Consider the following 72,089-nt stretch of genomic DNA (forward strand, 5'->3'; position numbering starts at 1 on the left):
AAGCCCAAGTTCAAGTTTTTAATAAGTTAATCCACAAAAGCTCAAGTAATTAACTAGTAACCTTAGTTAATTAAAATGATTAATAAAACTTAATCATGAATGTAAATAATACTCTAAAAATATTATTCGTGTAATGTACGTGTGTCACAAAGACGTTTCGGGCATTTAAAGTCAAGTATGATCAATCATGGTAACAAGTAAATGTAATAACATACATTCATTAAATCACAAGTATTAATAATAACAATTATTAATAAATAAACGTTGGAAAAATCCAGGGTCGTTACATTGCCCACCTGTTAAAGAAAATTTCGTCCCGAAATTTTAAGCTGAGGTAGCTGGAGGAGTCGGGAAGATGTGAGGATACTTCTGCATCATTTGATCCTCTCGCTCCCAAGTAAACTCAGGTCCTCGTTTGGCATTCCATCATACTCGAACGATCAGAATCTTGTTGCGTTTTAAAGTTTTGACCTCACGGTCCTTAATTTCGACAGGTTCTTCAACGAAGTGGAGTTTGTCATCAATAGTAAGTTCCTCAAGTGGTATGATAAGTTTGGGTGCAGCAAGACACTTCTTCAAGTTTAACACGTGGAAGGTAGGATGAACTGAGCTCAATTGTGCTGGAAGATCCAAATGGTAAGCAACGGGTCCAACACGTTCTAAAATTTCGAAAGGACCAATGTATCGCGGGTTGAACTTTCCACGTTTTCCAAAACGGATCACACCTTTCCAAGGTGCAACCTTCAACATTAAGCAGTCACCAACGTTGAACTCAATGTCTTTACATTTTAGATTGGCATAACTCTTTTGATGATCGTGGACAGTCTTAAGTCTAGCTTGAATCTGAACAATCTTCTCCGTTGTTTCATGTACTACCTCGGGTCCGGTGATTTACTTTTTGCCTACATCGGCCCAGCAAATAAGAGATCGGCACTTGCGGCCATACAATGCTTCAAAAGGTGCGGCATTAATGCTAGAGTGATAACTTTTGTTGTAAGAAAATTCGGCGAGTGGCAAATGCCTTTCCCAGGCCTTTCCGAAATCAATGACACATGCACGCAACCTGTCTTCCAATGTCTGAATCGTTCGTTCACTTTGCCCGTCGGTCTGTGGGTGATATGCAGTACTCATGTCGAGACGGGTTCCCATGGCTTCTTGCAAAGAACTCCAAAATCTAGAAGCAAAACGGGGATCGCGATCTGAGATGATCGATAAAGGTACACCATGACGAGATACAACCTCCTTGATGTATAATTGAGCAAGTCTCTCCATCGTATCCATTTCCTTCATCGCTAGGAAGTGTGCAGATTTAGTAAGGCGGTCAACAATAACCTAGATGGTATCGTATCCGCCCACCGTCTTTGGTAGCTTGGTGATGAAATCCATAGTTATCCTTTCCCACTTCCATTGCGGGATTTCCGGCTGTTGAAGTAACCCAGAAGGTCTCTGATGCTCAGCCTAAACTTTCGAGCAAGTTAAACACTTACTAACATAGGTTGAAACATCTTTCTTAAGATTCGGCCACCAATACTGTTCTTTAAGGTCGTGGTACATTTTGCCCGATCCAGGATGAATCGAATATCTCGATTTGTGTGCTTCATCAAGTATAAGGTTCCGTAGATCTTCATAAAGAGGTACCCAAATTCTTCCGGCATAACATCGGAGTCCAGACTCCCTAACCTCGAATCGAGAGACAAGAATGTTCAAATGTTCGTAAGATATATTCTCCTCCTTGAGAGCCTCATCTTGGGCTACTCTGATCTGGCTGTTGAGGTTTGAATGGATGGTGATGTTCAGAGCCCTAACACGAAGAGGTGCCGTCCTCTCCTTTCAGCTTAAAGCATCAGCTACAACATTGGCCTTGTCCGGATGATAGTGAAGTTCACAATCATAGTCGTTCAATGTCTCGATCCATCCTCGTTGTAGCATATTTAGTTGCTTCTGATCAAAGATGTGCTGGAGACTCTTGTGATCGGTGAAGATAGTACTTTTCGTTCCATAAAGATAGTGTCTCCACAACTTGAGTGCAAAGACAACGGCTCCAAGTTCGAGATCGTGAGTAGTGTAGTTCCGCTCGTGAATCTTCAGTTGACGGGAAGCATAGGCAATAACCGTTGATCTTTGCATCAGTACATAGCCAAAACCACTTTTCGAAGCATCGCAATAAACAACAAAGTCGTCACTGCCTTCAGGAAGTGATAAGATAGGTGCGGTGGTTAACTTCTTCTTCAAAGTTTGAAATGCTGATTCGTGTTCGGGTTCCCAAATGAACTTCTTCCCTTTGTGAGTCAACGCGGTCAAAGGACACGCAATCACAGAGAAACCTTCAATAAACCTTCGGTAGTGATGTCTGTTTTAGGGGTGTGGTGAAACGGTTATCAGTTTTATAATATTTACTACAGGAAATTACCTAAAATTAAACTAAAACACATTAGGCAAGTATACCTATCGTATAGTAATATAGCTAAGGTAAAGTCCGGGAGGTCGATCCATGGACACTTTTATTAGGTGCTTTACTAGGTTATCTAGGTAAATTAAGTAACTAAGTTAGATTTAGTAATATATAGTAATTATAGGTAACTTTGGGGGGATTTACCGTTTAATGACCGGTTTGTCTTTTTGGCTTTTCTTTTTAATTTAAACAACAAGATAATAAATTTAAACTAGAATAAAGCGACAAAGTAAATAAAAATTATTGCGGTAAAAATAAAGTACTTTAACTAAACTAGATGAAAATACAATAAAAAGAGTATTATGCTTATTTAACTTCCGTAGTTACGATGTTTGACTTTTACTTTTTTACTTTTTTTTTATCCTGGGTTAATTTTCTTTGCACCCGTAGAATATTTAATATGTCCACCTGGAGTTGTCCAGCGCAGTCCTATAATTACAAGCATAAAATGCGAGTGTCCTCGTCATTCTATCTTGTAACCACAGTCAAATATTCTAACTAATTACTATTTAGATGGTTTGACGCGGTTCTCACGTATGTCAATAATTACACCAGTTGTCACTGAATGTAACCCACCTTAATTTTAACTAGTCTTTTAACCATTAATCCATTCACGTGTCCATTTCAATGAATAATTTACCATATAAATAAATAACCCGTCTTTCGTGTCCGGTCAACGTATGTGATTATTTATACATATAGTGAATTATAAGTAGTGGTAATTTAACAAGTTGTCACTTAATTATTTTATCATACCCATTAATAGTTAAAACCCCAATCTCCCTTAAGGTCGTTCTTTATCTAAATATTAATCATTGTACAAATTAAATCAACCCATTTCTTATTTTTAGTCAAATATAATAACTACTTGGGTTAAATAAGCATAATAATAAATTAGCTACTAAACATGGTAGAAAAATAAATAAAACTTACACAAAAGTTCTTAGCTTCCATTAATTCAACGCGGTAGAAATCTTCAATTACAATACCCGTACAATACCAAATATTAACACACTTTTTATTACGGAGTAAATATTAATACTACTATTTTTACTAAACCAAATTACACTACGGAGTATAACAGTTAAGTATATATTTTTTCTAACTAGTGTGGTGCTCTTTTACAAATGGAATTGGAGTTGGATATTTAACTTGGAAATTTTGAGTCAAAGGAACCAGTACCTAACTTGTTACATATTTTAATACCATTGCAGTCTGACTAGATTCCAATTGATACCTAACTTGTAATATATTTAATTTCATTGCATCTTGTGGGTATGACCTGAATTACGTCCACCTTTATGGATAATTTGAGGTAAACATTTAAATCAAAGTTGTAGTGCTCTGAGTTAAGAACGTCTGAGCTTTGGATTCACCTTTTTTCGAGTCCGGATGATTTAGTTATGATTTTTCTCGTGCAGGTGCGCAGAATTGGTGATTTCAATCTTTTTAACTTGTAGTCTTGAAGCGCAATGTTTTGGTCTTTTGTTGCTCGTCAGAAATCTTCATTTTGTCTTCATTTTGAGCATTACTTCCTTGATAATCCATAATAACATTTAATTCGACGCTTTAGAAATTCTAACCAATTACAACCCGAAAACAACTCAAATACACATAAAATCATAACATTTAGGACTGATATTGCGACTAATAATATGTTCATTTTGAGCAATATCAAAATCCCCACACTTGACCATTGCTTGCCCTCAAGCAATACAGAACTAGAAATACTCCGAAGTAATGGAAATCACACTTCACACAATTTATTCTTTTATTTTTCACTCTATTTCACACTATATACAATGATGATTATTTCTTTTTCACGTCACGATACAAATTCCGTCAATTCAATTCATAACAACGAGCAAGTTCCAAGTTAATGAAACTTAAGGGTCGTAATTAAAGTCTTACGTGACTTTTAGGGAAATAGGAACCTGATGAAAACATTTTGTATTTTGAAAATGCATGCTAGTTTTTACACTAGACACGTTTTCCGGATTAACCCATCACCGGTGTAAGTTTTCATAAACATTTTTGTGGGTTGTGGGTTTCATATTCTCTTTTGATTTTAAGCTAAAAACTTTCAGTTTTGTGTACCCACTTGCTATCCCTGTGTTTGGAAATCACACATCCAGTTCACTTGTTCCGTATATTACCTTACGGCAAACTACCGTCCGGTTGTAAAGGAGAGCGATGGACAAGAAACTGTTAAGGCTATGTTACATGAACATGCATAAAATCATGGTCAACATCGTGTCGGATGCAATTACTATCCTTGGTAGGATAAATAGTAAAGATCACCCTAGAAGTTTTTGGTCTGGCACAAGGTCCTGTCTTCGACCATTCTATGCAACCACCGTTTGTACGGTTGACACCTGATTTGGTTCAGGTGACCTAGTGAATTTTGGTAAATTCCTAGGATTTTACGTTCAACAGTAATGAACGTACTGAAAATAAGTTCTTTGAAAACAAATCGGTTTTATATTTTTCAAAACATTCTCTCGATCAAGTTCGAGTATAGATATCATCGAATTCCATGAGTTTGTAATTCTCAATCTTTAAGGTCAATCTCTAGGATTGAGTAATATCAGGCTTAAATGCTGATTTTTAATCTTTAAGGAGATTATCCTTTCTGGGGATCTGGTTCATCAGTCTTATCCAGCTGATTTGCAAGGCGTCCTCCCCATTTTACGAGACAGATCCTCTCATGGATAGGATAAGTCTGACCATTTGGCGACCCTGTTTGATGCTGAGGTCCGTGGATTTCCAGCTGATTTTCGAGAAAACTTTACAAGGTTTTTCGTAGACTCTACAGCCGGTCTGGACGACAACTTCTTGACCTAAATCAAGAAGCGCGTTTCTTTTTCGGAAGACTTTACTTCCTCTAAGGATGGAATTGATTCATCCTGAAGACCTCGTGTATTAAAATATTAATGTTTTTCTTAAGGAAGATAAGATTTTATGAACACATTTTGATCTTTTAAAAACATTTTGTACGAAGGGTCAGTTGGGTGCAACACTATCCCTTATAGTGTAGATCGCCCTTTTAGTTCTCCAATTGGCCCATGTCACTGTTTCAATCATGCTGTTTAATCACCATTCTTTATGGATTACGACAAAAGTACCTGCAAAAACTTCGCACAAACACGTGATATGCAATTTTAAATAAATAGATTGGTAAATCTCCCTACACTTGGCTTTTTCTTTGCCTTTTTATTCTCCTCTATTCTATTAAATAAATTCAACATTTGTGTTGTTTCTCAATTTATGTTCATTTTAGGTGACGATAGTTTCAATAAATTTTACTTAATTTTACCGTTCATAAATATATATAAACATGATTTGAAATTATTTAGCTAGAATTTTTTTTTAAATTTTTCACAAAATTTAAAGAATAAACCAAGTGTATAAACCGAGAGAATTATAACCCCTCCTCACACTTGAGATCATGCAATGCCCTCATTTGCAATGAACTTAGACAAAAATTAGAATTCACGACGGCAATTAGTATAGAAAGGGAGTTAAAACCTCTTAGAGCTAGAAAGCCCTAACTTGCGCTGTTTGGAGTTGAATTGGTCGTTATTACCAATATCTTCTCTTGTTCACATGTTTCGTCAAAAATTAGTTACTTTTGCTGAACTTACTGTCAGTCTATGAACATGCCTTGTTTTACCTATTTTCACACAACAAACAAAACAAACAAACATGCACACAAAGACACACATTTTTTTATTATTAATTTACAATACTTAAAATTAATAACTTTCAATAATAAAATTTGCGCCCCGTCCTTGGGTAGGGTAATTTCGGTTTTATCACCTATTCTTACCCGCGACAAATTGTTATAATTATCATTTCAAGTCGATACATAGAAAATAAAATCACACAAAAGAATTAAATTTATTTTTGGTATACTTTAAATTAATAAGGATAAAATAACGATAACAAAATTCTCGCCCCACCCTTGGGTAAAGTAATTTCAGTGTAAACACTTAATCTTAACTCGCGACCAATTTATAGCAATCGTCATTTTAAAGTTATTAATTAAAAGTAAATTTTTATCCCACTTAAGTCAAATTATCTTTAATAATAATAACAAAATTTTCCGTTCTAGCGTGATTTCTGCAGGAACTTAATTTCACTCATGAATATTTTGAAATCGTTATATTAAGTATTTGACTTAAGATATTTATATCTTCTCAATAAACGATATTCCCTAATTCAAAATTTAAACTTTTGTTTGATAACAGTAATTTCAGTTTTAGTTACCTAATTTTACCGATTACCAATTTAAACACTTAATTAGAAGATTTATCGCTTGAAAGCCGAAGATTAAATTCATTTAAACAAACAAACAAACTTAAATTACAAATACATTTGTCTTTTTAAACAGACATACTTGTTTATCACACAACAGCATACTAAAATAAATCACACATCAAACTTGCACACTTGCACACTTGCACACTCGCACACTTGTGAGAATTTCAGAATCTCACAGAATTATCATCTTGAAAACGACCTGAGCGAATTGCTTCGAAAGCGAGTCGACCAAGTTGATTTTCCATAGCTTCATATGCGTACCCTCTTGGGTTTAGTAATTTTTCTTGGAAACACTTGACTGACCCTTCTCGGCATAAAGTTACAAATTCGAAATTAGAATGTGTTTGATTCTTCGAGCATTTTCCTTTATGGGACCACTTTCCGCACTTGTAACTTTTCTCGAGTTGTTTTGCCCTTCGTTTTGCAGCAGATTTAGATGTACCTTGTGCGAAATTAACTTTGTTATGTTCTACCTTTTTCTCTTTTCTAATAGCAGTCATTTTCTCCCTGATCTCCAACACCATATCAATTGGTAAGGTGTAGATCAGTGCGTATGTGAGAAGAGAATGGTTTTGATCGACCGAAGTGCGTGACTTATGCATCTTAAAACAAATAGAAACAAAAATAAAACACACGAAAGAAAAATAAAAATTTAGAATGGGGGGAGAAGACTAGTTCTTTAGGGTCTGCTAGGGAAAGACCAATCGGATTCCATTCTTGGAAAACTAAACAAGAACAGAATATCAAACACGAGATCTTTCTCTCTCTTGGAACATTCGACTCTCCCCACACTTAGTTAGCTGTGGTGTCGAACTTATGATTAAGATCATTATCAATCTCTCGTGGTCCATCAAAATCATGTTTCAGCCTGTGTCCATTTACTTTGAATGGTTTATCATTTGAGTCCACTAATTCGACCGTTCCATAAGGTAAAACTCTTGTAATTATGAACGGTCCTGACCATCTAGATTTTAACTTTCCAGGAAATAGTTTAAATCTAGAATTGAATAGAAGGACACGGTCTCCTTCATGAAACATTTTTTTGTTTAAACGTTTATCGTGCCATTTCTTTGTTTTTTCTTTGTAGATGAGTGAGTTTTCATATGCATCATGCCTTAACTCATCTAATTCATTCAGCTGGCTTAAACGTAATCGTCCTGCTTCATGCAAATCAAGATTGCATGTCTTAAGAGCCCAAAATGCTTTATGCTCAATCTCAACTGGGAGATGACATGCTTTTCCATATACGAGACGAAAAGGTGTGGTTCCAATTGGAGTTTTATAGGCCGTTCGAAAGGCCCAAAGAGCATCCTCCAATTTCATGGACCACTCCTTCGGATTTGCACCTACAGTTTTCTCCAGAATACGTTTTAATGCTCGGTTAGTGTTCTCAACTTGTCCACTTGTTTATGGATGATAAGCTGTCGATATCTTATGAGTTACCCCATATCTTTTAAGAACTTTCTCAAGTTGAGCGTTGCAAAAATGTGTACCCCGATCACTTATCAAAGCTTTCGGTGTTCCGAACCGTGCAAAAAGACGTTTCAAAAAGTTGACTACAACTCGTGCATCATTTTTTGGGAGAGCTTGCGCTTCTGCCCATTTAGTCACATAATCAATAACAACTAGTATGTAGAGATTATTATGAGATTTTGGAAAAGGGCCCATGAAGTCAATGCCCTAAACGTTGAAAACTTCGCAAACTTGAATGACATTTTGTGGCATCTCATCGCGTTGACTTATTCTCCCGACCCTTTGACATGTATCACAGGATTTACAGAGAAGATGGGCATCCTTGAAAATAGAAGGCCAATAGAATCCAGCCTCGTAGACCTTTCTTCCCGTGAGTTGATGTCCATAATGCCCTCCTGTAGGTCCTGTGTGATAATGGAGTAAGATTTGTCTAGCTTCATTCCCGAATACGCACCTGCGTATTACTCCATCGAGATAATTTTTAAACAGATGTGGATCCTCCCAAAAGTAGTATTTAATGTCGCTAAAGAATTTCTTTCGTTTTTGATACGACATTCCTTTTTCAAGAAATCCACATACCAGATAGTTCGCAATTGGTGCGAACCATGGTATTTCATCACTCTCGATCTTCATGAGATGTTCATCAGGAAAGTCATCTTGTATCGCGGATTCATCGAGAGTTTCTAGTTCAGGGTTCTCAAGGCGTGAAAGATGAACGGCGGCAAGATTTTTTGCTCCCTTTTTATCTCGAATTTTGATGTCAAACTCTTGCAGGAGCAAGATCCAACGAATTAAGCGTGGTTTAGCATCTTGTTTTCAAAACAAGTACTTAAGAGCAGAATGATCGGTATAGACAACCGTTTTTGCTAGAACAAGATATGATCGATATTTATCAAAAGAAAAGACTATAGCAAGGAGTTCCTTTTTAGTGGTTGTGTAGTTCGTTTGTGGTCCTTGTAAAGTCTTACTAGCATAGTAAATGGGTTTAAATCGTTTTTCTATCCTTTGACCTAAAACGACTCCTATTGCAAAATCACTTGCATCACACATGAGCTCAAATGGAAGGGCCCAGTTTGGAGCTATCACGATTGGCGCATTGGTGAGCTTTTCTTTGAGAATGTTGAAAGATTTAATACATTTGTCCGAGAAGACAAATGGATTATCTTTTTCGAGGAGTTTGTTCATTGGAGTGGCAATTTTAGAAAAATCTTTAATGAATCGTCGGTAAAAACCGGCATGCCCTAGAAAACTCCTAACTCCTTTGACATTGGTAGGATGTGGAAGTTTAGCAATTACATCAACTTTCGCTTTATCCACTTCAATTCCTTCACTTGAGATTTTATGACCTAGAACGATGCCTTCTTTAACCATGAAATGGCATTTCTCCCAGTTAAGCACTAGATTTGATTTCTCGCATCTAATTACCATTCGTTCAAGATTTGAAAGACACGACTCAAAAGAGTCACCGAAGACTGAAAAGTCATCCATGAGAACTTCCATGCATTCTTCTATCATATCATGGAAAATTGTCATCATGCACCTTTGAAAGGTTGCAGGGGCATTGCAAAGTCCTAATGGCATGCGTTTGTATGCAAAAGTGCCATATGGGCATGTGAAGGTGGTTTTATCTTGGTCTTCGGGTGCGATTGGGATTTGAAAATACCCTGAAAAACCATCAAGGAAACAATAGTAACTGTTTTCTGCTAACCTTTCCAATATTTGATCGATGAAAGGTAAGGGAAAGTGATCTTTTCTGGTGGCGTCATTTAATTTTCTATAATCAATGCAAACACGCCATCCAGTTATAGTTCGAGTAGGAATAAGCTCATCTTTTTTATTTGTGATCACGGTAATGCCACCTTTCTTAGGTACGCATTGCACAGGGCTTACCCATGGACTATCAGAGATGGGATAAATTAAACCTGCATCAAGTAGTTTAATTATCTCTTTCTTCACCACATCTTGCATGTTAGGGTTTAGTCTTCATTGACGTTGCACACAAGGTTTGAAATTATCTTCCATGAGAATTTTGTGTGTACAATATGAAGGACTTATACCCTTGATATCTTGAATCTTTCATGCAATAGCTCATTTGTGGCCTTTTAACACGGAAATCAATTGAGATTTTTCGTTTTCAAAAAGGGAAGATGAGATGATTACAGGAAATTGAGATTTACCATGCAAATATGCGTATTCCAAATGGTTTGGAAGTGGCTTTAATTCCAATGTTGGTGGTTCTTCAATCGATGATTTGTACCTGTATATGTCTTCCTTTTTCAGAACTTGAAGTTCTTCTGTTGTTGGTTCGTATTCATTAGCCATGAGTGTAGCTAATAATTCAGCTTCATCAATTGGTTCTGTTCCTTCTCCTAAAAAACATTCACCCGTTCCTTGTAATTCTGGAAATTCTTGTAACAATTCTTTATGTTCATCTATAGTTTGCATATAATAGCACGCGTCATCTGCAGATTGAGTTGTTGCATAGCCTTATCAACAGAAAAGGTCACACTCTCGTCATCTGTACTTAGGGTCAATTTCTTACCAAACGCGTCTATTATTGCTCTAGCCGTGTTTAAGAATGGTCTTCCTAAGATAAGAGGAACTCGAGAATCTTCTTCCATATCCAGAATCACAAAATCTGCTGGGAATACTAAAGTACCAACTTTAACTAGCATATTCTCCATTATCCCTCTAGGATATTTGATTGATCAATCTGCTAGTTGTATGCTCATTCGTGTTGGTTTTAACTCTTCAAGGCCTAGTTTAACGTATAATGAATAAGGTATTAAGTTAATACTAGCACCTAAGTCTGCTAATGCTCTTATTGAATCAAGACTACCCATTAAACATGGAATTGTGAAACTTCCGGGGTCGGATAGTTTTTCAGGTATCTTGTTCAATAATACTGCCGAACATGCATCATTCATTGTGACAGCTGAAAGTTCTTCCATTTTCTTTCTGTTTGTGATCAGGTCTTTCAAAAACTTCGCATATCTTGGCATACCTAAAATTACATCGATGAAAGGAAGATTGACGTTTATTTGTTTGAACATGTCAAGAAACTTTAACTGTTCAGCCTCGAGTCTTTCTTTTCTTTGTTTGATCGGGTAAGGAAGCGGTGGTTGGTATTGTTTAATGTATGGTGTAGGTCGTACTGAACCTTCTGGGATTTCAGCTTGTTGTTTATTGGCTTTCTCAACTACTGGTTCAGTCGCCTTCTCTGGTTCTGGTTGTGGTGGTGGAACAGGATAATCGGAAATGACTGGTATAACAGGTGGCATAAGCATCAAACCACTTCGGGTGGTAATTGCTTTGGCTGCTTCATTTTGAGGGTTGGTATTCGTGTCGCTCGGTAAACTCCCTGGCTTTATTTCACCAATTAACCTTGCTAGGTTACTTACTTCTTATTCCAAGTTTTGGATAGAAGCTTGTTGGTGTCTGAATGATTGCGAGTTTTGTTCATTAGTTTGTTTTTGAGATGCAACAAACTGTGCTTGGGATTCCATGAGCTTTGTCATCATTTCCTCCAGGTTTGGCTTTTTCTCGTCGGTTTGTGGTGGCTTATTTAGAAAACCAGGTCTTTCCTGATTGCTAAGACCTTATTGGTTATACGAGTTATTGTTGGGCCCATTTGGATTGTAAGGGGTGTTGTAAGGTCGGTTGAAATTATTCCTTGGCGGTTGATAATTATTTTGATAATTATTTCCCGGCCTTTGGTTCATGTAGGAAACATTCTCACGTTGTTCCATCGTTTGCTCAACACCGAAACAATCTTTCGTCAAATGTGGTCCTCCACACTGCTTACAACTGATTCGTATCGCGTGAATATCTTTAGTCATCTTTTCCATTCGTCTATCGACAGCATCTAACTTTGCGGAAATGGAATCAAAGTCATGGCTAGAATCGGCTCTAGCCGCTTTAGATGAACGAAAGATATATTTTTCTTGGTGCCACTCATGTGAGTGGGATGCTGTATTATCAATAATTTTGTGAGCTTCGGTTGCGGTTTTCTTCATAATGGAACCACCAGCTGCTGTGTCGATGTCCTTCCGTGTAGCGACGTCGACACCTTGGTAGAAAATTTGTACTATTTGATAAGTGTCTAAACCATGCTGAGGACATCCTCTCAACAACTTTCCGAATCTTGTCCACGCCTCATATAATGTTTCATTTGGATTTTGCGCGAACGTAACAATTTCTCCTTGAAGTCTCACGGATTTAGATGCCGAAAAGAATTGTTTAAGAAATTTCTCAACTAAAACATCCCATGTGTCAATCGCTCCTTCAGGTAACGATTCTAACCAATCTTTGGCTTCCCCCTTTAAAGTCCAGGGAAATAACATGAGATAGATATGTTCATCCTCAACTTCTCTGATTTTGAATAGAGTACAGATCCTATTAAAGGTACGAAGATGTTCGTTTGGATCTTCCTTCGGCGCACCACTAAATTTGCACTGATTAGTTACCATGTGTAGGATTTGTCCTTTGATTTCATAATCTGGTGCATTAATGCCTGGTTGAGTAATGGCATGACCTTGGCCAGTGCGTTTAGCTAGCATTCGGTCTTCCATACTTAGAGGTTCCAGATTTTCCATGATTGGATTTGTTGAATCTGAATCACTAGAGGATTCTGACTTAATGGTTTCTTCCTCGACAATCTCTGGATGAGTGATTTGTGGTTCAGGAGGAATGATTAGTGGTTCAGGATCTCTGAATTGTCCTTGAATATCCTCCGGGTGCTCAATGATTGCTTCTGGTTCAAAAATCGGGTTTTCGGATATTTGAATCGGCGAGGACGCACGATTCGATGATGATCTTAACGAAAAGTTTAACTTATTGGGATTAACTAGGCTCCTAGATCGTGTTACAGGTGGTGAACGTATTGGTGATTTTTTCAATTTGTACATTCATTACCTATTACAACTAAGAATTAACTATAACTTATAAAAATTACCAATTTATTAATTTAAAAATTCTATTTAAACTAAAAATGATAACTAAAAAAAAATATTTATTATATTTATTATTTAAACTAATTTTATATTTATAAACTAATCTTACATTTTAATACTAATTATCCTAAAATATCTAATTGATTAAAACTAATTAAAAACCTAATTTAATAATAATTAAACACTTAACCCTAATTTAATTAATAATATTAAAAACATAACCTAATTTAATTATTAAACTAATTAACCCTAATAGTACGATGTATGCAAGTTTTTTTTTTGTTATACAAATTGTGTGTGAAAAATTCTGGATCAAAGTAGCGACTGCTTTTGTTTGCCTTTTAAATTAACAATGAAAAAGAAAAAGAAAAAATTTATTCATTCAGATTTCGGGAACATAGTCATACCAGATGCCAGACCAGATCAATTGGTTTATGCACATTCCTGGAGAATCTTTTTTTTTTATAATATAAATTGTTACTTTTGTTAAGACTCCTCTATAATTGATATTATTTTAATCAAAAGCACATGGAAATCCGTTAAAGTTGCAAATAAAAATCAAAAAGGGAAAAAGAAGGCAGATCAAATTGGGAGGCTACGGAGTATATTATGGACACAACACACAATTTAAGTCAAAAGATTCTATCACTGTACACACATGCATGCATACCATGACACACATATTCATATTCTATTTCCTATTTTATTTATCTAGTTTCAACTAGTGTTTGTACTGTAACAGTAATATATGGAATTTTTTATTTATTTTTTATATCCTAATTAAAATTTCCTAAAAATTATGTATATTACAAAATCTATCTTAAAAACTTAAATACCCCGTGAAGACACAAAAAGTGTCCCCGGAAGCGGCGCCAAAAACTTGATACCTGTTTTAGGGGTGTGGCGAAACGGTTATCAATTTTATATTATTTACTACAGGAAATTACCTAAAATTAAACTAAAACACATTAGGCAAGTGTACCTATCGTATAGTAATATAGCTAAGATAAAGTCCGGGAGGTTGATCCATGGACACTTTTATTAGGTGCTTTACTAGGTTATCTAGGTAAATTAAGTAACTAAGTTAGATTTAGTAATATATAGTAATTATAGGTAACTTTGGGGGGATTTACCGTTTAATGACAGGTTTGTCTTTTTGGCTTTTCTTTTTAATTTAAACAACAAGATAATAAATTTAAACTAGAATAAAGCGACAAAGTAAATAAAAATTATTGCGGTAAAAATAAAGTACTTTAACTAAACTAGATGAAAATACAATAAAAAGAGTATTATGCTTATTTAACTTCCGTAGTTACGATGTTTGACTTTTACTTTTTTACTTTTTTTTATCCTGGGTTAATTTTCTTTGCACCCGTAGAATATTTAATATGTCCACCTGGAGTTGTCCAGCGCAGTCCTATAATTACAAGCATCAAATGCGAGTGTCCTCGTCATTCTATCTTGTAACCACAGTCAAATATTCTAACTAATTACTATTTAGATGGTTTGACGCGGTTGTCACGTATGTCAATAATTACACCAGTTGTCACTGAATGTAATGTAGCGACCCGACCAAATCATGTTTGACGGCGCCGACTACTTCGGTCCCGTAGCGTGGTCATAAGTCTTTATCATGACGTTTGACCAAAATATGTCGCATCTATTTCATAAGTAAAAGGATGTTTCAAGTTTACAAATGTAGTTCAAAGACTAGTTACATTACAATGTTTAACGTACGAATGAAACCTATGCGACACAATTTAAAGTAGTCAAAAGACGCTCCAACTATGCATGTATACTCGACATCCAAGCAAGTATCAAAAAGAGTGCGGAAGCATGTATCAAGTAGTTTTCAAAGACCTGAGAAAACATATAGAAAATTGTCAACGAAAACGTTGGTGAAATCATAGGTGTTCTAGTAAACGTTGCATTTGAACCACAAGATTTAATATAATATGATTATCAAAATCATTTGCATTCCAAAGTTGTTATTTGTTTCGCGGGCACCCAATTATCAAACTTAACTGTTTTGCACCCTTTGCGTAGTGTTAGAACATACACTAGACCCGAAAATATATTTCATCCGCTAACGGTAGCGAACCGTCCGAATGAGGCTCGTCAAGCCCATGTGATCACATAATATAAGTTCACGTTTACACCCTGCAAGTGTAACTAATGATAATTGAATTGAGGCTTTTTGTTCAAACCCGTACGTGGAATGTTCGTTTTCGTACTTGTGTTCAATGTATAAAAGTATGATACGTATATGTTTCTCATCCCATAGTTTAAAGCATAAAAGTTGTTTGAAAGATGGGACTATGATCTCACCTTGAGTGCACGTATGAAAAGTACTTCACAAAGTAACGTGTGCGAAGGAAAGTGCTAGTCTTGACCTAAACAAATAGGTCGTATCAATAACGGTAAACACGATAGGTCAAAGATATTCAATTAGTCCTACGGCTCGTTACGACTCGATTATGTAGCATGTGAAATCAAATTGTCAAGTTTCATGCAAGATACAAGTATAGAAACAAGTTAGGAAGGTTGCATAATCATTTGGTTAAGTTTGACAAAAAAGTCAAACTTTGGTCGGTCAAAGTCAACGAAAAAGTCAACACGTTCGGGTCGGGTCCCGAACTATTTTTCTGAGGTTTTTAATCATGTATGAGCATGTTAGAACAAGTTACGTGTGAATCGGAGGTGCGTAGCATAGTAAACATTATTCAAAAATCGACAAAGATGGACAGACCACTTTGGCGCGCCGCGCGGGTATATGGCGCGCCACGCCATTACCTGTGCAGAGAATTCTGGCAGTTTTTAAGTTTTATGCACGAACCTAACTTTAACCAATCACCATTTATGACTCGCAAACAACCAAAGTATGTATCTTATATCATCGGAAAGGTATTTTGACAAGGAAAACAACTAAACACATTTCATCCATCACATTTACTTTTACAACAACCAAAACCACATTCAAAGCTCCTCATTAAATGCACTCAAGTTCATAAATGAAATTCGATGATTCAGCAACCAATTTACATGAATGATATGCCGTTTCGAAGGTGATCAAGCATACATTACAACCTAACACTTACAAATAACATTTCATGTCATTCAAAGCATCAAAAGTTCATTTCAAGTTCATCAAACCCTAACCCAAATCCACCAAAACCAATAATCAAGTTTATGAAGTTTTCTAAAACAACCTACACATCAAATTGAAGCTAGTGCTACTAGTAACACATTTAATACTTGCACTTTACCATAACAACAACATTTAAGCAACCAAATTACCAAATCAAACACACCAAAGTTTATGTTCATGCTAGTTACTTCAAATAACAAAATCGAGCATATAAATCATATAATCATGTTAGACTTGAGCCATAGACACTAATTAACAACTTTATAAGTTAAAAATATCAAGAACACAAAATCTAGTGATTTTAGAAAGTTACCCAAACTTGATGAAATCGGTATGGAATCGAAGAGGAGGATGAGAGGATTCTGAATATGCAATTTGTTTAGATGGATGCTTGCTCGATTTGATTTGGATGATGAATCCTTGAAGTGGTGTTTGAGAGATTTGGTGAAAGTATTAGAGAAAATGGAAAAAGAAAAGGAAATAAATGAATGGATGAGAGTGAAGGGTTGACTAGTTGACCTAGTCACCTCTTTGCTCTCTTGGCAACAATGGTCCCTCTAGTTCGGTTGCGGGTGCGTGAATTACCTAAACGAGATATTTTAAAACGCGTATTAACGAGGGATGTCATAATCATATAACGGACTTTAAATAGTTAAACGGAAAAGTAAACGGAAAAAGGCGGGATGTTACATTACCTACTCCTTAAAAGAAATTTCGTCCCGAAATTTAAGTAGGCGTAGTAGTCGTTGTTTCTTCCTCGGGATCTTGCGTTTCCGGAGCCGGGAATAAATGAGGGTATTTCTTTTGCATTTGATCTTGCCTTTCCCAAGTAAACTCGGGTCCCCTTTTGGCGTTCCAACGGACTTTAACAATCGGGATTCGGCTTTGTTTCAATGTCTTGACGGAGGTGTCCACAATTTCAACCGGTTCCTCCACAAAATGAAGTTTGTCATCAATAGTAAGTTCCTCGAGAGGGATGATGATATCGGGTTCGGCAAGACACTTTTTCAAGTTAGATACATGGAAGGCAGGATGAACGGAGTTCAATTGAGGCGGAAGATCTAAACGATAAGCAACGGTTCCAATACGCTCCAAGATTTTGAAAGGACCAATATACCGCAGATTTAGCTTCCCGCGTTTCCCAAAAAGGATTACACCTTTCCAAGGTGCGACTTTTAGCATGACGCGGTCACCGACTTGAAATTCAAGGTCGTTGCGTCTTTTGTCGGTATAGCACTTTTGACGACTCCGGGCCGTCCGAAGCCTATCTCGGATTTGAACGATCTTTTCGGTGGTTTCGTGAATGAGTTCGGGTCCGTTGATTTGTACGTCGCCTACTTCGGCCCAACAAAGAGGAGAACGGCATTTTTGGCCATATAATGCTTCGAATGGGGCGGCTTTTATACTCGCGTGATAACTATTGTTGTAAGAGAACTCGGCGAGAGGTAAGTGCTTGTCCCAAGCTTTTCCAAAGTCAACCACGCAAGCTCGTAACATGTCCTCTAAGGTTTGAATTGTACGTTCGCTTTGTCCATCGGTTTGAGGATGATATGCGGTGCTCATGTCTAAACGCGTTCCTAACGCTTCTTGCAAGGTACGCCAAAATCTAGAAACAAAACGGCCATCTCGGTCGGAGATAATCGATAAGGGTACACCGTGTCGGGCTACGATCTCCTTGATATAAAGTCGTGCAAGTTTCTCCATTTTGTCGGTCTCCTTCATGGCGAGAAAGTGTGCGGATTTGGTGAGACGGTCAACAATAACCCAAATGGTATCATAACCGCCCGTCGTTTTTGGTAGTTTGGTGATAAAATCCATTGTTATTCTTTCCCACTTCCATTGCGGGATTTCGGGTTGTTGAAGTAATCCGGACGGTCTTTGGTGTTCGGCTTTGACTTTGGAAAATGTCAAACACTTGGAAACATAAGTAGCTACGTCCCTTTTGATGTTCGGCCACCAATATAGTTGTTTAAGGTCATGGTACATCTTATTGGCACCGGGGTGAATCGAGTATCGTGGCTTATGGGCTTCATCTAAAATAAGGCTTCGTAGGTCCCCATAACTAGGCACCCAAATCCTTCCGGCGTAATATCGGAGTCCGGTCTCCCTAATTTCGAATTGAGAGACGAGAATGTTCAAGAGCTCGTGTGAAAGGTTTTCATCCTTGAGAGCCTCATCTTGGGCTACCCGAATTTGGCTATTAAGGTTTGTGTGGATGGTGATGTTTAAGGCTCGGACACGAAGAGGCACCGCTCTTTCTTTTCGACTTAAGGCATCGGCTACTACATTTGCCTTCCCGGGATGGTAAAGAAGCTCGCAATCGTAATCGTTTAAGGTTTCAATCCACCTTCGTTGTCTCATGTTTAGTTGCTTTTGGTCGAAGATGTGTTGGAGACTTTTGTGATCGGTAAAGATAGTACTCTTGGTTCCATAAAGATAGTGTCTCCACATTTTAAGTGCAAAGACAACGGCTCCGAGTTCGAGATCATGTGTCGTGTAGTTTCGTTCATGAATTTTGAGTTGTCGAGAAGCATAAGAAATGACTTTCGTTCGTTGCATCAACACACACCCAAAACCATGTTTCGAGGCGTCGCAATACACAACAAAATTGTCATTGCCTTCGAGAAGTGACAAGATAGGAGCGGTGGTTAGCTTTGTTTTCAAGATTTGAAATGCGGATTCTTGTTCGGTCGCCCAAATGAATTTCTTTCCCTTGTGAGTTAAAGCGGTTAGAGGATGAGCAACCAAAGAAAAATCCTTGATGAATCTACGGTAGTATCCGGCGAGACCCAAGAATTGACGAATGTGAGTAGGAGTAGTGGGAGTCTCCCATTTACTAATGGCTTCGATTTTCGTTGGATCGACTTTAATACCTTGGTCACTTACAACATGACCAAGAAATTGAACTTCCTTCAACCAAAATTCACACTTGGAGAATTTGGCATAGAGTCGTTCTTGTCTTAAAAGTTCAAGCACGAGCCGGAGGTGTTCCTCGTGTTCTTCTTCGCTTTTAGAATAAACCAAAATATCATCGATGAACACGATAACGAATTTGTCAAGATACGGTTTGCACACGCGGTTCATAAGATCCATGAACACCGCCGGTGCGTTAGTGAGACCAAATGGCATTACAAGAAATTCATAACTACCATAACGAGTTCAGAAAGCGGTTTTGGAGACATCTTCCCCCTTAACCCTTAATTGATGATAACCCGAGCGGAGATCGATTTTTGAATATACACAAGACCCTTGTAGTTGATCAAAGAGGTCATCGATGCGAGGAAGAGGGTATCGGTTTTTAACCGTCAATTTGTTTAGTTCACAATAATCAATGCACATTCGTAGGGATCCGTCTTTCTTTTTAACAAACAAAATCGGAGCGCCCCAAGGTGAATGGCTAGGTTGGATAAAACCACGATCAAGTAGTTCTTGGATTTGACTTTGCAAGTCTTGCATTTCAGATGGAGCGAGTCTATATGGTGCACGTGCTACGGGTGCGGCTCCCGGAATAAGATCGATTTGGAATTCAACCGGTCGATGAGGTGGAAGACCCGGCAATTCGTCGGGAAATACATCAGAATAGTCACTAACAATTGGCACATCATCGATGTGCTTCTCATCGGACTCGACTTTCTTAACATGAGCAAGGATCGCAAAACAACCCTTACAGAGTAGTTTTCTAACTTTAATACATGAAACGAGGTTGAGTCCGGTGCAACTCTTATCGCCATAGACGATCAAAGGTTCACCATCCTCGATAGGAATTCGGATTGCGTTAAGATCACAAAGGATGTGAGATTTCGTTTTGGCTAGCCAATTCATACCGATTATTACATCGAAACTTCCTAGTTCCATGGGTATCAAGTCAATTTTAAACTCATTACCCAAAATGTTTAACGTACACCCTCGGTAATATATGTCGGCACTCAATAGTTTTCCGTTGGCCACTTCAATGGTATAAGTGGTATCTAGTGGAAGTGGTGGAGTATTAAAAGAATGAGTCAAAGTCTTGGATACAAAACTCTTATCGGCACCCGAATCGAATAAACAAGTAATATAAGTGTTGTTGAGGAGAAACGTACCCGTGACTAATTCATTGTCATCTCGGGCTTCCTCGGTGTTGATGTTGAAAGCTCGTCCGCGCGTGTTAGTGTTGGTTTTCTTCTTCGGACACGCATTTCTAAAATGACCCGTTTGGCCACATTCATAACAAGTACCCGATTTTGGTGCATTGGGCACCTTTTGAGCGACGGGGGCGGCACTTCTACAATCGTTGGCCACATGACCACCCCTTTGGCACCGGTGGCAAAATAGATTGCTACATTCACCATAGTGGTGTTTGTGGCATTTGTTGCAAAAGGGTTTATTTCCGCCATAACTTTTCTTGGCGTCGGAGGTGAAAGGCTTTTTGGTGAAGTTGTTGTAGTTGTTGCTTGATTGGGGGGCTTCCCATTTTCTTTTGTTGCCGCCCGATTTATCCTCGGCCTTCGGTGCCGGAACTACGATTTCGTCAACCGTTTCGATCAATTGGTAGGCCATGTTCAAAGCTTGTTGTAGGTTAGCGGGTTTGATGACATCACTCCTTGTTTGATGCTCTTTGGAAGACCATCCATATAGAGTTCAACCCTTTGAGATTCGGGGTTCACGAGGTTGGGACACATAAAGGATAGCTCGGCGTATCGTTGATTGTAGGCTTTGAGATCGTTTCCGACCGCCTTTAAAGTCCTTAGCTCTTGTTCGAGCTTTCGGGTTTCTTCACGAGGGAAAAATTCGACGATCATTCTCTCTCTCAAATCGGCCCAAGAGAGGGCGTGAGCTTCATCGGTACCCACCGATTGTACATACGTGTTCCACCACGTGAGGGCGATACCGACAAAGGTGTGGGTGGAATATTTGACCTTGTCTTGGTCTCGACAACCGCTTATGCTAAAGACGGCTTCCGTTTGCTCAAACCATCGGGTGAGCACGACCGGTCCCCCGGTTCCATCAAAAGTGTGAGGTTTGCACCCCATGAAGGATTTGTAGGAGCACCCTTCGTTTGAGTTACCTGCTCCATTGTTGTTGTTGTTGTTGTTGTTGTGGTTGTTGTTGGAGGAGTGATCGGCCATGGCCGCTTCCACGGCGGTGGCTATCATTCGTTGTAGAGCTTGTTCGGGAGTCTCATGGCGTGGCACACGACGAGGAGGCATTGTTCCTTCAAAACACAAGAACACCGTTGATTAGTATTCTTAATAATACTAACCATGATATGGAATAAGGATAGAGAAAAATTTTTCCTTGACTCGCCTTAAATTCTTTATGTCAAAATGTCGGAATGTTCATATGAGTCACCGTAATATAATCCCGGAAATTATATTACCCTAATTCATATGTGCATTCGACACTAATTCATATAGTCAAGGTGGCGCGTCAATTAAATTAAGTAACGTGAGATTAAGATTGAATAAGAATTTGATGTGATAGACGAGTTCGAGTAAAATGCACAAGTAGTCACGTAATTCCTACTTCAATTCTATATGCCGGTTGTAGTCTAGACTCACCAATGTACCCTATGACTCGGGGTTGACACCAATGAACTCTAAATCCCTACAACCAATGCTCTGATACCATCTGTACCGACCCGGCCAAATCATGTTTGACGGCGCCGACTACTTCTGTCCCGTAGCGTGGTCATAAGTCTTTATCATGACGTTTGGCCAAAATATGTCGCATCTATTTCATAAGTAAAAGGATGTTTCAAGTTTACAAATGTAGTTCAAAGACTAGTTACATTACAATGTTTAACGTACGAATGAAACCTATGCGACACAATTTAAAGTAGTCAAAAGACACTCCAACTATGCATGTATACTCGACATCCAAGCAAGTATCAAAAAGAGTGCGGAAGCATGTATCAAGTAACTTTCAAAGACCTGAGAAAACATATAGAAAACTGTCAACGAAAACGTTGGTGAAATCATAGGTGTTCTAGTAAACGTTGCATTTGAACCACAAGATTTAATATAATATGATTATCAAAATCATTTGCATTCCAAAGTTGTTATTTGTTTCACGGGCACCCAATTATCAAACTTAACTGTTTTGCACCCTTTGCGTAGTGTTAGAACATACACTAGACCCGAAAATATATTTCATCTGCTAACGGTAGCGAACCGTCCGAATGAGGCTCGTCAAGCCCATGTGATCACATAATATAAGTTCACGTTTACACCCTGCAAGTGTAACTAATGATAATAGAATTGAGGCTTTTTGTTCAAACCCGTACGTGGAATGTTCGTTTTCGTACTTGTGTTCAATGTATAAAAGTATGATACGTATATGTTTCTCATCCCATAGTTTAAAGCATAAAAGTTGTTTGAAAGATGGGACTATGATCTCACCTTGAGTGCACGTATAAAAAGTACTTCACAAAGTAACGTGTGCGAAGGATAGTGCTAGTCTTGACCTAAACAAATAGGTTGTATCAATAACGGTAAACACGATAGGTCAAAGATGTTCAATTAGTCCTACGGCTCGTTACGACTCGATTATGTAGCATGTGAAATCAAATTGTCAAGTTTCATGCAAGATACAAGTATAGAAACAAGTTAGGAAGGTTGCATAATCATTTGGTTAAGTTTGACAAAAAAGTCAAACTTTGGTCGGTCAAAGTCAATGAAAAAGTCAACACGTTCGGGTCGGGTCCCGAACTATTTTTCTGAGGTTTTTAATCATGTATGAGCATGTTAGAACAAGTTACGTGTGAATCGGAGGTGCGTAGCATAGTAAACATTATTCAAAAATCGACAAAGTTGGACAAACCACTTTGGCGCGCCGGGCGGGTATATGGCGCGCCGCGCCTTACCTGTGCAGAGAATTCTGGCAGTTTTTAAGTTTTATGCACGAACCTAACTTCAACCAATCACCATTTATGACTCGCAAACAACCAAAGTATGTATCTTATATCATCGGAAAGGTATTTTGACAAGGAAAACAACTAAACACATTTCATCCATCACATTTACTTTTACAACAATCAAAACCACATTCAAAGCTCCTCATTAAATGCACTCAAGTTCATAAATGAAATTCGATGATTCGGCAACCAATTTACATGAATGATATGCCGTTTCGAAGGTGATCAAGCATACATTACAACCTAACACTTACAAATAACATTTCATGTCATTCAAAGCATCAAAAGTTCATTTCAAGTTCATCAAACCCTAACCCAAATCCACCAAAAATAATAATCAAGTTTATGAAGTTTTCTAAAACAACCTACACATCAAATTGAAGCTAGTGCTACTAGTAACACATTTAATACTTGCACTTTACCGTAACAACAACATTTAAGCAACCAAATTACCAAATCAAAAACACCAAAGTTTATGTTCATGCTAGTTACTTCAAATAACGAAATCGAGCATATAAATCATATAATCATGTTAGACTTGAGCCATAGACACTAATTAACAACTTTATAAGTTAAAAACATCAAGAACACAAAATCTAGTGATTTTAGAAAGTTACCCAAACTTGATGAAATTGGTATGGAATCGAAGAGGAGGATGAGAGGATTCCGAATATGCAATTTGTTTAGATGGATGCTTGCTCGATTTGATTTGGATGATGAATCCTTGAAGTGGTATTTGAGAGATTTGGTGAAAGTATTAGAGAAAATGGAAAAAGAAAAGGAAATAAATGAATGGATGAGAGTGAAGGGTTGACTAGTTGACCTAGTCACCTCTTTGCTCTCTTGGCAACAATGGTCCCTCTAGTTCGGTTGCGGGTGCGTGAATTACCTAAATGAGATATTTTAAAACGCGTATTAACGAGGGATGTCATAATCATATAACGGACTTTAAATAGTTAAACGGAAAAGTAAACGGAAAAAGGCGGTATGTTACATGTAACCCACCTTAATTTTAACTAGTCTTTTAACCATTAATCCATTCACGTGTCCGTTTCAATGAATAATTTACCATATAAATAAATAACCCGTCTTTCGTGTCCGGTCAACGTATGTGATTATTTATACATATAGTGAATTATAATTAGTGGTAGTTTAACAAGTTGTCACTTAATTATTTTATCATACCCATTAATAGTTAAAACCCCAATCTCCCTTAAGGTCGTTCTTTATCTAAATATTAATCGTTGTACAAATTAAATCAACCCATTTCCTATTTTTAGTCAAACATAATAACTACTTGGGTTAAATAAGCATAATAATAAATTAGCTACTAAAAATGGTAGAAAAATAAATAAAACTTAAACAAAAGTTCTTAGCTTCCATTAATTTAACGTGGTAGAAATCTTCAATTACAATACCCGTACAATACCAAATATTAACACACTTTTTATTACGGAGTAAATATTAATACTACTATTTTTACTAAACCAAATTACACTACGGAGTATAACAGTTGAGTATATATTTTTTCTAACTTGTGTGGTGCTCTTTTACAAATGGAATTGGAGTTGGATATTTAACTTGGAAATTTTGAGTCAAAGGAACCAGTACCTAACTTGTTACATATTTTAATACCATTGCAGTCTGACTAGATTCCAATTGATACCTAACTTGTAATATATTTAATTTCATTGCATCTTGTGGGTATGACCTGAATTACGTCCACCTTTATGGATAATTTGAGGTAAACATTTAAATCAAAGTTGTAGTTCTCTGAGTTAAGAACGTCTGGGCTTTGGATTCACCTTTTTTCGAGTCCGGATGATTTAGTTATGATTTTTCTCGTGCAGGTGCGCAGAATTGGTGATTTCAATCTTTTTAACTTGTAGTCTTGAAGCGCAATGTTTTGGTCTTTTGTTGCTCGTCAGAAATCTTCATTTTGTCTTCATTTTGAGCATTACTTCCTTGATAATCCATAATAACATTTAATTCGACGCTTTAGATATTCTAACCAATTACAACCTGAAAACTACTCAAATACACATAAAATCATAACATTTAGGACTGATATTGCGACTAATAATATGTTCATTTTGAGCAATATCAGGTAGTAACCGGCGAGACCTAGGAATTGGTGAATATGCGTCAGAGTAGTGGGGGTCTCCCACTTGCTGATAGCTTCAATGTTGGCGGGGTCAACTTTGATACCCTGGTCGCTCACAACATGACCCAGAAATTGGACTTCCTTCAACCGAAATTCACACTTGAAGAATTTCGCATAAAGTTGCTCTTGTCTCAAGAGTTCAAGCACTAGTCAGAGGTGTTGCTCATGCTCTTCTTCACTCTTAGAGTAGATGAGGATATCATATATGAAGACGATAACGAACTTATCCAAGTATGGCTTGCAGACACAATTCATGAGATCTATGAACACGGTAGGTGCGTTGGTTAAATCGAATGGCTTCACAAGAAACTCATAATGACCATAACGAGTTCTGAACGCAGTTTTCATCACGTCACTTTCCTTCACCCTCAACTGGTGATAACCGGATCACAAATCAATCTTTGAGTAAACGCTCGATCCTTGTAGTTGATCAAAAAGATCGTCAATGCAGGGAAGAGGATACCGATTCTTGATTGTCAATTTGTTGAGTTCACGGTAGTCGATACACATGCGGAAGGATCCATCCTTCTTCTTCACAAATAAAATAGGTGCGCCCCAAGGTGAGAAACTTGGTTGGATAAATCCTCGATCTAACAGCTCTTGTAGTTGACTCTGTAATTCTTGCATCTTGGAAGGTGCGAGTCTATAAGGTGCGCGAGCTACAGGTGCAGCTCCTGGTACTAAATCAATTTGAGACTCTACTGCTCTCGGTGGCAGTAATCCAGGCAATTCTTCTGGGAAGACATCGGAAAATTCATTCACAATTTGAACGTCGTTCACATTCTTCACCTCGGTTTCTACCGTTTTCACATGGGCTAGGACAGCAAGACGTCCCTTCTTCATAATCTTTTGCGCTTTCACTCAACTAATGAGGTTCAGCTTCGAGGTACATCTCTCTCTGTAAATGATCAGTGGCTCACCATCTCCTTGTGGTATACGAAGAGCTTTATCTCCACAGATAATATCGGCCTTTACCTTGGTCAACCAATCCATACCGACGATCACGTCAAAACTTCCCAATTTGATAGGTATCAAGTCAATCTTGAAATCCACACCAGCTATGTTGATAATAGCTCCTCGACTAATATGGTCAACTTTCTCAAGTTTTCCATTGGCGACCTCGACAAGCATACTTTCTTTTAAAGGAACTAACGACCAATTAATCTTATCGCAGAAGTGTCTACATACATAACTTTTATCGGCACAAGTATCAAATAGGACAAAAGCTAAAAGATTGTTGATAGTGAATATACCTGTCACCAAGTCAGGATTCTCGCGTGCATCCTTTGCATTAACGTTGAAAGCTCTACCACGGGGTGGTCCGCAGTCTTTTCTTTTGTTGGGGCACACATTTCTGAAATGGCACGTTTGTACGCATTCGTAGCACTTTTTCGGTCCATTGGTGTTCGGCTTCCCATTCAAAGTGGTGACCTTGCAGTCTTTACCGATATGTCCAGTCCGTTGGCACTTTTCGCAAACAACATTACAATACCCAGTATGGTGCTTGTAGCACCGCTTTCATTGTGGTAGTGTTCCCTTGTAGTTGGGGTTGGAGTTCCCACCGTTGTTATTTCCTTTGAAACCCTCATGTCGCTTCACCGGGTTCTGATCATAGGTCCTTCCCCTGTTGTTATCCCATTTGCGCTTCTCGCTAATACCCGCTTCAGACTTAGTTTTCTCCGGGTCGTCGATGATGAGTTGGTTCATTAAAGTATGCGCCATGCGCATTGCCTTCAGGACATTGGGTGGCTTGAACGAGGTGAGGTTTCCCTTAATGCTCTTAGGAAGTCCCCAGAAGTACCTTTCCATACGCTTGAATTCCGGGGTGACCATGGTAGGACACATCAGGGCTAGTTCCAAAAACCTCCGGTTGTAAATTTCAAGGTCGTTCCCAACAGCCTTTAACTGCATAAATTCAATCTCTATCTTCTGGATTTCGGTCCTAGGGCAATATTCTTCAATCAGGGCCCCTTTGAACTCCTCCCATGAGGTAGCAAACGCCTCATCGATACCCTTTGCTGGAGCCAACGTGTTCCACCACGTTAGTGCACCGTCAGAAAGCGTGCATGAAGCAAACTTGGTCTTATTCTCCTCTGAACAGTTACTAACTCGAAACACAGATTCTAACTTCTCAAACCATCTAGTGAGATCAACCTGCCCCTCTGTTCCACTGAAGTTGTGGGGTTTGCAGCTTTGGAACTCTTTGTACGTACACCCATTACAAACGAGCTGAATAACCGGTGGCGGTGGTGGTGGAGCTTGGGGTTGCATTTTCGCAATGGCTGCGGCTACCCTTTCGGCAATCATCTCCTCGATTTGGGCTGCGGTAGGTGTTGATGTTGATCATCCGTTGGCCATGGTGTTCTAAACAAAAATTTTGACTCAAGTCAAAATCCAGTATGCAATTAGTAATAATACAGTATATGTAACCAACATGGAATCAACACATCACATGTTTATTAAGTAACGCATCTAGGTACAAATACCACAGAATCATATAGTAACGTAAATAGAACATCGTGCAAGAATTAAATAACGCAAAGTTCCATTCATTAATAATAATAAGTTGCATACATCTGTATAAGTTCGTACAATACATAAGTAAAATATAAAACTACAGCTAGATTACATAATGAAATCTACTACAAAAGTCCTATGGTGAAGGTGGGTGTAGGATGTCCAATACATGGGACATCTGGTTCTTGAGCTCAGTTACCCGAGCACGGAGGATCTCCACCTCCCTCATCAGTTTCTCGACAGAGGGAGTGGGTGGGGCAGGCGGAGCAGTCGGTACGGGTGGTGCTGGTGGAGCTGGTGGTGCAGACGGTCCGGCTCCAGAAGTAGAGGCTGCAAGGCGATAAGGCTTACGGATGAAGGGATAGGCAGGATACGGCACAAGTCGCTTACGGGCGGTAAACCTACGACGCCGACCAAATGCGTCAGTGAATGCTCGATCTCTGTTGATCCCCGGAATAATGGTGCCGTCGAAATGGTACCGCTTCTTCGGCGGGGTGGAGGGTGGCTGAACAGGTGCATCATCGGGATCCTCCTCGTCGAAGTCATCGGTGGAATCCTCGCCACTAGAGTCGTCTGAGGATGTGTCGTCGGATGACAGGTCATCTGAATCGTGTGGAGGTGGCTGTACGGGTGGCTGTACTGGCTCCCCTCGGGCGGCCATCATCTGTCGGTATCTGAAGGGTGGAATAGGAACGAGACGTCCGTCAGGGGCGCGTCGGCACCAATGGCGATACTGGTTACGGAATGGACCCTCCCTAAATTCCGAGGGAATCACAACCTCACTGGAGCGAGGCTGTGACCCCGAGGGTCCTGGGGCAGATGGAGCTGGAATCTCCGGGGGGTCCTGGGCTCCGTCAGTAGTAACCACTGGGCAGGTACATGGCTGCTAGCTCCAGAAGATGAAGCGCCGGGGTCACTGGAGGATGTTTCCAACGGGATTGGTGGATCGGCAACAGTGGCAGGTGAAGTGGCTGAAGTGTCTGAACTGCCCAAAATGATAGCAGGTGTAATATCCGACATCTGAACAAGGAAAAATAAATTTTCCATGTCAGTAAGTCATAAAGCAAGCACGTATTAGGCCAAGTAACTACAACAGTCTAAATCATGTGTAACAGTAAGTAGCATGGCAATAATGAAAAGTATCATGCAATCGAAAGCAGATAATAGCATGCAGTAGTGAAATCATGTAATAGCATATGGCATATAGGAGTAAAAGTAAGCAGCAGCATGCAGTAAGTTCAGCGGAAAAAAGTAAACTAGCAAGTTGTAGATTAGTCCTATTAGTGAATCCTACTCGGGTCGGTCTTAGACTCACTAATGCAACCTAATTCCCTACAACCAATGCTCTGATACCAAATGTGATGCCCCGTACAAAACCATCGTGTACGAATCATCAACAACAAGATCATTACAAGGTCAAACACTATATGCGTTTTCAAAATAAGTTTGCATTCAAGATAAAAGGTGACGTCATAACTAACGTCAAATGTTTTACAACCAAATTATGCTTCAATGAATAGAAGCAAATATAATAGTACGTGACCCTCAGGTCGTTACAAATCATAGTTTCAAAAGTAATTAAGTTTGAATGCAAGATAAAGTAGTTCATGCGGTGACATCTCTAAAGCAGCGGGTGTCTACAGCAAGACTAGTACACAGCGGAAGCAACCTTAAGCACCTGAGAAAAACATGCTTAAAAACGTCAACACAAAGGTTGGTGAGCTATAGTTTAAGTATAACAGTATGTAAGGTAGGCCACGAGATTTTAGTGCTACAAAGAGCGTTTCAAAATAGTATGATAAAGTATATGTTTAACCGTGGGCACTTGGTAACTAACTTAACGTTTATAACCCCCTGAAAGTACACTTTTCAAGTGCGTATGTTTACGAAGTATTAAACACCCATTAAATGCTAGCACTACTAGCCCGAGTGGGGATGTCAAACCCTATGGATCCATATCTAAGATTCGCGTTCACCAGTTCAAAAACCAATGACTAAACGTTACCGAGCTAAAGGGAATATTTATGCCGTTGTATAACCCACACATATATATAGTTTAAGTACTCGTGCCTAGTATGTAAAACTTAAAATGCGCATGTATTCTCAGTTCCCAAAATAGTGAAAGTAAAAAAGGGATGCTATAACTCACCGTGGTAAAGTAGTGGTAAAGTCGAGTCGGGAAGTAAGCAAGTACGTAGGTCCGGAAAGTCCTCAACCTAAGTCAAATAGTACTAAGTCAGTAAATCGTCCCAAAAGGTTTAAATGTATGTAAATTAGGTCTTTAAAGGTCATCATCATTCATCATCAAACAAAAGGTGTAAAGTAAGTTTCGTTCATGAAAAGAGTTTAAAACAAAGGCTGAGTTCGGTCAGTCACCACGGCCTCTATACCTACTGAAATAAGGTGAGACCAGTGGACATGGCTCCGTATTTGAGTCCTCTAGTTGTGATAAAAATTCCAGAAGCAAACTCATCTTCGTTTGACCATGGCGACGGTCTAAGTGCGAGTAGGTCAGAATTTTTAGCACAACGTTAAAAGGACATAGTGACGATCAGAGGGCCATAAATCCTAAACCGTAACTCGGATTAAGACGAGTCCTAAATGAAAAGTTATCTACTCGAATAGAGATATCTGAAAATCATATTTATAGTAGCCCAGGTTGTACGGGTCAGACACAAAAACAGTAAAATAGTAGGTTCCGGTGGTTCTTGGTACTCGATGCTTATCACGGTTCTCATCCTTGATGCTTATAGCTTGAAGTGTACAACTCGTTGATGTGTTTACATCATCTTTACCAAGTTTTGACCATCATAACCCAAGTGTAAGTCTAAGATAAGTAGCACAACTCAATTAAGTGTTGCAAGTGTTTTGATGAACCAAAGTTACATCAAAGTCTTAGATTTAACACATACATGAAATATAAAAGTAATATTGAACTACAAACTTGAATGTAAACTAACTAATCAAGATCTTAAGATGTAGAACATAGTTCTTAGTTAGATCTTGAAGATCCAAGATCCAAAAGTCTAGATCTAAAGTAATTAAGTTAAATCTAACACAAGTGTATGAAGTTATAACTAAAGAGTTACACTTCCATGTTCTTGAACCTTTAAAGTTAACTTTTGTTCAAGAAAAATGAGATCAAAGTTAACTAGTAGCATTTTACCAAGAACAACATAAATCACAAATTTAAAGATGCAAGAAATGAAGTAACAAACTAAATACACAAGTAACTAGTTCATTGTTGTTCATACTTTAAAGATTCAAGCCAAAGTCTTGATGTTTAAGAAAGTAAACTTTAAGTTTACAACATGAATTACAAGTATGACTTACAACACATGAACTTACAATCTTTTAAAATATTAGATGTAGAACTTAAACTAGAGAGTTTAGCTCTTGTGTGTTCTTGTAAATACAAGATAATATGAAGAACAAACTAAAGAGTTTGGTTCTTAGTAATATGTAAGTAAATAACAACAACTACATGTAATCAAACAACAACCAAGAACAAGTAACAAATCAAGTGAATGATGATGATGAGAGTATTATGGGTCACCATTTTGCAAAGGAAAAGAGGAGAGAAAATCTTGGTTACTTACAAGAATTAGAGAGAAAAGATGAGAGAAAATTGCAAGTGAAAGTGTGTGTGTGAAATAAGAGAGAGCAAGATGAGAAATAATACAAAAAAAATGAATTAAAACTCCCTCTAAAGGCCTCTATGGCCGACGGCCTGCACCAAAGAAAAGGGAAGGGAGATACACACTAGTCACTTGCATGTAATGTCTTAAAAAGTTGGTTATAAGAGGTGGTTTCATGGGGATAAGGTGGTAACTAGATTCCTTAAGTGTTTAATCAACTTAGTTACTCTCTAGTCCATTAACACTAATCAAAGCCCAAGTTCAAGTTTTTAATAAGTTAATCCACAAAAGCCCAAGTAATTAACTAGTAACCTTAGTTAATTAAAATGATTAATAAAACTTAATCATGAATGTAAATAATACTCTAAAAATATTATTCGTGTAATGTACGTGTGTCACAAAGACGTTTCGGGCATTTAAAGTCAAGTATGATCAATCATGGTAACAAGTAAATGTAATAACATACATTCGTTAAATCACAAGTATTAATAATAACAATTATTAATAAATAAACGTTGGAAAAATCCAGGGTCATTACAAGTTGACTTTGTTGTGTCCTAATCTTTATGCTGATGAGAATCTTAAGATTGAAGCTTATACTGATGGGTTATCTGAGAAAATTGAGCATGGGGTTGAGTCTAGTGAGCCCCAGACTATTGAGTCTGCTATGTCTATGGCTCATAAACTTAATGATAAGATTTTAAGGAGAAGTAAGGCTGCTGTGACCGATGTCGGTGAGGAAGTTGTTAAGAAGGCTGATAATGGGAAAAGGAAGTGGGATAATAACCGCAACCAAAACCAAGATCAGCAGAAGAAACAAGATACTTATGGTTCTAATAACCGTAATCAGCGTGTTTGTCCGCGATGTTATAAGGCTCATGATGATTATTGTACGGTTACTTGTAAGAGGTGTTCCAAGCAGGGACACATTGCTAAAGATTGTACGGTGCTTATGCCAGGTTCTGCTACTCCTACTGTAGGTGGTAGTAATAATGCTGGTAATAATGGCGGTAATAGTAATGGTAATGGGAAGCCGAGAAATGGTGGTAATCAGAGAGTTTGTTATGAATGCGGTAAGCCGGGGCATTTCCATGATGCCTGCCCTAACAAGAAGACTACTGAGAATGCATGTGGAAGAGCATTTAACATTAATGCCAGGGATGCTGAGGAAGATCCTAAACTTGTTACGGGTACGTTCTCGGTTAATAATTTATCAGTTTATGTACTATTTGATTCGGGGCTGATTTGAGTTTTGTGTCGAATAAATTGAGTCCAAAAATCAAAACACCGTTAACTCATCTAGACAATACTTATGTTGTAGAGATAGCTAATGGTAAGGTGCTTACTGATAAGACGGTGTATCGTAAATGTAACATTAATCTGGCTGGTAGAGATTTTGAGATAGATTTGATACCGATTGACCTAGGTAGTTTTGACATGGTTATTGTTATGGATTGGTTTTCTGCGAATCGTGCTGAGATTGTGTGTTATGAGAAAGCTGTTCGTATTACTAATGTGGTTGGTGAGCCACTGATGGTTTTTGGCGATAAGAAATACAAACAGTTATACCTTATTAGCTATTTGAAAGTTCATAAACATCTTCGCAAAGGCTGTCATGCTATTCTAGCCCATGTTGTTGATTCTGATAGAGAAGAGAAGAGCGTTGGTGATGTTCATATTGTTAGAGATTTTCCCGAGGTATTTCCCGAAGATTTACCTGGCCTTCCACCGCAACGTGCGGTAGAATTTCAAATCGATCTTGTTTCCGGTGCTGCTCCTGTAGTACATGCTCCTTATCGACTTGCGCCTTCCAAACTTCAAGAATTTCCTAGTCAACTGCGTGATTTGTTAGACAAGGGTTTTATTCATCCCAGTTCATCCCCTTAGGGAGCTCCTGTTCTATTTGTTAAGAAGAAAGATGGTTCATTTCGTTTGTGTATTGATTATCGTGAATTGAACAAGATTACTGTTAAAAACCATTACCCTCTTCCTAGAATTGATGATCTGTTCGATCAGCTTTAAGGTTCGTCTGTTTATTCTAAGATCGATCTTCGTTCCGGTTATCATCAACTGCGTGTTAAAGAATCTGATGTTCCAAAAACCGCTTTTCGCACCCATTATGGTCACTACGAATTCCTTGTTATGCCGTTCGGATTGACAAATGCACCAGCTGTGTTCATGGACCTCATGAACCATGTGTCCAGACCCAGTCTGGACAAATTTGTTATTGTATTCATTGATGACATCCTTATTTATTCTAAGAGTGATGAAGAGCATGAAGAACATTTGAAGTTAGTGCTTGATCTGTTGAGGAAAGAAGAGTTGTACGCTAAGTTCTCCAAGTGTGCTTTCTGGTTAAGAGAAGTTCAATTCCTTGGACATATTGTTAGTAAACAGGGAATACAAGTTGATCCTGCCAAGATAGAGGCAATTGAGAAGTGGGAAATTCCGAAAACTCCTACTCAGGTTAGTCAGTTTCTAGGGTTGGCAGGTTATTTTTGAAGGTTCATTCAAGATTTCTCTCGTATTGCGAAACCTTTGACTGCTTTAACGCACAAGGGGAAGAAGTATGAGTGGAAGGATGAACAAGAGACTGCTTTTCAAACTTTGAAGAAGAAGTTGACTACTGCTCTGATATTGTCACTACCTGAGGGTAATGACGATTTTGTTATTTATTGTGATGCTTTGCGTCAGGGCTTTGGTTGTGTTTTGATGCAATGAAAGAAAGTTATTACATACGTGTCACATTAGTTGAAGATCCACGAACAGGATTATACAACCCATGATTTAGAGTTGGGAGCTGTTGTGTTTGCGCTTAAGATTTGGAGACATTATCTTTATGGGGTCAAAAGTACAGTGTACACTGATCACAAAAGTCTTCAACATATTCTTGACCAAAAACAGTTGAATATGAGGCAACGAAGATGGGTTGAGACATTGAATGATTATGATTGTGAACTTTTATATCATCCGGGAAAGGCCAATGTTGTGGCTGATGCGTTAAGTCGTAAAGAAAGGGTTGAACCCACCAGATTTAGAGCTTTAAATATGGCGATTCGAACAAACCTCGCAATGCAGATTCTTGAGGCACAAAAAAAAGCCTTAAAGGAGGGGAATTTTGTGAACGAGAATGTCAGAGGCATGGCTAAGAAGTTTGAGGTACGAGCAGATGTTACTAGATATTTTGCGGGACGTCTTTGGGTTCTGAAGTATGGTGATCTGCGACAACTTGTTTTAGATGAAGCTCATAATTCGAGATACTCTATTCATCCTGGTTCAGGAAAGATGTATCATAATCTTAAGGAGCTGTATTGGTGGCCTAATTTGAAGGTTGATGTGGCTACTTATGTGGCTAAGTGTTTGACCTGTGCTAAGGTTAAAGCTGAACATCAAAAACCATCTGGACTTTTGGTGCAACCTGAGATTCCCGAGTGGAAATGGGAAGGTATTACGATGGAATTTATTACGAAATTACCGAGAGTTGCGGGTAGCTATGATACCATTTGGGTGATTGTAGATTAACTCACTAAGTCAGCTCACTTTTTGCCGATTGAGGAAACATATTCGATGGAGAAGCTTACTCGTTTATATTTGAAGGAGATTGTCTCTAGACATGGTGTTCCTGTATCAATTATCTCAGACCGAGACAGTCGATTTACATCGAGGTTTTGGCGATCCTTACAGGAAGCTTTAGGAACTAAGTTGGATATGAGCACCGCTTATCATCTGCATACGGATGGTCAGAGTGAAAGGACCATTCAAACATTAGAAGACATGTTGCGAGCATGTGTTATTGATTTTGGTAATGGGTGGGATAGATATTTGCCGCTAGCTGAATTTTCTTATAACAACAGTTATCATGCAAGTATTAAAGCCGCACCGTTTGAAGCTCTGTATGGTAGAAAGTGTAGGTCTCCTGTCTGTTGGAATGAGGTTGGGGATGCTCAACTCACAGGTCCAGAAATTATTCATGAGACTACCGAGAAGATCGTACAGATTAAGGAAAGATTGAGAACCGCCAGAAGTAGGCAAAAGAGTTATGCTAATAAGAAAAGGAACGATATTGAATTTCAGGTCGGTGATCGTGTTATGTTGAAGGTATCACCTTGGAAGGGCGTGATACATTTTGGTAAAAGGAGAAAGTTGAGTCCTCGTTTTGTTGGACCATTTGAGATTATTGAGAGAGTTGGACTCGTGGCTTATCGTTTGAAATTGCCACCAGAACTCAGTGTTATTCATGACGTTTTTCATGTATTGAATTTAAAGAAGTGTTTGGCTGAAGCCGATAAGACTATTCCTCTGGAGGAACTTCATGTTGATAAGCAACTACATTTTGTTGAGGAACCTGTTGAAATTATGGACCTAGTGGTTAAGACTCTCAAACAGAGTATAATTCCTATTGTTCGGGTTAGATGGAACGCCAGACGCGGTCCCGAGTTCACTTGGGAGCGTGAAGATCGGATGAAGTAGAAGTACCCGTATTTGTTCCCAGATGCTGAGTCAACCCCTCAACCTGCTTAAATTTCGGGACGAAATTTCCGTAACGGGAAGGTACTGTAACGACCCTACTTTTTTCATTATCTTTTACCGTTAATTATTTAATGACCGTTAACTGTTATTCGTGCCACGCCATTTCTATGACTTATATTATTATTTTTGTAGTAAAATATTAATTATTATGTGTTAAATGAATATTTGTATTCATATTTTAAATTGTACGTTTATACGAATCGCGGATTTCTATCCGGCGAAACTTTTCGGTTTTCAAAACAATGGTCGAGCTTTTGGGATTTTTAAGTCCTAATTATTTTAAATATGATATTTTAATGTCATATATTTAAATATATTGTTTATATATTTTTCGTCGCGTATTTAATATCTCTCCGATTTTTCAATCGCGTAGTCGTGTTTTCGCGTTTCGTTCGAGCGTTCGGGCCACAAGGAATTAATCAATTAACAAGTTGGGCTAGTGGGGCCTACCCCCATGCCATGAATCGGCTGAACAAGGGGGTATACCCCTTTGTTTTCTTTTTTTGTTAATCACTTTTCCATTTCATCATATTTCACCAAAACCTAATTTTTCTCTCAAACAAATCTCTCCTCTTTTCTTCCTCCTAGAGCCGTCACCTACCACACCCAACATCATCACCATCAATTGATTTCTTACTTGGATCATCAAATCGAATACATAAACAGATTCCTCTCTTCGATCTCTACACGTTCATATCCATCAATTCTTGATTAGGGTATAAACCCTAACCCCAGCTTTTAAATTTTTCTTTAATTTTTCTATTTTTATATGTTATAATGATATTATGATGCTTATATGTTATTGTATTGTTGATTGTATGCGTAGAAATGCTTGTTAATTCATGTTTTCGGTTTGATTGTTTTGGGACAGCGGTTTGATTGTTGTTTTCTGTAAATATAACTGATATAAAAGTGAAATTAAAGTGTCTAGATGAGTTCCTCTCATCAAGACATTAATTTTAGACTCCGAATTGATGTTATTTCGATTTTCGAAACATAAGTTATGATTAAAATGGTGTTTTATTGAAATTGAAAGGTGAAAACGAATTGGTACAAGTATGGTCTGACTTTGTGACTATTTTTTGTAACTTCCCGCATTTTTTCGTTAAATTATTTTAACGTCCGTCTTTTTATTTTAATAATATCTTTCGTATCTAGATTCGTATCCTCCGTTAGCTAACGTTCTTAATATTTTCGTTATTGAATTATAACATCTCCCGTTTACTCTCAAGTATTTAAAATATTCGTTCTGTTAATTCGCTCACACGACTACAAACTTGAGGGACTAATTGTGACTAGTGGCCAAAGTGGTGACTAGGTCAACTAGTCAACCACTTCACCACCACCACTCACTCATTCAATCTCCTCCTTCTCTTTTTCTTACTTCTCTTTTTGCTCTCAACTCACTAAATCACTCATTCATCATCTAATTTGAATCTTGGAAGCTCACAATAAATCCGACTACATATTCGTGATCCTCTCTTCATCCTCTACGTTTTGATACAAATTTCATCTCATTTGGGTAACTTTCTAAAAACACTAGATTTTTTGTTCTTGATCTTTTAAACTTAAAAGTGTGTTAATTAGTGTCTATGGCTCAAGTTTAACATGAATATGTGATTTATATGCTTGTTCTTGTCATTTTGATGTAACTAGCTTAAACTTGAAATGGGTGTGTTTGATTTTGAGATTTGGTTGCTTAAATGTTATTAGATGTTAAAGTTCATGTGTTAATTGTGTTACTAGCTTCATATGCTTCGATTTGGTATGTTGGATGACATGAAAACCTTACATTAACATGATTAATGATTTGTGATTCTTGACTAGGGACTGATAGATTTGAAAATGACCTTTTAATGCATTGAATGCTATGAGACGTTATTTGTAAGTGTTTAGTTGTGTTGTATGTTTAATTACCTTTGAAACGGCATATCGTATGTATAAATTGGTTTCCCGAATCATGAAATGCATTTTATGAACTTAACACTTTGAAAATGAACTTTTAATGATCACTTGACGAGAATTTGGTTATTGTAAATGAGGTTTTTGTTTGTTGAAAAGTGTTTAGTTGTATTCCTTGTTAAATTACCTTTCCAACGATATAAGATACGTGTTTTGAATGTTTACGGTTCATTAATTATGATAGTTTGAAGTTGGATTCGTGCATTAAGTGTTAAAACTGCCAGAATTGCTGAACAGACACATGGAGCGGCGCTCCAAACCCTTGAGCGGCGCTCCAAACCCGGCTGTCCAAATTTTCATTTTTTGGTTTAATTCTAACTATGCTACGCACCTCTGATTAACATGAAACTTGGCCAACATGCTTATATATGATTAAAAACCTCAGAAAAATAGTTCGGGACCTGACCCAAACGTGTTGACTTTTATATTGACTTTGACTTGACTAAAGTTGACTTTTGTCCAAACTTAACCAATACTTGTTTAAAGCGTTCTAATCTTCTTGTATACTTGATTCTTGCATGAAACTTGACAATTTGATTCACATGCTATATTAATCGAGTCGTAACGAGCCATAGGACTAATTGAACAACTTTGACCAATCGTGTTTACCGTTATTGATACAACCTATTGTTTATGTGACAACCCGGAAATTTACGACCAAATTTAAACTTAATCTTTATATGATTTTGACACGATAAGCAAAGTCTGTTAGGTTGAGTCTCAAAAATTTTGAACTATTTCATATATTCAATTGACCTTCGACTGTTCCCGACGATTCACGAACAATTAATTGTAAATAGATATGCGTGTATATATATATATATATATATATATATATATATATATATATATATATATATATATATAATTAAAAATATATCTATATATATAAAGAATGTATAGAGAATATATTTGGTTTTGAATTCATTTAGTAAACGATAGTAGCAGTCGTTCATCATTCGATGGTTATTCAAGCAAGTTAAATTCGAAATTATATGATTAAAAAAATAAAAAAATAAAAAAATTAACGGTGATCCTAAAATGAGTTATGTAAATTATAGGCTTATTAAAAATATATTTAGGAGCACTAAATACTATCTCTAATAAAACTGTCGGTAGAATAATCCAATCTGCACTGTTTTTAATTTGATTGCTTTCCACTTATAACCTTTAACATATCTTCCTCTATCTATATTTAACTACCAGGAGATACATATATTATATATATGGACAACATGCATGATTATACACCACTCACTCATATTTAACTTTACAACTACTATGTTCCTTATTTTCTATTACCACTGCACATCAAGCTAGATAATGATTTATTAGATTGTCAATTCCCAAACCTTATACAGTGGATAACACTAAGTGATAAAGGTGACTAGATTACGCGTTTTCTTAAAAGTTTTTTATATACTATTATTATTGTATTATATTTATTAATAATATATATATATATATATCCATAATGCATCGACAATATCATACACATATATTTTGTCTTTGTTCTCTTCTGTGACTTTAACTTTTCCTTTGTGTAAATACAAAGAACCAACCCCCACAACTATTATTGATCCAGTGGATCTTAATCAACTTTGAGAATCATTGAATGAAAAAAAAGAAAAGTGAACGTTAATTATTTGTTCCACCAGTTCAATAATTACATGTGGAAGTTTGACTAAACAACCCATGATCCTAATTATAAGGATACACGTAGGATTATTGGAGTAGTGGACTTTGTTTTCATTTATTATATAACAGATGCAAATAAAGAGAACAACGGACTTAGGCCTCTAATTTACATTTAGTTGTAGTTGTAATTTAGAGAGAAAATAAAACAAAATGAGTTTTAACCCCAAATTTATTATGTCATTTAATTCCTTTACGTTTCCATTACTTACCTTCAAATCTATCAAATTACAATATCAACATCCAATTCAATTGTATCCTTACGAACGTGTCAAGCTTCAGATTCGTAACGGATTAATTATCTCCCCTATTTTCTCTCTACCACCACCATCTTGAACTTTGTTATGTTCGAGAACCGCCAACAAACAACCACCTCCACGATATAACCCCTTTCTCCTTCATCCGAGAACCACCACCTTAAGCTCATTTTGGTTATGATCATGAACCCATCATAATGAACCCTTCCACCATCACACACACCTACACCCGTGAACTACTGCCGCTTCTACATCCACTTTCCTATTTGTGAAACACACCGACACCACCACTATCGAAGCTAAACTATTGCAGCTGTCTTTCTACCACCGTAAGCCACCCAAATGTCCAATCAACTGCAGCTATACTCCTGTTTATATAGAAAGAATTGCTGCTGTTCAGCTGTTCCTAATTGCATCCACCAACGCAGAATTTGAAGCTCAAACACCACATAAACCATTCCTTGATCATTAGTCACCTGAAGAAATAAAACAAGATATGAGGTGTGTTCTTATTCTTATCAATATAAACTATCTGTTATCAATAAGTATTGATATGAATGTAGGTATACTATTGTAGTTTTCGATTGAGATTAGATAGATCTTTATAAATTCGACTTATTAATTATGACTAGTTGACAATAAAAATCAAAATTTTAGAAACTAGATATCTGATATCTAACATATATTAAAAGCTACCATGATACACAAACCACCTGCCATCACCTTCAAAACACCACTCAATCACCACCCAATCTTATGAAACTCTTACTGCAGTTGTGTTATGTTCGGTTAACACCCAAGAACTAAACCAACCACTTCTGTTCCTAATGTACGATACCTAAAGCCAAATACTTGCAGCTGCCACTATTTCGTTTCCGTTTTCTGTTCAATCACCAAATTTTATGACCTGCAGCTTCTGCTACTAAATAACTATTTCTAAACCACCATGAAGACCCCTATCAAGACCTACTTAACCAATCACATATGACTGCCTCCTAATTGCTATTCAATCAAATAACACATACCACTGTTTGTTCTATATTATTTTCTATTGATGCAATTAAAAACCGAAACCACAAACAAGTCTTTAAAATATAATCGATTACTTACCACTAAACCCTTCATGAACACCATTTATTATTGCTCGTGTTCAATCCAATTGAAAGTATAGATTATATTAATAAATGAAGAAATTAAGAAAATATAAATTAATTAATTACCTATTTGATCAATTAATGGACCAGTTACTTGATCGATTGATGAAGGATGATGATTAACGATGAAGACGAAGACCGATGATGACTTTGAACAAGGATGATGACAAATCGATGGTCTACTATTCATCAATGATTGTTCCTTGATTGCTATGTTAATGATGATGATGTTTGTTAATGGATTATGCGATGGTGTTATATTTTTTTCTCTGCGATTTGCTTTGGCTAGGGTTATTCTCGATCTGATTTGGAGGAGACAACAAAACACGCGTAGGTCTTTTATTTAGGTAGAATTATAATATAAATTAAAATTTTTATTATTATTATTATTATTATGTTATTCTAATTAAAATTATTATTATTATTATTATTATTATTATTATTATTATTATTATTATTATTATTATTATTATTATTATTATTATTATTATTATTATTAAGATTTATTATTATCATTATTATTAATATTATTATTACTATCATTACCATATTATTATTATAATAACAAACAAATATTTTTATATATAAATAACTACATTTGATACATGTAACATAACTATATTAATATTTTTACTAATTATCTATCTAAAGTATATAAAATAGATATATTTAACTAAATTATAAATGAAACCTATAAATTATTAAATATGAAAATTATATCACTAATAATAATACCTAAATATGTTCGATTACAATTATATGTGTTAATATATATATATATATATATATATATATATATATATATATATATATATATATATATATATATATATATATATATATATAAATGATATAGGTTCGTGAATCCGAGGCTAATCTTGCATTGTTCAATGTCGTCATATGTATTTTTACTACAAAATACAGTATTGTGAGTTTCATTACTCCCTTTTTAAATGCTTTTGCAATATATATTTTTGGGACTGAGAATACATGCGCTTTTATAAATGTTTTACGAAATAGACACAAGTAATTGAAACTACATTATATGGGTGAATGATCGAAGCCGAATATGCCCCTTTTGCTTGGTAGCCTTAGAATCAGTAAACCGATCTTCTAATTTACGCGAATCCTAAAGATAGATCTATTGGGCTTAACGAACCCCATCCAAAGTACCGGATGATTTATTACTTCGAATTCATTTTTATCATGTTCGAAGGATTTCCCAAATTGATAGGGGATATTCTTATATGCATCTTGTTAATGTCGGTTACCAGGTGTTCACCATATGAATGATATTTTTGTCTCTATGCATGGGACGTATATTTATGAGAAATGGAAATGAAAATCTTGTGGTCTATTAAAAATGATGGAAATGAATATTTATGTTAAACTAATGAACTCACCAACCTTTTGGTTGACACTTGAAAGCATGTTTATTCTCAGGTATTAAAGGAAATCTTCCGCTGTGCATTTGCTCATTTTCGAGATATTACTTGGAGTCATTCATGACATATTTCAAAAGACGTTGCATTCGAGTCGTCGAGTTCATTAAGATTATAACTAAGTCAATTATAGTTGGATATATTATGAAATGGTATGCATGCCGTCAACTGTCGATGTAATGAAAGTTTGTCTTTTAAAAACGAATGCAATGTTTGTAAAATGTATCATATAGCAAGTACCTCGCGATGTAACCAAATGTAATGTATTCGTCCAGATAGATTAGGATGGGTCATTTCAGTTGCTATCAGAGCGGTGGTCTTAGAGAACCAGGCCTGCATTAGTGTGTCTAACTGATAAGTCATTGGGATGCATTAGTGATTCTGGACTTCGACCGTGTCTGCATGTCAAAAGTTTTGCTTATCATTTAGTGTCAAAAATTATTTGCTTATCATCCTTAAAGTCTAGACACGTCTTACTGCCTCTATTGCATAGACAGTGTATAGATAAATTCATATCTTAGCGTATATGTTATTGTTACCTTTGCCTGACAGCTTCCGTAGATTCCTTTGTAACTTATGGGATTTTAGTATTATATATGCATATGTAAACTATGTATTGCAGGGTACTAATCTACATCCTATAACCTATTTCTTATCGAAAATCCTTTATCTGATCGTACGAGATGAATCTCTCAACCAGTTCTGATAGTTATTTCGACAGCTATTCCGACATGAATATTCACCTAAGCTCAGGAAACAGCGTCACCAGAATGAATCAACCAATCAGCCATCCCCAATTCATCTGACGGGTTCGTAGTCTACTTAATCATTGGAGACAAGAAGAAATGATCCCTTTCATCCACCATATTGTCCTCTGGGCGAAGAACCTGAAGCATTCACCGGCGAACCAATCCGAAACACCATTTTTTCTCTCATTTCCAGAATATCTCACAACGATCACATAATTTCTACAATTTTAAACCTTATTCATTCATTTATTCAAACCGCCAATCATTCCGAGGTAATCAAAGAAGTCAACGAGCTTCGTGCTCGAGTAATCAATGTGGAAAATATGGTGCGAAACATACCAGCTTCAGCAACATCACCAGCACCAACAGTACCACCAACAACCCAAGTTTCAACATTACATGCCTCAACATATCATTCTGTACCCCGAGTATAATCATCGTTCGACATGACGTTCTACATCATTTATCTTCATTCGACATGATGGTTACGTAACCTCTAATGTTTTAGAGATTATGTACTCTAATTCTAACCGTAAACCAAATGAGTTTAATATCATATTAACTCATTAAATCCATGATTACATCTGAAGAAAATATATATGTAAGTATATTTTCATAAAGATTGTAATTAAAAATTCTTTTGTACAAACTGTTAATGGTGAAAATATTTTAACGGGTAGGTAATACCCGAGGAATATTTTGATTTCACATTAATAAGTTACACTGTACATTCTTTGAATTTGATTCAATAGTCATTTATTATCCTACTTACATCCACCGATGCACGTATCCGTTCACCACAGAATAACCATTTTCATTCAATTTCATATTTGGATTTTGACCTATCAGAATCCGACAAGTGGCATAATGAAGAAAACATTCGATAAAATAAAATTTGTTAGAAACAAACAGATTAACTATGAAAAATTTTTTTATGAATCCACGCTAACAAAATCCTAGCCAACTATTCCTAGCTAACTGTTAATTCCTTATTGTACATTTAATTATCGTAATTTATTTTATCGCAATTTAATTCTCGCAATTTTATTTATCGTCATTTAATTTCTGTTATTTATTTTACGCACTTTATTTATCGTCATTTAAATACTGTTATTTACGCATTTTAAATATCGGGACACGTATACAATGTTTTGATATATCATATCGACGCATCTATATATATTATTTGGAATAACCATAGACACTCTATATGCAGTAATGATCGAGTTAGCTATACAGGGTTGAGGTTGATTCTATAATAATATATATACTTTGATTTGTGATCGACTCTGAGACATGTACACGGGTCACGATACGTATTAATTAATTTGAATATTATATATTAAACTATATATGATTTATTGGACTGTTAACTGTGGACTATCGACTGTGGACTAATAACATTGGACAATTAAAACGAATTAAAATATTGATTATAACATATGAAACTAAATATTTCTTCAAGTTTGCCACTTGATTTCATCTTAAATCTCATTTGTATCTTGACGATTACAATCTGCGATTCAAACCTTTCATAATTCTTGAAAACACTTCAATCGATAGGATGAACCAACCGTACTTCATCTACAGAATAAGAGATTTATGCATATAGTTATGCACCTGAAAACACTCGGAACCTGTGTAAACGTTTAACACGTGTCTGTTCTAGCTCCTTTGGCATTGTTATTACCGAAAATAACATTTCAACTCTTTTTCAAATTAGCTAATTTTGTCATAGCTTCAGCAAATTAACTTCGACTTCCATTCGAATTATCCTTATTATAACCTCGATATATAAGTTTGCCTGTCGTCATCGTTACCGGGGAACCATTTATATTCCACCACATTAGCAGTAAACTTACCAGCAACTTCAATGAATTTGAACTTTCCGAAAAATCATTATATTCATTGAAACCCCATCATGTATTCATCTATACCCTGTAACAATAATTTCCATACCAATTACCGAGAATCAGCAATCAGTATTTCGAATCTCGTAGTCTTTCTACATCAATAGTTATATGTATACATATAACAATTATCTACTAGAATTACGATCTTCAATTCTGAAATTTTGAAAAGCACCCAGCCTACGAATCAATACATTGAACTTTGAAAAAGCTGAATGAAGCAGCAGAAAACTGTAGGCAACCGTAAATGACCTTAATCATCGGAAGTTTGATGATAAAGAATCGTATGTTGGAAAAGCTCAGAAAAGTTGGAACTGGAAAACGGATTGAGTTAACCACGAAGGAGACCAAGGACAAATACAAGGACCATACCCTATATTCAAAGAATCCTGGTAATTCTGGATCCGTTGAAATCTTTAGAGAATATCTTGCTCCGAAGTCATGTTAAAATCTTGCGAAAAAATTTTCTTCATCAACCTTCAAACTTGGAAATTCCAAAATATTATCATAAATATCTTCGATATTTCTGAGGATATTTTCATAAATATTAAATTATATAACTCTTCGTGCTTCATGTGTTTCATTATATTAGAAACTTTTGTAAAATTTAAGTTTAATTTATGAATGAATTCTGGAGAAATGTAAAGAAATTGATGCATGAATTTGTATAATATAATGACACTTGATCAACGTGATTATATTACAGTAAGTCATGCTGAGTTTTTAATGGAACGTGATGATTCACAGATCATACCATCATCATGTGCCATGTTACATAACTCTTTCATTCTATTTAACCTCAAAAAATATCAAGAAAATATGTTTTCTTGATGATTCGGTCTTTTCCGTGACTTCTACTAATTTGACAAGTCTGATCGAGTTATCACAATTTCTTCTTTAGAATATTAGCTATGTTCATTTCAAATTTCATATCTATGAATTTTGGACCATTATTCGCTTGACTTGAGGTCGGGAAGAGGAGACAAAAGCATGAAACTCTTAAAAGGAAAATATGAACACGATAACAACACAGAAATTACAAACCTTGTAAATCCATGTGTATAGAGATATAAAGACACTGGAGAACCAAAAATACTATGAACCCAAGAGCATAGTTGAAGTAAACAGACTCCTCCGGTGGTAAATGAAAAAAAAGAATGATAGATGTGATAATCAATAATATATCAAGAATTAGAACTGAATGGAGCATATTAACGAATGTTTTGAAAGTATGAATTAAAGAAGAAAGTATAAGAAGATAGGAGATGTGAAAATAAGGAAACAAAGGAACTAGATTTATAGTAAAATATCAGACAGGGAAATCGAGATAGATTATCGCATTAAATCGAAGAGGATCATAATTTCCTTAATCGCCGAAGAATCAAATCTTGTATAGATTACAAAGATTTTCTTTACTTCAGAAATTAACCCTATCTGCGTCAAAAGATATAACGAAACTTTATCTTTCTCATTTCACTCTTTTGGTAATAGTTTCACTTGTACTCTTCACAAAATCAAATGTTTTTATCCATGTTACTCAATGATGATAAAACCCTAATCTTCAGCTTATATGCGTCATGAAAACATACTTATTGTCAGCCATGACCATCCCAATCAAATTTCGGGACGAAATTTCTTTAACGGGTAGGTACTGTGACAACCTGGAAATTTCCGACCAAATTTAAACTTAATCTTTATATGATTTCGATACGATAAGCAAAGTCTGTTAGGTTGAGCCTCAAAAATTTTGAACTATTTCATATATTCAATTGACCTTCGACTGTTCCCGACGATTCACGAACAATTAATTGTAAATAGATATGTGTGTGTATATATATATAATTAAAAATATATCTATATATATAAAGAATGTATAGAGAATATATTTGGTTTCGAATTCATTTAGTAAACGATAGTAGCAGTCGTTCATCATTCGATGGTTATTCAAGCAAGTTAAATTCGAACTTATATGATTATAAAAAAAATAATAAAAAAATAAACGGTGATCCTAAAATGAGTTATGTAAATTATAGGTTTATTAAAAATATATTTAGGAGCACTAAATACTATCTCTAATAAAACTGTCGATAGAATAATCCAATTAATTCGACGACTGCACTGTTTTTAATTTGATTGTTTTCCACTTGTAACCTTTAACATATCTTCCTCTATCTATATTTAACTACCAGGAGATACATATATTATATATATGGATAACATGCATGATTATACCCCACTCACTCATATTTAACTTTACAACTACTATGTTCCTTATTTTCTATTACCACTGCATATCAAGCTAGATAATGATTTATTCGATTGTCAATTCCCAAACCTTATACAGTGGATAACACTAAGTGATAAAGGTGACTAGATTACGCGTTTTCTTAAAAGTTTTTTATATACTATTATTATTGTATTATATTTATAAATAATATATATATCCATAATGCATCGACAATATCATACACATATATTTTGTCTTTGTTCTCTTCTGTGACTTTAACTTTTCCTTTGTGTAAATACAAAGAACCAACCCCCACAACTATTATTAATCCAGTGGATCTTAATCAACTTTGAGAATCATTGAATAAAAAAAAGTGAACGTTAATTATTTGTTGCACTAGTTCAATAATTACATGTGGAAGTTTGACTAAACAACCCATGATCCTAATTATATGGCTACACGTAGGATTATTGGAGTAGTGGACTTTGTTTTCATTTATTATATAACAGATGCAAATAAAGAGAGCAACGGACTTAGGCCTCTAATTTACATTTAGTTGTAGTTGTAATTTAGAGAGAAAATAAAACAAAATGAGTTTTAACTCCAAATTTATTATGTCATTTAATTCCTTTACGTTTCCATTACTTACCTTCAAATCTATCAAATTAAAATATCAACATCCAATTCAATTGTATCCTTACGAACGTGTCAAGCTTTGGATTCGTAACGGATTAATTATCTCCCCTACTTTCTCTCTACCACCACCATCTTGAACTTTGTTATGTTCGAGAACCGCCAACAAAAACCACCTCCACGATATAACCCCCTTCTCCTTCATCCGAGAACCACCACCTTAAGCTCATTTCGGTTATGATCATGAACCCATCATCACGAACCCTTCCACCATCACACACACCTACACCCGTGAACTACTGCCGCTGCTACATCCACTTTCCTGTTTGTGAAACACACTGACACCACCACTATCGAAGCTAAACTGCTGCAGCTATCTTTCTACCACTGTAAGCCACCCAAACGTCCTATCAACTGCTGCTATACTCCTGTTTGTTTAGAAAGAATTACTGATGTTCAGCTGTTCCTAATTGCAGCCACCAACGCAGAATTTGCAGCTCAAACACCACATAAACCATTCCTCGATCATTAGTCACCTGAAGAAATAAAACAAGATATGAGGTGTGTTCTTATTCTTATCAATATAAACTATCTGTTATCAATAAGTATTGATATGAATGTAGGTATACTATTGTTGTTTTCGGTTGAGATTAGATAGATCTTTATAAATTCGAATTATTAATTATGACTAGTTGACAATAAAAATCAAAATTTTGGAAACTAGATATCTGATATCTAACATATATTAAGAGCTACCATGATACATAAACCACCTGCCATCACCTTCAAAACACCACTCAATCACCACCTAATCTTATGAAACTCTTACTGTAGTTGTGTTATGTTCGGTTAACACCCAAGAACCAAACCAACCACTTCTGTTCCTACTGTTCGATACCTAAAGCCAAATACTTGTAGCTGCCACTATTTCGTTTCAGTTTTCTGTTCAATCACCAAATTTTTTGACCTGCAGCTTCTGCTACTAAATAACTATTTCTAAATCACCATGAACACCCATATCAAGACCTACTAAACCAATCACAAATGACTGCCTCCTAATTGATATTCAATCAAATAACACATACCACTGTTTGTTCTATATTTTTTGCTATTGCTGCAATTAAAAACCGAAACCACAAACAAGTCTTTAAAATATAATCGATTACTTACCACTAAACCCTTCATGAGCACCATTTATTATTGCTCGTGTCCAATCCAATTGAAAGTATAGATTATATTAATAAATGAAGAAATTAAGAAAATATAATAAATTAACTACCTATTTGATCAATTAATGGACCAGTTACTTGATCGATTGATGAAGGATGATGACTAACGATGAAGACGAAGAACGATGATGACTTTGAACAAGGATGATGACAAATCGATGGTCTGCTATTCATCAATGATTGTTCCTTGATTGCTCTATTAATGATGATGATGATTGTTGATGGATTATGCGATGGTGTTATATTTTTTTCTCTGCGATTTGCTTTGGCTAGGGTTATTCTCGATCTGATTTGGGGGGGACAACAAAACACGCGTAGGTCTTTTATTTTAGGTAGAATTATAATATAAATTAAAATTTTTATTATTATTATTATTATTATTATATTATTCTAATTATTATTATTATTATTATTATTATTATTATTATTATTATTATTATTATTATTATTATTATTATTATTATTATTATTATTATTATTATTATTATTAAGATTTATTATTATCATTATTATTACTATTATTATTACTATCATTGCTATATTATTATTATTATAATAACAAACAAATATTTTTATATATAAATAACTACATTTGATACATGTAACATAACTATATTAATATTTTTACTAATTATCTATCTAAAGTATATAAAATAGATATATTTAACTAAATTATAAATGAAACCTATAAATTATTAAATATGACAATTATATCACTAATAATAATACCTAAATATGTTCAATTACAATTATATGTGTTAATATATATATAAATGATATAGGTTCGTGAATCCGAGGCCAACCTTGCATTGTTCAATATCGTCATATGTATTTTTACTACAAAATACAGTATTGTGAGTTTCATTACTCCCTTTTTAAATGCTTTTGCAATATATATTTTTGGGACTGAGAATACATGCGCTTTTATAAATGTTTTATGAAATAGACACAAGTAATCGAAACTACATTATATGGGTGAATGATCGAAGCCGAATATGCCCCTATTGCTTGGTAGCCTAAGATTTAGTAAACCGATCTACTAATTGACGCGAATCCTAAAGATAGATCTATTGAAACGAACCCCATCTAAAGTACCGGATGCTTTAGTACTTCGAATTCATTTTTATCATGTCCGAAGAATTTCCCAGAATGATAGGGGATATTCTTATATGCATCTTGTTAATGTCGGTTACCAGGTGTTCACCATATGAATGATATTTTTGTCTCTATGCATGGGACGTATATTTATGAGAAATGGAAATGAAAATCTTGTGGTCTATTAAAAATGATGGAAATGAATATTTATGTTAAACTAATGAACTCACCAACCTTTTGGTTGACACTTGAAAGCATGTTTATTCTCAGGTATTAAAGGAAATCTTCCGCTGTGCATTTTCTCATTTTAGAGATATTACTTGGAGTCATTCATGACATATTTCAAAAGACGTTGCATTCGAGTCGTCGAGTTCGTCAAGATTATAACTAAGTCAATTATAGTTGGATATATTATGAAATGGTATGCATGCCGTCAACCGTCGATGTAATGATAGTTTGTCTTTTAAAAACGAATGCAATGTTTCTAAAATGTATCATATAGAGGTCAAGTACATCGCGATGTAACCAAATGTAATGTATTCGTCCAGATGGATTAGGACGGGTCATTTTAGTTTAGGTCAAGACTAGCATTTGTTCTTACACAAGTTTACTTGTGAAGTACTTTTATACTCTTGCACTCGAGGTGAGATCATAGTCCCACCTTTTCAACAACTTTTATACTTTTAAATCGTGGGCTGAGAAACATAAGCATTACATACTTATATACATTTCATATGTATATATACTTTTCATACTTTTATTCTTTGAACACAAATACGAATACAAAGATACAGACGAGTTTGAACGAAAACACTCAATTCAGTTATCATTAGTTACACCTGATGGTGTAAGCGAGACTATGTTGTGTGGATCCATACGGGTTTGACTAACCCTCATTCGGACGGTTCACTACCGTTAAGCGAATGAAATATATTCTGTTACGGTGTATGTTCTAACACTTTTATGTTGAGGTAAATGATACAGTTAAGCTTTGATAATTGGGTGCACGGTAAACAACAAAATTTATGGAATTCAAAAGATTGGAATAATCGGCTTTTACTAAACTTGAGGTTCAACTTACTTACTTACGTACTCACTTACTAAACCTATGATTTCACCAACGTTTTCGTTGACAGATTTTCTATGTTTTTCTCAGGTCCTTGAACAATACGTGTTACATGCTTCCGCTCACTATTTTGATACTTTCTTGGATGTCGAGTATATATGTATACATGGAGCGTCTTTTTACTTACCTTTAAATTGTGTCGCATAGGTTTCATTTGTACGTTAAACATTGTAATGTAACTAGTCGTTGAACTACTTTTGTAAACTTGAAACATCTTTACATTTGAAATGAATGCGACATATTTTTGGTCAAACGCCATTTTAAAGACTTATGACCATGTAACGGGACCTTAGTAGACGGCGCCGTCAATGACGATTTTGTCTGGTCGCTACAGATGGTATCAGAGCATTGGTTGTAAGGATTTAGAGTTCATTGGTGTCGACCCCGAGTCATAGGGTACATTAGTGAGTCTATACTACAACCGGCATATAGATTTGAAGTAGGAATTACTTGACTACTTGTGCATTTATACTCGAACTCTTCTATCCATGTCTAACTCTTAATCCATATAAATCTCGCGTTGTCAAAATTTGATTGACACGTCACATTGACTTTATGAAATAATGTCGAATGCACATATGAATTAGGGTAATATAATTGTCGGGATTATATTACGGTGAGTCATATGGACGTTCCGACATTATGACATAAAGAATTTAAGACGAGTCAAGGAAAATTATCTCTCTATCTTTATTCCATATCACGATTAGTATTATTGAGAATACTAATCAACAATATTCTTGTGTCTTGAAGGAACAATGCCTCCTCACCGCGGCACACGTAATGAGACTTCCAAACAAGCTCTTCAATGCATGATAGCCACCGCCGTAGATGCGGCTATGGTCGATCACTCCTCCAACAACAATAACAACAACCACAACAACAACAAAAATCAAGGAGCCGGTAATTCAAGCGAAGGGTGCTCCTACAAGAACTTCATGGGGTGCAAGCCTCACACTTTCGATGGGACCGGGGGACCGGTTGTGCTCACCCGATGGTTTGAGCAAACGGAAGCCGGCTTTAGCATAAGCGGTTGTCGAGACCAAGACAAGGTCAAATACTCCACTCACACTTTTGCCTGTATCGCTCTCACATGGTGGAAAATGTATGTGCAATCGGTGGGTACCGATGAAGCCCAAACTCTCTCCTGGGCCGACTTAAAGAAAAAGATGATCACCGAATATTTTCCACGCGAAGAGACCCTCAAGCTTGGACACGAGCTAAGAACTTTAAAAGCGGTCTGGAATGACCTAAAGGCCTATAATCAACAATTTTCTGAGCTAGCCTTGATGTGCCCAAACCTCGTGACTCCCGAGTCCCTAAGAGTTGAACTTTACATGGATGGTCTCCCTAAGAGCATCAAACACGGGGTAATTGAAGTGCCGGCACCTAAAGCCAATGATAAGTCGGGTGGCAACAAAAGAAAATGGGAAGCCCCCCAATGAAGCAACTACAACAACAACCCCGCCAAAAAGCCTTTCACCTCTGATGACAAGAAAGGCTATGCCGGAAGTCTACCATCTTGCAACAAGTGCCACAAACATCATTATAGAGTATGTAGCAAGCCATTTTGCAACAAATGCCGCAACCATCATTATGGGGAATGTGGCAAGCTAATTTTCCATCGGTGCCAAGGAAGTGGTCACATGGCCAACGATTGTAGAAGTGTCGCCCCCGTCGCCCAAAAGGCGCCCAATGCACACCGAACGGGTGTTTGTTTCGAATGTGGCCAACCGAGTCATTTTAAGAATGCGTGCCCAGAGAAGAAAGCCAACCCCAATGCATGAGACCAAGATTTAAACATTAACACCGAGGAAGCCCGAGATGACAACTAGTCACGGGTACGTTTCTTCTCAACAATCCTTATATTTCACGTTTATTCGATTCGGGTACCGTTAGACGTTTTATAACCAAAGCTTTGACTCGTACTCTTTGCACTTCACCACTTCCCCTAGACACTACTTATGCCATTCAAGTGACCCACAGAAAACTATAGCGTGCCGATGAAAATTTTATCGGAGGGTGTACGTTAAACTTTTGGAGTAAGGAATTTGAAACTGACTTGATACCTATAGAACTATGGAGCCCAAAACCTGTTCGTTAAGAAGAAATGTTTCCCTACAATTATGTATAGATTATCGTGAACTAAATAATTTCCTGTTAAGAACCGGTATCCTCTTCCCCGTGTCAACGACCTCTTGATCCATTACAAGGATCTTGTGTGTATTCCAAATCGACCTCCATTCCGATTATCATCAATCGAGGGTTAAGGGAGAAGATGTCTCCAAAACCATTTTTCGAACTCGTTACGATAGTTATGAATTTCTTTTAGTGACCATTCAGTTTATCTAAGGCTCCGTCCGTATTCATGGACCTCCTGAACCACGTATACAAACTCATCTAGACAAACCCGTTATCGTATTCATAGGTGATGTTTTAACCTATTCAATTCAAAAGAAGAAGAAAACAAACAACGTCTCCGTCCTACGCTCGAACTCTTGAGAAAAGAGCAACTCTATGCCGAATCCTCCAAGTGAGAATTTTGGTTAAACGAAGTCCAATTCCTAAACCATATTGTTAGTGGTCAAAGTATTAAAATAAATCCCGCAAAGATCAAAGCCCCACGTAATCGGGAAACCCTCATGACTCTGACTTGTATTCGTAAAATTTTGGATCTCGCCGGTTGTTACCAGAGACTCATTTCCGACTTTTTCCATATCGCTCGTCCTTAAATCTCTCCGTATCCGAACTTCGAACGTAATTATCCACACCAACCTTACTAGCTAAATTCGTGTAGCACAAGATGGAACTCAAATATGGAGATATTTCTATGTGAACGCCTGAAAGGCATACTCTCTCGACTCGAAATCAAGGAAACTGAAATTCGTTACTTTACACGAAGAATTTGAATACTTAATTATGGATTCGATCAATCTTCTCATCACCATGTACCACGATACATAACTCTATTATTTCACTATTTCTGTTTGATATTACTGGGACCCAAGATAACACACAATCCAAGGATACCCCTTTCTTCTTAGACTTATCGTCCTTATGCTTCTGATTTACAGCAAACTACTACTCAACTCCGAACTATACAACTACATGTACTATCTCATTCCCACCAAGTCTCAACATTTGGTCACAAGATGTGCGATATGGCTACATCAAGATGTAAACTCATCCTATTCTAAATTCTCCTTTCACTCCTATCTTTTTGTGCTCGTACTTCCGAGTAAGAAAACCTTTTATCTAAATTCTCAGTGGAGAGAGAGACTCTTCACGCATTACTAGTATTCACCACGAGGGTGAATAGCCCTGACGAACTTTTTCAGTAGCCGATAAGAAACTTGTTTCAGCAAACGTTTTCGAGCCCTAACTAACTTGTTCAGACACATCTTAAAGAATTCTATTCCAACACGGTGTACCATTGTCAATTATCTCGAATCACAATACTCGTTTCACTCCTAGTATTATAAGAAGAATTAGGAACACGTTTAAACATGAGTACCGCATATCATCCACACACCGACAGACCATGAAAACGTACGATCAAATCTTGGAAAGACTTGTTACAAACATGTATTGTTGCCTTTAGTTATTTCCCTCTTACCACAGTAGTTACCACTCTTGTATTAACGCCGCACTTTTCGAAGCTTTATATAACCACAATGTCAATCTCCTTTTCATTAGACCGAAGTAGGTGAAAAGCAAATCGCCGGATCCGAACTCACTCGAGAAATAACCATTAAGATCGTTCAAGTCTGAGAAGGAAGATCGTGTAATAATGAGGAATCGCACCTTGGGAAGGTGTAATCCATTACGGGAATATTGATCCTTTCGAAGTCTTGGGGCGTATTGGACCCGCTACATACCGTTTAGATCCTCTGACTCAGTTAGGTTCCCATCTATCCTACATTCCATGTATCAAACTTTGAGAAGTGCCCTGCGGAACAGGAGCTTGTTATTCCTTTTAGATGAGCAAACTATTGATGAAAAACTCCACTTCATGGGAGAACCTGTTGAAATTATGGATCGTAAAACTAAACCTTAAGACAACGTAAAATCTCGGCTGTCAAAGTTTGTGGGAGTGCCCAAGAACGTACCTTCCAACTAAATTTCGGGACGAAATTTCTTTTAAGGTGTGGGTAATGTAACATCCCGCATTTTTTCGTTAAATTATTTTAACGCTCGTCTTTTTATGTTAATAATATCTTTCGTATCTAGATTCGTATCATCTGTTAGCTAACATTCTTAATATTTTCTTTATTGAATTATAACATCTCCCGTTTACTCTCGCGCATTTAAAATATTCGTTCAGCTAATTCGCGTACCCGACTACAAACTTGAGGGACTAATTGTGACTAGTGGCCAAAGTGGTGACTAGGTCAACTAGTCAACCACTTCACCACCACTACTCATTCATTCAATCTCCTCCTTCTCTTTTTCTTACTTCTCTTTTTTGCTCCCAACTCACTAAATCACTCATTCATCATCTAATTCGGATCTAGGAAGCTCACAACAAATCCGACTACATATTCGTGATCCTCTCTTCATCCTCTACGTTTTGATACAAATTTCATCTCATTTGGGTAACTTTCTAAAAACACTAGATTTATTGTTCTAGATCTTTTAAACTTAAAAGTGTGTTAATTAGTGTCTATGGCTCAAGGTTAACATGAATATGTGATTTATATGCTTGTTCTTGTCATTTTGATGTAACTAGCTTAAACTTGAAATGGGTGTGTTTGATTTTGAGATTTGGTTGCTTAAATGTTGTTAGATGTTAAACTTCATGTGTTAATTGTGTAACTAGCTTTATATGCTTCGATTTGGTATGTTGGATGACATTAAAACCTTACATTAACATGATTAATGATTTGTGATTCTTGACTAGGGATTGATAGATTTTAAAATGAACTTTTAATGCATTGAAGGCTATGAGACATTATTTGTAAGTGTTTAGTTGTGTTGTATTTTAATTACCTTCGAAACGGCATATCGTATGTGTAAATTGGTTTCCCGAATCATGAAATGCGTTTTACGAACTTGAAACTTTGAAAACGAACTTTTAATGATCACTTGATGAGAATTCGGTTATTGTAAATGAGGTTTTTGTTGATGAAAAGTGTTTAGTTGTATTCCTGGTTAAATTACCTTTCCAACGATATAAGATACGTGTTTTGAATGTTTACGGTTCATTAATTATGATTGTTTGAAGTTGGATTCGTGCATTAAGTGTTAAAACTGCCAGAATTGCTGAACAGACACATGGAGCGGCGCTCCAAACCCTTGAGCGGCCCACCAAACCCGGCTGTCCAAATTTTCCCTTTTTCGTTTAATTCTAACTATGCTACGCACCTCCGATTAACATGAAACTTGGCTAACACACTTATATATGATTAAAAACCTCAGAAAAATAGTTCGGGACGCGACCCGAACGTGTTGATTTTTTCATTGACTTTGACTTGACCAAAGTTGACTTTTGTCCAAACTTAACCAATACTTGTTTAAACCGTTCTAATCTTCTTGTATACTTGATTCTTGCATGAAACTTGACAATTTGATTCACATGCTATATTAATCGAGTCGTAACAAGCCATAGGACTAATTGAACAACTTTAACCACTCGTGTTTACCGTCATTGATACAACCTATTGTTTAGGTCAAGACTAGCATTCGTTCTTGCACATGTTTACTTGTGAAGTACTTTTATACTCTTGCACTCGAGGTGAGATCATAGTCCCACCTTTTCAACAACTTTTATACTTTTAAATCGTGGGCTGAGAAACATATGCATTACATAGTTATATACATTTCATATGTATATATACTTTTCATACTTTTATTTTTCGAACACAAATACGAATACAAAGATACAGACGAGTTTGAACGAAAACCCTCAATTCAGTTATTATTAGTTACACCTGATGGTGTAAGCGAGAATATGTTGTGTGGATCCATACGGGTTTGACTAACCCTCATTCGGACGGTTCGCTACCGTTAAGCGAATGAAATATATTCTGTTACGGTGTATGTTCTAACACTTTTATGCTGAGGTAAATGATACAGTTAAGCTTTGATAATTGGGTGCTCGGTAAACAACAAAATTTATGGAATTCAAACGATTGGAATAATCGGCTTATACTAAACTTGTGGTTCAACTTACTTACTTACGTACTCACTTACTAAACTTATGATTTCACCAACGTTTTCATTGACAGATTTTCTATGTTTTTCTCAGGTCCTTGAACAATACGTGTTACATGCTTTTGCTCACTATTTTGATACTTGCTTGGATGTCGAGTATAAATGCATACATGGAGCGTCTTTTGACTTACTTTTAAATTGTTTCGCATAGGTTTCATTTGTACGTTAAACGTTGTAATGTAACAAGTCGTTGAACTACTTTTGTAAACTTGAAATATCTTTACATTTGAAATGAATGCGACATATTTTTGGTCAAACGTCATTTTAAAGACTTATGACCACGTAACGGGACTTAAGTAGACGGCGCCATCAATGACGATTTTTTCCGGTCGCTACAGATGGTATCAAAGCGTTGGTTGTAGGGATTTAGAGTTCATTGGTGTCGACCCCGAGTCATAGGGTACATTAGTGAGTCTAGACTACAACCGGCATATAGACTTGAAGTAGGAATTACTTGACTACTTGTGCATTTATACTCGAACTCTTCTATTCATGTATAACTCTTAGTCCATCTAAATCTCGCGTTGTCAAAATTTGATTGACACGTCATCTTAACTTTATGAAATAATGTCAAATGCACATATGAATTAGGGTAATATAATTGCCGGGATTATATTACGGTGACTCATATGGATGTTCTGACATTATGACATAAAGAATTTAAGACGATTCAAGGAAAATTATCTCTCTATCTTTATTCCATATCATGATTAGTATAATTGAGAATACTAATCAACGATATTCTTGTGTCTTGAAGGAACAATGCCTCCTCGCCACGGCACATGTAATGAGACTTTCGAACAAGCTCTTCAACGCATGATAGCCACCGCCTTAGATGCAGCTATGGTCGGTCACTCCTCCAACAGCAATAACAACAACCACAACAACAACAATAATCAAGGAGCCGGTAATTCAAGCGAAGGGTGGTCCTACTGTGACGACCCAGAAATTTTCGATCAAATTTAAACTTAATCTTTATATGATTCTGACACGATAAGCAAAGTATGTAATGTTGAGTCTAGAAAATTTTGGAACGATGTTCATATATTCAATTGACCTTCGACTGATCTCGACGATTCACGAAAAATTAATTGTAAATAGATATGTGTGTAAGTATATATAAATAATAATTTGAAATATAATTTGAAGTATTATATATTGTTGTTATTAAAGATTAATAAAATAAAAATATGATATTATAATAATTATTATTTAAAATATATCTCTATATATAAATAAAGTATATTAAAAATAAATATTAAATGATTGTAATACTCGTTTGATGTTTCGATTGATATTAAGCAAGTTAAATTTAAACTTATGTAATTTTAAAATAAACGGTGATTCAAAAAAAGAGTTTTATAAATTTTAGACTTATTAATAATATCTTTAGATGTTGTTTGTCAAATTTTAAAACTTTTCATATTTTACCTGGGGTTGGGAGTGAATAATTAATGTAATTTTTATTTAATAGTTAGTGACTGAATTTTATACCATAATGACCAAAATAAATAAATATATTTAATGTAAAATTTGAAATTTTTAGGAACACTTTTATATGTTAACTGTTTAGCAATGGACCACGATATTCAAGTCCAAAAAATCTGTCGGTAGATAAAAGCCAAATATATGGCTGCTATAATCAATTTTACATGTTTATTACTGTTACTATTTGTGACGACCCGGAAATTTTCAACCAAATTTAAACTTAATCTTTATATGATTTCGATACGATAAGCAAAGTATGTAATGTTGAGTCTAGAAAATTTTAAAATGATGTTCATATATTCAATTCATCTTCGACTGCTCTCGACGATTCACGAACAATTAATTGTAAATAGATATGTGTGTATGTATATATAAATAATAATTCGAAATATAATTTGAAGTATTATATGTTATTGTTATTAAAATATATCTCTATAAGTTTTATAAATTTTAGGTTTATTAATAATATATTTAGTAATTATTTGTTGAATTTTAAAACTTTTTATATTTTACTTGGGGTTGGGAGTGAAAAATAAATGATCGATTTTATACCATAATTATCAAAATAAATAAATATAATTAATTTAAAAATATGAAATTTTTCTGAATATTTTTATCCGCCACTGATTAACAAAGGAGCCCGATGTATCACTCCCATTAGTGATGTCGGTATTAATAAATTCAAGGGAGTGACTGCTTTCTTATTCTTCTTACTTTTAGAATTAATTGAATACCCCACTCAAATTATCATTGGCAAGAAAATCAAATATCACATGTGAGTATCTATTATCTATTAGATGTACTAGATGAATTACACAACCATCCACACCCACTACTCGATTTTTTTTTCTTTTCTATGTAGACACACAAACCCCACACTCACCACCTTATTCGTTTATCCAACTACCAAAATATATCATGAGATATGATAGCAATACTTTAATGATATAATTGATTGGTCACTTTCTTTTACTTTAAATAAGTAAATAAGTAACAGTGCGTTTCCTTTCCTTTCTTTGTTATCTCAACTTTTCATTTTGAAAGTAATATAGAGAAGTTGCTCCATATTATCTTGTTTATTTTTTTTCATACATTTCTCTTGTTAACCACTTCACACGACAACCAACTTTGTTTACGTTTCCATTTATTATTCATGTTCAAAGTTTAACAACACCAAAACTATACAACTAGCTCGAAACTACTGCTCCTTCTCGTTTGATACCTGCTACCCTGCTCAAACTTGCTACCACCGAACTGTTGCTTATTCTATTACAACAAACCGAACACCACCATTAGAACACCACATATCTCTTCACCTCCCTCTTCTAGATGTGTTCATCAACCAAACTGTAATCAAACTACCTTTCAACACCACTGTCTTCAATTATCATTTCATTTGATCGTGATTTTTACTACAGCTATATTATTTTCTTATTCCATATTGTGAAACCCACTTGGTCACCACCTTTTCTTCATAAACCACGACCCTTCATTGATCACCACCACTCATCCCTTCATCTCCACCATCAACCTTTGCCACCATGATAATCACCATTGACAAAAGCCAAGAACCACCATGATTATAATCGTATAACTAGCCATCCCTAAAAGTTTTGATTTCCTGTACTAGCTAACAACACCGTTTGAACATGTTTAGACTTCGCAAACTACCATTAAAACTATCACAGTAACCTGCAATATGAACTCAATGTTTTGTGGTTCTTGTTTAATATTTCTGTTTCAGTCCGAGTGAAACCCACAACCACCATCATTCAGTTTATATTTTGCTATTACAAACCCTTCGCTTCTGCTTGCACAATAGCTATTGCTACAGCTACTATTCGATTATTGTTCAATTTTCTTTTAATCTTAAGAGACGATGAACGATGATGATGATCTATAAGAATGACGATTATGTTATAATCATGATAACGTTTAAAATATATGATGGGTCTGTGGAAGATGAATGATGATATGGGTATGATCATGATAAAGTTAATAAGTGATGATGAATTTGATAAACAAAGGTGGCGATGGATAGTAATTAGGATTATGAATAAATCGTATGATTATATTGATGACGAAGCTGTAGATGGTGGTGAACGTGATAACTGATAACGATAAGATGATGTTAACAGATAGATACATTGTTTATGTATTTATTTCGGTGAGATAAAAATGGAAAAACCGAGATGGTTCATTGGATTGGAAGGGTGGGTGTTAATCGAGAGGTCTTGAGTTCGAATCTCGACTGTGGCATTCTTTTTGGAACAAGAACCGAATTCTTTTTGTTGCTGTTGGGCCATGTTTTCCATTAGACTGATATCCAGTATATATGTTGGGCCGAGAGTTATAATTAAATGATGTTGGGCTTGGGCTATTCGAATTGGAAACCGAAAGGGTTTATATAAATATAAACCGGGATATAATTAGAAAAGAAGGGTTGGAGGAATGGTTAAGGTGTTGCGAGTGAGCTAGAGGTCACGGGTTCGAGCCCTGTTAGTGGCGTATTTTTTTAAGCTTTGCTTCAAAGGTTGTAATCCTTCATTATTATTATTATTATTATTATTATTATTATTATTATTATTATTATTATTATTATTATTATTATGATTATGATTATTATTATGATTATTATTATTTTTGTTATTGTTAGTATTATAGTTATTATTATTACTAATATCATATTTATATTTATAAGCATTAGAAACGTTATTAACATTAGTATTTTTATAAGTATTATTATAAACATTATCATTATTATTATTAATATAATTATTAGTATTGTTATTATTAGACTCATTATTATTATTATTATCATTCTCACTAAAAATTACTATTTTGTTATCACTAAAACTATCAATATTTCCACAAATAGATACTTTTACATAAAAATACATTACACTATACTTTTATTATTAAAAAGATATTAGTTAAGTTATATCAATTAATATATAAATATATAATAAACCTTAATATACAGTTTTTATTATTAATGATAAGTAATAGTTATATAAAACATATATATTAAATATATTAAATTTATCTAAATAACATATAGTATAACAAGTATATTATTAATAATAAAATATATATATAATTGCTCGATTACGATTATATGTGTTAATATATATGTACATGATATAGGTTCGTGAATCCGAGGTCAAGCCTGCATTGTTTCGTTCCGTCGTGTGAATATTTTTACTACAAAATATCGTATAGTGAGTTTCATTTGCTCTCTTTTTAAATGCTTTTGCAATATATATTTTTGGGACTGAGAATATATGCACTATTTTTATAACTGTTTTATGAAATAGACACAAGTAATTGAAACTACATTATATGGTTGAATGGATCGAAGCCGAATATGCCCCTTTTTAGCTTGGTAGCCTAAGAATTTGGGAACAGACCCCCAAATTGACGCGAATCCTAAAGATAGATCTATCGGGCCCAACAAGTCCCATTCTGGAATTTGGAATGCTTTAGTACTTCGAAATTATCATGTCCGATGGGTGTCCCGGAATGATGGGGATATTCTATATGCATCTTGTTAATGTCGGTTACCAGGTGTTCAATCCATATGAATGATTTTTATCTCTATGCATGAGACGTATATTTATGAGAACTAAAAATGAAAATCTTATGGTCTATTAAAATGATGGAAATGATTATTTATGTTAAACTAATGAACTCACCAACCTTTTGGTTGACACTTGAAAGCATGTTTATTCTCAGGTATTAAAGAAATCTTCCGCTGTGCATTTGCTCATTTTAGAGATATTACTTGGAGTCATTCATGACATATTTCAAAAGACGTTGCATTCGAGTCGTTGAGTTCATCAAGATTATTATTATGTCAATTATAGTTGGATGTATTATGAAATGGTATGCTTATCGTCAACTTTCGATGTAAGGAAAGTTTGTCTTTTCAAAACGAATGCAATGTTTATAAAATGTATCATATAGAGGTCAAGTACCTCGCGATGTAACCAAATGTAATGTATTCGTCTAGATGGATTAGGACGGGTCCTTTCATTTGGTATCAGAGCGGTGGTCTTAGCGAACCAGGTCTTGCTTTAGTATGTCTAACTGATAGTCGTTTAGATGCATTAGTGAGTCTGGACTTCGACCGTGTCTGCATGTCAAAAGTTTTGCTTATCATTTCGTGTCAAAAATTACCTGCTTATCTTTCTTAGTCTAGACACATCTTACTGCATTGATTGCATGAATAGTGTATAGACAAAAATTCATATCTTAACGTATCTATAATTGTAAACTTTGCCTGACAGTTCCGTAGATTCCTCCGTAACTTATGGGATTTTAGTATTATATATGCATATGTAAATTATGTATTGCAGGGTACTAATCTACATCCTATAATCTATTTCTTATCAAAAATTCTTCATCTGCTTATACGAGATGAATCCCTCAACCAGTTCGAGTCCTCAGCTTCCGATAGCTATTCCGATAGTTACTCCGACAGCTATTCCGATATGGAGTTTCACTCGAGCTCCGAAAGCAGCGTCACCAGAATGAATCAACCAAATCAGCCACCCCCAATTCATCTGATGGGTTCGTAGTCGACTTAATCATTGGAGACAAGAAGAAGCGATCCCTTTCATCCACCATATTGTCCGCTGGGCGAAGAACTTGAAGCATTCACCGGTGAACCAATCCGAAACACCATTTTCACTCTCATTTCCCGAATATCTCGCCACAATTATATTCTATCTAAAATCTTAAACCTTATTGATTCGCTCGTTCCAATCGACAAACATCCCGGAATAATAGAAGAAGTCAACAAATTTCGCGGTCGGGTAGTGACTTTGGAGAATATGATGCAAAATTTACCAGCTTCAGCAACATCACCACTACCAAGATCAATACCAGTACCACCAACAACCCAAGTTCAACATCACACACCTCAACATTTCATTATGTACCTCGAGCATAATCATCAATCTGCGAATCGTTCTACATCATTTATCTTTGTTCGACATGGCGATTATGTAATCTATAATATTTTAGATATTCTTGTTCTAACGGTAAATCAAATGAGTTTAATATCATATTAACTCTTTAAATCCATGATTACATCTAAAGAAAATATATAGGTATATATGTTTTCATAAAGATTGTAATTAAAATTCTTTTGTACAAACTGTTAATGGTAAAAATATTTTAACGGGTTGGTAATATCCGAGGAATATTTAGATTTCACATTAATGTGTTACACTGTACATTCTTCGAATCTGATTCAACAGTCATTTACTATCCTATTTACCACCCCCGATATACGTATCCGTTCACCGCAAAACAACCATTTTCATTCAATTTCATATTTGGATTTTGATCTATCAGAATCCAACAAGTGGCATAATGAAGAAAACATTGGACAAAATAAAATTTGTTAGAAACAAACAAATTAACTATGAAAAATTTTGTTAAGAATCCACGCTAACTGTTTCCAGCTAATTGTTCCAAGCTAACTGATTACATTTTAATTATCGCAGTTTAGTTATCGTAATTTAATTATCGTAATTTTATTTATCGTCATTTAATTTCTGTTATTTACTTTACGCACTTTATTTATCGTCATTTAATTTCTGTTATTTATTTTACGCACTTTAAATATCGGGACACGTATACAAGGTTTTGACATATCATATCGACGCATGTATATATATTATTTGGAATAACCATAGACACTCTATATGCAGTAATGATCGAGTTCTCTATACATGGTTGAGGTTGATTCTAAAATAATATATATACTTTGAGTTGTGATCGAGTCTGAGACATGTACACGGGTCACGATACGTATTAATTAATTCGAATATTATATATTAAACTATATATGAATTATTGGACTGTTAACTGTGGACTATCGACTGGGGACTAATAACATTGGACAATTAAAATGAATTAAAAATATTGATTATAACATATGAAACTAAACAATTCTTCAAGTTTGCCACTTGATTTCATCTTAAACCTCATTTGTATTTTGACGATTACAATCTGCGATCAAACCTTTCATGATTCTTGAAAACACCTCAATCGAGAGGACGAACCAACTGCACTTCATCTAAGGAAGAAAATATTTATGCATATAGTTATGCACCTGAAAAACTCTCGGAAACTGAGTAAACGTTTAACATGTATCTGTGCTAGCTCCTTTGGCGTTGCTATTACCGAAAATAACCTTACAATCCCTCTCCAAATCAGCCAATTTTGTCATAGCTCCAGCAAGTCAATTTCGACTTTTCATTCGAAACAATTTTATTATAACTTTGATATATGTTTGCCCCTTCATCATCGTTACCGAAGAACCATTTATGTCCCACTACATTAGCAGTAAACTTACCAACAATTTTGTTGATCCTTAATTTTCCGAAAAATCATTATCTTTATCGAAACCTTATCATATAATCATCCATATCTTATAACGAGAATTGCCATACCAATTACCGAGAATCAGCAATCAGTAATTTAAAATCTCGCCGCATGTCTACATCAACAGTTATATGTACACATATAACATTTATCTCTTCAAATTATGATCTTCCATTCTGAAATTCTGAAAAGTACTCAATCTACGAATCAATACTCTAAATGTTGAAAAAGTTGAATGAAGCAGCAAAAACGGTAAACGACCTTAACCGTCGGAAGTTTGATGATAAAGGATAGTACGTTGGCAAAGCTCAGAAAAGTTAGAACTGGAAAATGGATTGAGCTAACCACGAAGGAGACCAAGGACAAATACAAGGACCATACCCTATATTCAAAGAATCCAGGTAATTCTGGATCTGTTGAAATCTTTAGCGAATACCTTGTTTCTGACTCCAAACTCTTGCGGACAAATTTTCTTCACCATCCTTCGATATTAGAAATTTCAAGATATCATCGTATCTTTCATTATAAATATCCTCCATATTTCTGAAGATATTTTCATAACTATTCTTATCTGAAATCATTAATCTCTTCGTGCTATCAGTATTACATCATATAGAAACTGTTAGTTTCTATATTCTGTAAACTTTCGAGCTTAAAATATGAATGTTATTGAAGTAATGTTGGGAACTGATGCATGAGTTAGTATAATATAATGACAATTGATCAACATAATTATATTACAGTAAGTCATGCTGAGTTCCTAAATGGAACATGATGATTCACAGATTATAACGTCATCATGTGCCATGTTACATAACTCTTTCATTCTGCTTAACTTCTGAACACATCAAGGTAGTATATTCTTGATAGTTCGATTCTCAGTGATTCTGGTAATATGAAAAATCAAATCGTGCTATTACGTTCTTTCTTGTTTCGAACATTAAGTTCATTTAAAACTCCATACTTACGAATTCTGGACCATTACTAGCTTTATTAGAGGTCGAGAGGAGAATAAAAAGGCAAAGAGCTCCAAAATATAAGGGAGAATATAAAGCCCGATAACAACACATAAATTACAAACCGTGTATGTCAATGTTTATCGCAACATAAAGACACTGGAGAATTAAAAACACTATAACCCCAAAGGAGAAGTAGAAGAAAACAGATTCCTCCAGTGGAAGTTGGAAAAGGAGAATGATTCTTGCGATAGTAAGGATAAGGACAAGGATTAGAATTGGATTAAGCATTTTCAAAATCTTTTGAATTTGGGAATTGAGTATAGAAGTGGTGAAAACTAATGGAACGAAAAAGGTAAATTTATAATGGAAATATCAAACGTTGTAATCGGGACAGATTATCACATTTAATCAAAGATGATCCTAATTTTCCTTAATTATCGAAGAACCAAATCTTATTACGAAGATTTCCTCTAAATTTCTTGATTTCCGGAAATCAACCATGACTACGTCACAGGTTAAGTCAAATCTGCGTTTACTCAATTCACTCTTTTGTGATAGCTTCACTCGTACGCTTCTAGTAATCAAATCGTTTTATCCTAATTACTCAGTGGTAATAAAAATCTATTTATCAACTCATATTCGTCATAAAAACATGTTTATTGTTAATTATGACAACCTCACTCAAATTTCGGGACGAAATTTCTTTAACGGGTAGGTACTGTGACGACCCGGAAATTTCCAACCAAATTTAAACTTAATCTTTATATGATTTTGATACGATAAGCAAAGTATGTAATGTTGAATCTAGAAAATTTTGAAACGATGTTCATATATTCAATTCATCTTCGACTGCTCTCGACGATTCATGAATAATTAATTGTAAATAGATATGTGTCTATGTATATATAAATAATAATTCGAAATATAATTTGAAGTATTATATGTTGTTATTATTAAAAGTTAATAAAATAAAAATAGGATATTATAATAATTATTATTTAAAATATATCTCTATATATAAATAAACTATATTAAAAATAAATATTAAATGCTTGTAATACTCATTCGATGTTCTGATTGATATTAAGCAAGTTAAATTCGAACTTATGTAATTTTAAAATAAAAGGTGATTCGAAAATAAGTTTTATAAATTTTAGGTTTATGAATAATATATTTAGAAATTATTTGTTGAATTTTAAAACTTTTTATATTTTACTTGGGGTTGGGAGTGAAAAATAAATGATCGAATTTTATACCATAATTATCAAAATAAATAAATATAATTAATTTAAAAATATGAAATTTTTCTGAATATTTTTATCTGCCACTGATTAACAAAGGAGCCCGATGTATCACTCCCATTAGTGTTGTTGGTATTAATAAATTCAAGGGAGTGACTGCTTTCTTATTCTTCTTACTTTTAGAATTAATTGAATACCCCACTCAAATTATCATTGGCAAGAAAATCAAATATCACATGTGAGTATCAATTATCTATTAGATGTACTACATGAATTACACAACCATCCACACCCACTACTCGATTTTTTTTTTCTTTTCTATGTAGACACACAAACCCCACACTCACCACCTTATTCGTTTACCCAACTACCAAAATATATCATGAGATATGATAGTAATACTTTATTGATATAATTGGTTGGTTACTTTCTTTTACTTTAAATAAGTAAATAAGTAACAATACGTTTCCTTTCCTTTCTTTGTCATCTCAACTTTTCATTTTGAAAGTAATATAGAGAAGTTGCTCCATATTATCTTGTTTATTTTTTTTTCATACGTTTCTCTTGTTAACCACTTCACACGACAACCAACTTTGTTTACGTTTCCATTTATTATTCGTGTTTAAAGTTTAATAACACCAAAACTATACAACTAGCTCGAAACTACAGCTCCTTCTCGTTTGATACCTGCTGCCCTGCTCGAACTTGCTACCACTGAACTGTTGCTTATTCGATTACAACAAACCGAACACCACCATTAGAACACCACATATCTCTTCACCTCCCTCTTCTAGATGTGTTCATCAACCAAACTGTAATCAAACTACCTTTCAACACCACCATCTTCAATTATCATTTCATTTGATCGTGATTTTTACTACAACTATATTATTTTCTTATTCCATATTGTGAAACCCACTTGGTCACCACCTTTTCTTCGTGAACCATGACCCTTCATTGATCACCACCACTCAACCCTTCATCTCCACCATCAACCTTCACCACCATGATAATCACCATTGCCAAACGCCAAGAACCACCATGATTATAATCGTATAACTAGCCATCCCTAAAAGTTTTGATTTCCTGTACTAGCTAACAACACCGTTTGAACATGTTTAGACTTCGCAAACTACCATTAAAATTATCACAGCAACCTGCAATATGAACTCAATGTTTTGTGGTTCTTGTTTAATATTTCTGTTTCAGTCCGAGTGAAACCCACAACCACCATCATTCAGTTTATATTTTGCTATTACAAACCCTTCGCTTCTGCTTGCACAATAGCTATTGCTACAGCTACTATTCGATTATTGTTCAATTTTCTTTTAATCTTAAGAGACGATGAACGATGATGATGATCTATAAGAATGACGATTATGTTATAATCATGATAACGTTTAAAATATATGATGGGTCTGTGGAAGATGAATGATGATATGGGTATGATCATGATAAAGTTAATAAGTGATGATGAATTTGATAAACAAAGGTAGCGATGGATAGTAATTAGGATTATGAATAAATCATATGATTAGATTGATAACGAAGCTGTAGATGGTGGTGAACGTGATAACTGATAACGATAAGATGATGTTAACAGATAGATACATTGTTTATGTATTTATTTCGGTGAGATAAAACTGGAAAAACCGAGATGGTTCATTGGATTAGAAGGGTGGGTGTTAATCGAGAGGTCTTGAGTTCGAATCTTGACTGTGGCATTCTTTTTGGAACAAGAATCGAATTCTTTTTGTTGATGTTGGGCCACGTTTTCCATTAGACTGAGATTCAGTATATATGTTGGGCCCAGAGTTATAATTAAATGATGTTGGGCTTGGGCTATTCGAATTAGAAACAGAGAAATGGTTTATATAAATATAAACCTGGATATAATTAGAAAAGAAGGGTTGGAGGAATGGTTAAGGTGTTGCGAGTGAGCTAGAGGTCACGGGTTCGAGCCCTGTTAGTGGCGTATTTTTTTTTAAGCTTTGCTTCAAAGGTTGTAATCCTTCATTATTATTATTATTATTATTATTATTATTATTATTATTATTATTATTATTATTATTATTATTATTATTATTATTATTATTATTATTATTATTATTATTATTATTATTTTTGTTATTGTTAGTATTATATTTATTATTATTACTAATATCATATTTATATTTATAAGCATTAGAAACGTTATTAACATTAGTATTTTTATAAGTATTATTATAAACATTATCAATATTATTATTAATATAATTATTAGTATTGTTATTATTAAACTCATTATTATTATTATTATTATTATTATTATTATTATTATTATTATTATCATTCTCACTAAAAATTACTATTTTGTTATCACTAAAACTATCAATATTTTTACAAATAGATACTTTTATATAAAAATACATTACACTATACTTTTATTATTAAAAAGATATTAGTTAAGTTATATCAATTAATATATAAATATATAATAAACCTTAATATACAGTTTTTATTATTAATGATAAGTAATAGTTATATAAAACATATATATTAAATATATTAAATTTATCTAAATAACATATAGTATAACAAGTATATTATTAATAACAAAATATATATATAATTGCTCGATTACGATTATATGTGTTAATATATATGTACATGATATAGGTTCGTGAATCCGAGGCCAAGCCTGCATTGTTCCGTTCCGTCGTGTGAATATTTTTACTACAAAATATCGTATAGTGAGTTTCATTTGCTCCCTTTTTAAATGCTTTTGCAATATATATTTTTGGGACTGAGAATACATGCACTATTTTTATAACTGTTTTACGAAATAGTCACAAGTATCTGAAACTACATTATATGGTTGAATGGATCAAAGCCGAATATGCCCCTTTTAGCTTGGTAGCCTAAGAATTTGGGAACAGACCCCCAAATTGACGCAAATCCTAAAGATAGATCTATCGGGCCCAACAAGCCCCATTTTGGAATTTGGAATGCTTTAGTACTTCAAAATTATCATGTCCGATGGGTGTCCCGGAATGATGGGGGTATTCTATATGCATCTTGTTAAAGTCGGTTACCAGGTGTTCAATCCATATGAATGATTTTTGTCTCTATGCATGAGACGTATATTTATGAGAACTAAAAATGAAAATCTTGTGGTCTATTAAAATGATGGAAATGATTATTTATGTTAAACTAATGAACTCACCAACCTTTTGGTTGACACTTGAAAGCATGTTTATTCTCAGGTATTAAAGAAATCTTCCGCTGCGCATTTGCTCATTTTAGAGATATTACTTGGAGTCATTCATGACATATTTCATAAGACGTTGCATTCGAGTCGTTGAGTTCATCAAGATTATTATTAAGTCAATTATAGTTGGATGTATTATGAAATGGTATGCATATCGTCAACTTTCGATGTAAGGAAAGTTTGTCTTTTCAAAATGAATGCAATGTTTGTAAAATGTATCATATAGAGGTCAAGTACCTCGCGATGTAACCAAATGTAATGTATTCGTCCAGATGGATTAGGACGGGTCCTTTCACTATTAGTATAATATATTATATATATTTATCTATCCGATCTCTATATATGTACACAAACATATATACATGAATATTACCAACCATCAATCATTAGAGCTGCTATATGTGTTCCTGTTTTGCAACTCACAAAACTACCTTCTGTTGATGACCAACACCATAAACCACCACCCTAACTATCATCTCAGTGATCATCACCACTCTATAGCATTCACCACAGCCATCTGCCACCATCTCCTTCATCTAACACCACAACCCACAACACAAACCACGACCATTGTAATTAACTGTGACCCACTTCAAACATCGACCTCCATATCCACAACCTTTCACAATCTTACTTACATGTTTCTGTTTCAGCTGTTAACTGACAACACTCTCACCACTTAAAACCATCACCACAAGGCTGTAAAACCACCAAATCGTGTAAACTGTGGTACTACTGTTCATGTCATATAACATCACCAAACTTGCGCTGCAAATGTTGTTCACTGCTACTCCTAGTTCGATTAATAACCCCAACCCGCGACCCATTTGTTTCTGCAATTGGATATCAAAGTACAACACATTTTTATCTTGTTTGGTTGTAACCCAAAAACCACACCCACTTATTGTATTACTACGGCTGCAAACCAAACTACATAAGTCTTCATCACCATCAACTGTTTACTGTTTCTA

Source organism: Rutidosis leptorrhynchoides, chromosome 5 (assembly GCF_046630445.1).
Source record: "Rutidosis leptorrhynchoides isolate AG116_Rl617_1_P2 chromosome 5, CSIRO_AGI_Rlap_v1, whole genome shotgun sequence".
In the NCBI taxonomy this organism is placed as follows: Eukaryota; Viridiplantae; Streptophyta; class Magnoliopsida; order Asterales; family Asteraceae; genus Rutidosis; species Rutidosis leptorrhynchoides.